The sequence below is a fragment of the Oryzias latipes genome, chromosome 13, assembly GCF_002234675.1.
Source record: "Oryzias latipes chromosome 13, ASM223467v1".
Taxonomy (NCBI): domain Eukaryota; kingdom Metazoa; phylum Chordata; class Actinopteri; order Beloniformes; family Adrianichthyidae; genus Oryzias; species Oryzias latipes.
The window spans coordinates 16522884-16592655 of record NC_019871.2 but is presented as its reverse complement, the minus strand read 5'-3'; the positions used below and the strand labels follow the sequence as shown (position 1 = coordinate 16592655).

Below are 69772 nucleotides of genomic sequence, written 5' to 3'. Positions count from 1 at the left end.
GGATCTTAAAGAAGCACATCCTCTTCAAAAATGTAAGTTTCATTCACAACATGGAAATCTCATTGTATCATTCATAAAAGCAGTCATTTTAATGGAGAAATGTCCCCCTCAAAACAAGTAAAATTAGAGAAGAAAAGAGGCTTTTTCCTCATTATGATTTTTTTTTTTTTTTACTTGTCCTGTCCAACAGCTAGGCAGGCAGATGAGAGCTGAGGGCCTCTTGTGTTGGACATATTTTACTTTAACAAGAGGGGTTATTAATCTTCAGACAAACCAAAGGTATGACTGAATAAACCCCTTTTGTAATTGAGGCCAAACTTTATTCATTTCAACCATGATTGAAAATCTTTGGTGTTGGACCGGACGGAAAAGGAAAGAAGGGAAGAAGAGGGAGGGATGTCAGAGGGGGGGGGGGGGGGTGATAGTGAGAGGGGGGGTAAGACCATGAAGCAGCATAGAGCAGACAGGTTTACTGGTTTTTAATCATTACGGTACGGTTCAAATGTAGTAAAAAAGGGGGGGGCCTGTTCACACACACTCAAATACTATCAACACACCTGCTAGCTGCAAAAAATGTTCACATGTCAACATGTACACAAAACAGATAGTGTTCACGAACGCATACCTATGCCTTTAAACCAACTAGTGTGAAATCTTTCATTCATTCAATCATGCAAAATATAAGTGCAAAGGTGAGCTAACACCTGTGCTCAGGTGAGTGTTTATGTTCTTCTAAAATGGATGGTGGAATGTGAAAAGAAGGAGGAGGAGCGCCCAGCCACCCCCACACCCAGACCCCCGCCGCAGCAGCAGCGGCAGCCGGAATTCCCCCAACGCCACACGGGAACAGGCAGGGAACAACCGCCCCCCGGGCGACCAAGACCGCCACCCAGGCCAGGACCAGCAGGACCGCCGCGAGGCCCCCAGAGCCAGAGAGCAGGGAGGCGCAGAGGGAAAGAGAGCGCCGCCCCAGCCCAGCCAGGAAAGCAGCCCCCCCGCCGCGCCGGAAGAGCCCAACGCAGAGAAGGACGCCCACAGCCCCAGACGAGCACCCCACCACCACCCAGGAGTTCCAGGCATCCCCCCACCCCAACCCCAGGGTACGAGCCAGGACCCCCCAAGGGAGACCCGCTCCGCACTCCAGGCAGCCACCCACCCGGCCCACGGTTGGTCCAGGGAGGACAGGGCCGACAAGCCCCCCACCCCAAACCACCCCAGACCCCGCAGCCGAAGCGGATGACACCCAGAGCGACCGGGGGCCCCGAGAGGGTTGTCCCGTCCCAGAGCCAGGGAAGGGCCGATCCCAGCCCCAGGTGCAGATGGGCAGCCCATCCGGCGCCGCTGCCCCCCCCCCCCCCCCCCCCGAGCAGGGCCCCCCGCCAAACCACCCCAGCGCAGGCAAAGGGACCACCCCTCCACGCCAAGCCAGTGCTCGCAAATGTCTGAGTTACTGAGACCCATCTTGAACATCCTCTGTCCAGTGTAGTAAATTCTGTGAAGAGTTTTGAGATGGATTAGCTGCAGATTTGGACTTTTTGTCAGTTTAAAGGTGTTTAGACAGAGTTCTGACCAGGAGCTTTCATCTGTGCTGATGCTCAAATCTGCATCCCATTTTTTTGTTGGAAGGGCAATATTGTTATCTAAATTAGATAAAAGTTTGTATATTTTGGAGAGAGTTCTATTCATTGATAAATTAATCAGAGTGGTAACTACATCTGGTAGCTTTAAATTGTCGTCTTTAAATTTATACTTTTTAGTAATACTTGATTTAAGTTGCTGATATTCCAAGAAGTTATTTATTCCATGTTTGTCTTGAAGTTCCTGGGGAGTTATGAATCTTCTATCAATAATTACGTGCTCTAGTTGTTTTATGCCCCCTGCTTGCCAAGCTGGGAAGTGAATCATTTTTTTGTTAATAAGGATGTCCGGGTTGTTCCAGATGGGTGTCCTTTTGCACGGTTGAATTGATGATTTTGATATTTTGAGAAATTCCCACCAGGCTGTTAAAGTGGCATTTATATTAATGCTTTTGAAACAATCCTGTTTTTTAACTGTTTGGCTAATAAATGGTAGCTGTGACAGGTTGATCTTTCCACATAACGCTTGTTCCAAGTCTAACCATGAATTGGTTTCTGGATTATTTTTTAACCATTTTAAGATGTATTGCAATCTATTTGCAAGAAAGTATTTGTGGAAGTTAGGTAATTCTAATCCTCCACAGCTTTTTGCAGATTTTAAAGTTTTTAGACTAATTCTTGCAGGTTTATTGTTCCATAGAAAGCTTGATATGGATGAGTCTAATGTTTTGAACCATTTTAATGGCGGTTGTGTGGGAATCATTGAGAAGAGATAATTAACCTTGGGTAAGATTTTCATTTTAACCGTGGCTACCTTGCCCATAAGTGACAGAGGCAGGTTGGTCCAGCGTGTTAGATCGTCCTGTATGCTTTTCAGTAATTGGGCTGACATTTTTTCCAAGCTGATATGATCAAACAGCAGATTTCTGTGTTGACTTATGTTTATATTTTTCTTGTTTTTACAATTTATTAAAATAGTTTTTTTGGCAATACAAAGAGTTATGAAAATGATAGATGCTAATCCTTTTTCTATATCGTTGGCACTTGTTATGATTTTTAAAACAATCCACCAGGAGTAGGACTAGGAGAATTTTTCATAGTAAAATTTCTTCAAATAGATTGTTTAGTCCTTCCCCTTTAAGACAAACATAAGTAATGAATTTTGCTATAAAACAGTCAAATTAAGATGTATTACTCTGACAATTAAAGATATTTTGTCTAGTGTTATATATTTAAAGACCCACTCCAATAAAAATTGTGTTTTTGGTGTTTTAACATGTTACTGTACCCTTTTTTGTCATGATGGAGAAAACATATAGAATCTGTATAAAGAAAATTAAGACCAAAACTGAATTTCTAAGTGATTTAGGACCCAATGAAATATTACAGTTTTAAAAGGTTTGCAGTTCTAAACATAAAAACGACAGGCAACAAGCTCCCTCCTCTGCTCCATTCTGATGCATCTACTTGCAGACAAATAGATCCGATAGATCCGTTTGTTTTCCTCGCCTGAGCTGGAATCTGGCTCAGAACTCTACGGTTGGTGGCTCTGATATTGCTCACCATTTTTGTTGCACCGGTAAAGTTATGTTGGAGTTGTGAGGGGCTGTGAGGCAGCGGGAGAGAGGGTAAAAAAAAAGGATGATTGGAAATGAGTTCAGGTTTACTTCCTGCCAACATGCCCGCCGACAACTCAGAATTTCTAGTGAACTCCTGCAGCTCTGCAGAAATTGTGTCCTAGAAAAGGACTTAATTTTTTAGATTTTGGCTAAAACAGCAGACGGTAATCATAATGAAAAGACCACTGGGAACGCTTTTACAATAAATCAACAGATAACTGGAGTGAGACTTCTAAGTAGGTATATTTATAGACGTTTTTCCCCTCAAATGTAACACATTTTACGAGCGACACAAGTCCAACTGTCCTCATTTCTAGACCACTACCATCCTAAAGTAAAACTAGAATTACACATTTTAAGATAAATGTATCTCAAACAAGATATTTGAATGTATGTTTACTTTCAGACTTCTGTCCTGCTGTTCGTTAAATGCATTTGCAATGTGTTATGAGTCAAATAAAATTTTCCAGTTTCCCTAAAAATGAAGCAAGTCTGTCCTGAAACACACTATTCGCAAAAAAAAAATCTTTGGTGTAAAGTAATAAATAAAAAACCTGTCTTATTGGAGCTCTGATTTTTCAACATCAGTTTTTCAACATTGAATGAATAAATAATATATTCTAAGACTTGTTGTCTTAAAAGAATTTATTAGGTCTTGCCAAAAAGTTACTAGCAAGTTAATACTAAGTGAAAAATTATATTTAAACTAGAAACTAGACAAAAATACATGGTGAGATTTTAGCAAAAAATTCAATTCCACTTCATGTGAAGACTGTGACTCTAGTTCTAGTTGCTCTGGATTGATCATCTCCTTAAATTCAACCATAAAAAACCGTAATCTCATTTCCGTAACCTTTTTCCAGAGTCGGCCATTTGATTTATGGTTCAGTTCAACTGCTGAAGCAATATCACACATGTAACGCATCACCATCAAAATTCTGATCTTTCCCAGAACACAGAAATGGAGAATTCTTTCTTGTCTGGATCTGCAAAAATTAGAATGAAAAGGCAAATGAGTTAGAAATGTAATTCTTAAAATTGCTCAATACATAAGAGAATATTAGGGATGAAAAATCCAAAACTAGGAACAAAAGAGAAAGGTTTTAACAAAACTATTAAAGCATGCCAACTGTAATCTCTGGGTTTACAGTTGCAAACTGCTGTCAAAGAAATATGCTCTTGGACATGTCAGACACATCACATTTTATCGATTATTCCATGGCAACAATGAGGTAAAATGTAAGCACAATCTAGAACAGTTCCAAACAATGTGGTCATCCAACACTGTTTTCACTTTCTCATGAGCTTGATTCCAATGTAATCAGAGCATTTCATATAGAAAAAGATGTTATGACATGAGGTTTGCCTTACACGCTTAAAATCCTCAGCCAAAATTTGACACATATCGATCCAAGTTTCAATCCAAGTTTTAATAAAAAAAATTAAAAAGACAGAAAAATTCCTTCATTGAATTCTGAGTGCATTTTCTTTAAACTGATGCTCTTGACTTTGAAAGAAAGCAGGTAATTACTGGCATATGGAGGCAATGTTTATCATCTTCTGCCAATGTGCTTTCCATCATATTGACTATCATCCCTGTAGGAGAAATTTCTCATAATCTGACAGTTTTGAGATGCCTGTGTGTACAAAATGAACCTAAACAACAATAAATACAGCGGAGAGCAAGCAAATGATCCAAAAATGCATTTTATTTAGTTAAAGCTGATGCTAACAAAGACTTTTGACCTTTTTTAATGTTATTATTTTTTTTATTACTGATCATCCTTTAACAACAAAATACACATTTGAATTCTCCTCTGCAAGTTCATATTTACATCTAGTTCAACTTTGTTCCTGCATATGTCATTTGACTTTAGCTGAATGGCACTGAGAACAGTGTTTCGTGATAATAGAATTCAGATGTGTGGTTGGGCTTATTCAAAGTGACCTAATACTGCAAACATTTGGCTGAGTGAAAGGTAACATGGTGTCTCATAAAGTGCTCATAAATGTCCACAGTGCTTTGAATAACAAATTAAGTACTGGGTTTTTGTCATGTAAAGATATAGCTTCCATTCGTAAGTATTCCGACTGCATACGTAAGCACGTATGTGTAAGTAAATTTCATTTCAGTGCGGTAACTAACATAACAGTCTTCAACAGTTTATCCCGGCTGTGCCTCTTCAGGGAATCAGAGTTTGATTTCTCCATGTTTAGCATTTTGACTTTCATTTTGTGGATTCAAACCTATTTGCATCTGCAAACACTTTGTCTTTCCCAACTGATTCTGTTCCGACTGATTTCCTTTTACTCTCCTCACACTAGTGACGTGAACTAACAGTCCCCTGTCTTCCGCAGCCACGTGTGTCACACAGGCGAGATTCTCTTAGAAGATTTGAAAGAAAAGCTCTGCCTGAAATCCACAGAGGGGTTTCCATCTTCTCTTTAGCTGGAATTTGACGTGAAAATTATTCCTGTTTTCTGTCCAAAAAGACAGGAAAGAAAAAAATCAGTGCACTTCAGCTTGTCAAGTGCTAATCCCGCTCACACAATTTTCCACATGCACTCACGAAAGGATTTCAAGCAGCTTTGATTGGATATGCACTGTGCCTCTGACATAATGAGGTGCTTTTCCTTGGATAGTTTAATAAACTGTATTCATTTTTATCCATTATTCATAAGTGTGATACGGTCACATTTTAACTTATAAAACCTATCTACAGATGGTAAGATTTTATTTCTGGTGACAAAACAAATCACATTCTGGGAATCTGATGAGAGAGAAAAAACATTTTTGGTCTAATATTGTTTTCTTCCCCTCCAAATGTTCCAGTGTCTATACTTGTTGAGATGGTGTTGTTGACTTGAGGTTTTGTTGCTCTCCTCTTGGTTGATCGGTTTAATCAATGAGTCTGCAAACAAACATTGATGATGACATAAATCTATGATCAATTTCATAAGGCATCAAGATTCTCAGACATTTGCTCTTTTTTGTGCACAGCTCAGAGAATTAACTAAACAAGGTGGATGTGTGAAATGGCGCATAAGAAGAATCACCAAAAAGGCCAAGTAAGCCTAACAATTACCAACTGGAGGTAATTTTATGTACAGATCCTTTCCAAAATGTTAGACTATCATAGAAAAGTCTGTCCTTTTCCATTATTCTCTTCAAAAAAAGGAAACTTTTATCAAATATAGATTCAGGGCCCACTGTTTAATCGGTCAAGAATGTATTTGTTTATTCCTACATGAATTGGGGATCTATCACAAAAACAGGATTTCAAAATGTTACAATACTCTGGAGAAGTCTGCCCTAACTTTGCAGGGCGTGAATGTTTTTAAACTGAGTTTCACTGACTAATCCTCAACTGGACTCAAACCACCCGCACAGGTTCCCCACATAGTATTAAATTGTTTCAGTTCGGCTAAATTTGGGGAAGATTTCCGACAGCAACCAGCCAGAAGACCATCACTGATCCCCTTTATAGTCTGGATAAGCCACTAAAGTTCATGGCTACGGAGGCTGGCTGTTCACAGAGTGCTGTGTCCAAGCAGATCAACGGTAAATCAAATGGAAGGGAAAATGTGGGCTCCAACAAAAGAAACATCCAGAAAGGGTGGGATAAGGGCGGGAGCGTCAAAAAGCACAACATTCAGACCAATTCGAGACACGGGCTAGGACTCAAGCTGCTTGAATTCCAGTATGAAATATCTAGTCAGTCATGATTTGGGCTGCAATGCCCAGTGCCAGCATTGATAAAATTGGCTTCCTTCAATCCAAAATCCCTGCAGCAGTCTACAAAAATGTTTTAGAGGACTTTGTGATTCCGCAAAAATCTGTGCGGAGATGCAGATCTCATCTTCCAGCAGGATTTTGACTCATGCCCACACTATTAAAGTGTTGAAGATGGACACATCGTAATGAAAATACTTCATTTTGATGGATTTGATGCCTCGCCACGCCACAGTGAGTTTTTGTTTAGTTTTGTCATCCTGCTCTGCAGCGCCTTTTGTTTGTTCATTAAACCCTCTAGACTCTGATCCTCATGCCTCCACCTCTGCGTCTGGGTCCAACCGGCTCTCGAGCCACCCTGCACCATGACAATGAGACTCCCATCTGTAAAATCAACCTCTTCCAAATAATTTGCTCTGATCAATACTTCTCTCATCCACCTGGGAACATGAGGTCACCACGGTAATAAAAACAATATTATTCAGCCATGTGGGATCTTGAGGGAAAAATAACAATATGGAAACTAAATGGCAGACTTTCCTGACTAAATGACAGCTGTAGCTCCAGGCCTTCTGGTTCAATACACTCACTGAATTGAGCTATTTTATTTTAGGTATTTATAACATTCTTACAAATATTTGAATGCCCTGATGTAATGTCTTTTGTGTAAAGCTTTGGTGAGTGAGTGCAAAGATGTGACCAGAATGCACACTGAAAAGAAGGCCTTCCATCAGATTCACCCAGAGGGAAGTCAACCCACTCTGACTGACCTTGAGGAAAGGCCTGTGATGTATGAGAAAAACACTCCTGCACTCCGTGAACACATTGCTGTGCGTCTTCAGGTTTGATGCAAAGGTCAAATTGTTTCCAGACCACTCTTAGGTGATAGAACACGTGGAACAAGGCGGCTTTGCTCGGGTTTCTCTCAAGCTTTAATATCAGCCTTCAGGCACTCAATTTTGAGTCACTTGACTGTAGAAGGAAGAAATACAACGTTACAGAAAAATGCCTTGCGTCATGAAATGCCTCAGTAAGTTTGCTGAATTCCTTGATTTCCCAGGACCCCCTTTCTGTCCTTTTTGAAGGCTGATGGAAGGATAATTTATGATGAAACATATCAAATTATATCGGGGACTGTGCTCAATACTATGCTGACATAAGAGACTCATGTTTCATATAAAGACGAGGTTAAACCCCAGATGTTACCTTTTTTATTTACAGACACAAAAGTGATTGGCTTCCTTTAGAAATCAATCATGGCTGCTTTGAATTGATGATTTAGTAGAGAAAGATATTTCACCAAGTCCGAAAGCATGTCTTTTGTTTATAGCATTTCAACACACAGTCCTGTGTGTCACCTTTTTCTGCCTCAACAAAAAATGGTTTATTTCCTCCGTTTTAAGGCTCCTTAAGTAAGATCATCAGTTTCAGATAAAATGTGAACTGCACGTTTTTAGTTTTTTTTTCATTCCAGGCTAAAGTAAAAAACGTAAGTCACATAATAAGACAGCCCTACACTTAGGAAAAGGTGGGAAAAAGCCTGGGGCCCCCTCCAACGCCGGTGGCCCCCGAGCAGAACACTTGCATAAAATAATAAAATAATTTCCACACCCATTATTATTATTATATTATTTAGTTTTATACATATATATATATATATATATATATATATATATATATATATATATATATATATATATATATATATATATATATATGACCAGAATATATATTTAAGTTATATTATTAAGTTCCACTCAATCCTCCTTTTATCTATTTTCAGTGTTCCCAGTGTTTTTTGTTTTTTAATGTTTGATAATGGCATTTTATCCAAAATCCAAATAGCACCTATTTTCTGCAGAGCAGCAGTAGTTCACTAGAAATTGAACTTTGAGCTGTGGACGGGACTGTTGCTGCGGAGTTAGCCTGCTCCCATTTCCCATCATCACTTTTTTTACGCACTCTTACAGCCCCTCACACCCTCAACTTAAAATTTGTGGTGCAACAAAAATGGCGAGCAATATTGAAGCTATCCCGCTGTGCAGTCTTTAGCCAGATCGGATGAAGAAAATGAAGACATTCATGGATCTAGTCGTTTACCAGTGGATGCATCAGAATGGAGAGGAGCAGGGACCTTGTGGCCTGCCCAAGTAGGTCCTACTACGTCACTTCTGCAAGCTTTTTCCAACAATATTTTTTTTTGTTTACTCCTGATTTTCAACTATTTGAATAAAGAATTACTTAGAAATGCAATCTTAATCTTAAGTTTCTTTACATACGTCCTCCATCGTGAGAAAAATGCCACAATAACACGCTAAAAACACCAAAAGAACACGATTTTAATTAAAGTGGGATATTTTGTTTTTTTTGTCTTCTTTAGTAAAACCTGACAAATCAAAGAAAAGATGTAAGACCTTACTTTTTTCCTTCTATAAAGTGATTAGGTAACAAATCAGAGTATACAATAAAGTCTATATTTTTGTCTAAGAAAAAATAATGTAAATCATATACACTGCTTTAACAAATGGCCATTTTCTTTTTAGATGCTTTTCAAAACATTTGGATTGTTGATATTAATGCTGTCTAAAATTAGACTGGTGAAGATGGACATTTTACCCTATAGATAGGGCCTCCCAAACTGCCGGGTCTGCCACTGGTCAGAGCGGAAATTCACACTTCATCATTCATCATTGCAAAATGTAAATGTAAATTTAGCTTTATTGAGGCTGTAATCTATAAACATGGCAACAAAAAAGAGAGTACAGGTAAAACAGGTTAAAACATTTTGCTATGTCACATTTTTGACAAAGGAAGAGGGTTATGCAATGGCCTGACTGACATGTATTCTTTTGCAAACATTTGCCTTCCCTGGATCAGTGGGAAAATAAAGGAAAGTAAATACTTTCCTTTATTTTTACTTTCCTTTAATTAACAGCTACAGAGAAGTTAGAATTCACTGAGAACTTTTTCGTATCAGCAATATATCACTGTAAGTTATTTTAACATAAACACAGACACATTCTTGGGAATGACTCTGCTTTCAGCTGACTTTAAATATTTCAGTGCCACAGTAAACCTGGAGTTGCTTTCAATCAAAGCGGTGCCCAGAACAGATAAGGTTTGGAACTGTAAATTTAATGTTCAAAGTATTTTCTCATACTTCCGAGAGCATTCTTGGAGAGCTCTTACCCGTGTATACATGAATCACGAGCCAAAAATAATAAAAGGAGAGATGAAAACAGCAAAAACAGCTGCTTAGATGATTTGGCCCGTAGATATTCAATTTGCAGAAGATCCACCCTGCATGTGAGAGTGGGATAGGTGGCTAAGCTGCAAGGGTAAAGCATGGTCTTTTAAAAATATTATTATTTTTTTAAACTCCCTCTCTGTAAATGATTCTTATTAGCTGTTTTCCCAGCTGCCCTTCTTGAAGGCATAGTTTAGAAGAATTCAATGCATCACAAGAAAAGCCTGAGAAATTCTGACATGCCCTGGACTTTCTAAAGAAGGAAAAGAGGCAGAAACATGAGCAAGTATTAGAATGCTTGGAATGTGTCATGCACAGGACATATGTCAAGACGCAAGTTGTGAATACTTCAATACTAAAATACATTAGATGACAAAACATTTAGCTGAGGGTCATGTGTAAAAGTCTAAAGTTGCTCTCAGAGTTTTTAGGGAAGGCATCATGTTGCGTTTTGTGTGACAAAAAGAAAAAAAAAGTTTTTACATGTCTTTTACAGTTGATCACGTGTTTTGCAGTTGACAACATGTTTTATGACACTTTCACAGCTGTATTTATTTATTTAATATTTAATATTTATTTATTTAATACGAATCTCATTTTTTGATGATAATTTTAATAATAATTTTCATAATGATTTTCACAATAGTTTTTAATAATTAATTATGAATGTCGTTTTTGATGTCCTTTTTAGATGTTATATTGTATAGATTATTCCTGAATGTGGTTTATAAATGAAATTTCCCCATTGTGGGATTAATAAAGTCATCTATCTATCTCTCTATCTCTCTATCTATCTATCTATCTATCTATCTATCTATCTATCTATCTATCTATCTATCTATCTATCTATCTATCTATCTATCTATCTATCTATCTATGTATCTATCTATCTATCTATCTATCTATCTATCTATCTATCTATCTATCTATCTATCTATCTATCTATCTATCTATCTATCTATCTATCTCTCTCTCTCTCTCTCTCTCTATCTATCTATCTATCTATCTATCTATCTATCTATCTATCTATCTATCTATCTATCTATCTATCTATCTATCTATCTATCTATCTATCTATCTCTCTCTCTCTATCTCTTTATCTATCTATCTCTCTCTCTTTATCTCTTTATCTATCTATCTCTCTATCTCTCTATCTATCTTTCTATCTATCTATCTATCTCTCTCTCTCTCTCTCTCTCTATCTCTTTATCTATCTATCTCTCTCTCTCTCTCTATCTCTTTATCTATCTATCTATCTATCTCTCTATCTATCTATCTATCTAGCTAGCTAGCTATCTATCTATCTAGCTAGCTAGCTAGCTAGCTAGCTAGCTAGCTATCTAGCTAGCTAGCTATCTCTCTCTCTCTCTCTCTCTCTCTCTCTCTCTCTCTCTCTCTCTCTATCTATCTATCTATCTATCTATCTATCTATCTATCTATCTATCTATCTCTCTCTCTCTCTCTCTCTCTCTCTCTCTCTCTCTCTCTCTCTCTCTTTTTTAATTTTTTTCCAGACCTGCCAGCAAAAGCCATGTGGCCTAAATCCCATTTAGGTACAGTTATTAGATGTTGGCTTACTTTTTATGGCTACGTGGCAAATAAAAAAAGCTGTGTACTTAAATGGTGTTTAAAGAACGATTTGAATGAAAGTTGGAGGGTTTGGTAGACTTTTAAATTGAGCAGATATTGGCTGACACATATAGTTTAATAATAATTATGCAATTACATCCCTAAATGGCAAAAAAGTGTACTTCAGAATGAAGTTATTAAAGGCAGGAGATGCTCACTTATGGTCAAAATGAGGAGTAAGGTTATAAAACACACTAAAAACCTGTTTAAACAATGAATCACCCAGATTAATATCTGACATTGTAATTGGGGTGACCGAACTGGGCATTCCAGTGATGTTCTATTGGATGTTTGTTACTGATGTGGGAGGGAATTTTTAATTGATCTCTCTTATCAATCAGGAGCAAATAAAGTAGTGGTTTTATAAAATGTCAATATATTTCCTAAATGTGTACCATTCAAGTATTTGCTCCTGATTCCCAGAAACCATTAAATTTGGGAAAATTGTTTCATGAAACATAATGAATATATATCATGTGTTTGAACTTAAAAGAAAAAAGGAGAAGAACAAAAGAAAAGAACGCTGTCGTTTCTGAATTCCACTGATGGTAAAGTATCCAAGTAGACTTTAGCAATATGGTAACTATTAACTTCACAGTCACTCTGTCAAATAATAAATCAATCCCAACTGTGGTGGATTCTTGCATGGTTGCAACCCCATCACCCCTGTCAATCACCCTTGTCCCGCTGGATACGCAAAGGTAACACTCTCTTCCTGAGGACCTTGAAGAATTAATGCAACAGCTTGTTCCTACCATGTGGTAAATTTAGCCTTTGCCATTTTCAGATTTTTTTTTCCTTGTTAGAGTCAGAGACTTTTGATGTCTTACAGCATTTCCACTGTGAAAAGGTTTCAAAAATGTTGTTGGGCTGGGATCTTCATAGTGCAGAAAAGTATCTGCTGATAAAGAAATAATCACATTAAAGCAGCCCAATCAAACACAATAAGGTATTCTCCCGTGTGTGTGTGTGTGTGTGCGCACATGACCGGCACACAAATCTCTTGGCCGTAATGGGTCAATTTGCATTTTTCTCCATAATAATTTGTAATATTGTTTAAAGAAAAACACTTGTGATTACTTTAGACGTATTAGATTTTTCAGCATAACAATTTTTCATTTCCCAAGGTACACTACTTTTGATGTTTTGTGTTTTTATGCTGTTATTTGGACAAATTTCCACAGTGGCGGGTCAAGATCCACACAAGGAATCAATTTCACCGACATCCACATGACGAAGGAGAGGTGAGGACAATTTTACTACTTGATATGCTCCGCCACAGACGTGCACTGACAGGGAACAGCATGTGGGGTCAGCACACACATTGTAACATGCTAATAAAGGGAGGCCACGGTTGGAACTAATAATATCAAGAAAAGCTGTTTTCATTCTCCAAGTTTGTTTTGTGGAATCTATTGTTGATCTACCTCGCTGTTATGGTCTTCAACTTTTACAACACAAGATCTACTTGAGACGGCCTCCTAAAAATCCTGAGGGTGTTTTTGGAAAATGTGACTGCATCCTTAACTTTTCAACATCTAAAGACACTAAAACCAAAACAAAAACAGTGAAATTTTCTGTTTTTATGGCAAATTACTGACCTTGGCATAATATTTACATGTATTTCAAGAAAAGAAAGTCAAACCATTTTCGTCTCTTAAAAAATAATGATCTCCTGGAGTAACATTGATCCTGTGTTGCTATGGGCTCTAAAGATTAAAACAACACACATGTTGTTAGAGGTCATGATAGGCTATTCATAACCAAAATAAACATTATTATTTTTTGAACGACACCTCTGTTTGCTGTGCCATGACAAACCAACACCTGTCAAAATAAAAAAGGAACAAAGTCACCAAAGTTTAATTTTATTTTCAAAGGATTAGTTTTTGCACGGCTTCAAAGTTAAGCTTTTATACTGTAGTACTATTGTATACTGTAAAACATTATATACACATATATATATATATACATATATGTATATATATATACATATATATGTTGCACATATATATATGCAACATATATATATGTTGCATATATATATATGTTGCATATATATATGCAACGGCAGCACAGTCGCCATCATTGTGTGAATGTGTGTGTGAATGTGTGTGTAAATGCGTGAATGGGACTGCGACTGTAAAGCGCTTTGGGCCTTCGAAAGTAGAAAAGTGCTATACAGGTTGCTTACAAACATTGCCCTGCGACAGACTTTCCAGGTTTTCCTCTGCCAACGCCTACGAATACTGTAGGCTCAGGCAGCCCCGTGACCCCGAAAAGGACAGAACGGGTTTAGAAGATGAACGAATGAATAAATGAATGAATGAATGAATGAATGAATGAATGAATGAATGAATGAATGAATGAATGAATGAATGAATGAATGAATGAATGAATGAATGAATGGATTACACACATTTGTTGTTTGGCTCTTTTACCATGGAGCCATTGTGTTATACCATTTGCAGACAATGTTTTGCAATGCTTTTTATTCTTGTAGGCCTATTTCTTTAAAAAGGATAGTGATAATAAAACCACATTGTCCATTGTCTGTCAAAAATGTTCATTTTTAATGATACTCTTGACATCTGCAAGTTTGCTATCGTATGTGCAACATTAGTACACATGCCATCATGTGTTCTGGCATTTGAATTATGTCCATGACAAGACGTCGGTTGGCCCACTAGCAGATGATGTAGTGCCCATTACTTTTGCAAGAATTTGGCTTTTGTACAATATAGAACGGCTGTTTTCCAATTCTGTTAAATAGGCCTGGACACAAGAAATATATGAATGTCTGATCCCATTTATGCATTTGTTTTTCTTTGGCATGATGAAGCTTTAATTTGAATTTTTGAAGGCTGCTATTATCTGACTAAACTGGCTGTTGTTGGCAGGGTTGTTTTGGAGATAATGCAATAACTTTAGCTGGAAATAATATCTGCTTTTAGAATCCTCAAGGGGCCAGAAAATCATTGCCAGACATGTTCTTTTTTTTTGGGGGGGGGGGGGGGGGGGGGGGGGGGGCTGAATGTTCTCTGTTATCTGAATGTTCAAAAGAACTGAATTAGATCGTACTCAAATATTATCAAATATCTAACCTGTCTGAAATTTTGTGCATAAGAATGTTACAGTGTAATTTAAAAAAATTATTGGGTAGATTTAGCCATTTATTTCCACAATCTCACTGAAAGATGCATTGCTGCTGTAAACGAGGTGGTTTGGTGCTTTGCCGCCACCTGGTGGTCAGCTTTGGTACTTCCTGAGCTCAGATGAAGATGGCGACGGGAGTCCTTCAGAAAGTCTGCAGGGGGGTTGGTCCGGCCAAGAATGGGGCGCACACAGCCGGACAGCACGTATTTTGGGTCAGGTGGGTGGTTTTACCTTGGTGTTTCAGTAGAATCTCCGTAATGTTTGATGCTGGCTGCTGAATATAGTTTTTGTTCGTTTTTTTAAGAGCTAGCTTGTCACCACCAGCTAGCAGCTAGTCGTAGACAACATTTGGCTCTTTTAGCTTAAATCTTTTTACTTGACGTCTTTTTTATTAAATCACCCCAATATGTCTAGCGCAGATGTGATATTGGTAGTGAAAAAATATTGTGACTTTCTGTCACCTATTGTTGGAGAACACTGCCAATCTTCAAGGTCAGTTTCTTATTTTAATGAGTTTTGCTAAATAATAATAGTAATTTCACAAATTTGGTGTTCTTCAAACATAACGTTTTTTTGATAACTTTATTAAAATTATTAAAATTTCAATTGTACAAACAAAGCAAAACCAATGAACTGTTACCACACACCATAAACAAACAAAACAAATAAAAAAGGACAACGACAGGAGGTAAAAACGGAAACAAAAATAATTTAAATATCAAATGTCTTTATTGATCTGTCTTCCATTCAGTTGTTAGTTTATGGATCCATTGTCATGTTTGGGTACATCATGTCTCCAAGCATGTAAAATATTCATTTAACTTAAATATTCTTATGTTCGATTTCTCGTTAAAAGCATTTACCTCAATAATAAGGAATGCAGTCAGTTTTTCCAATACATTAACTTGTTTTAGTTTATTCTTTTTTTTTAATGTAATCGTTGGTACTTTGATATGTTTCCACTTTATTGTGATATTATCCTTTGCAAAAAACTTTTTTCTTTTAACTGAGCTCTTCTGCTTCTTGGTAGCAGAAGATCCATCCATCCATCCATCCATCCATCCATCCATCTCCATCCATCCATCCATCCATCCATCCATCCATCCATCCATCCATCTCCATCCATCCATCCATCCATCCGTCCATCCGCCCGCCCGCTCATGACGGCTTCTTTGTGTCTCTAGAGGCTTCACAGCATCCAGCCACGCGTGCAGTGAGGACAGCTGGTTCAAATCCCTGTTTGTCAGGAAAGTAGATCCCAGAAAAGACGCACACGCCAACCTCCTGACCAAAAACGAGGAGAGCAACCTCTACAAAATTCAGTGTAAGTTTGTCAAAAGCCTTGATTGACAACTGCAGCATCTCCTGTGAGGTCAAATTATTTCTACTTTCAGTCCATAATGTCAAACCTGAGTGCCTGGATGCGTACAACAAACTTTGGTGAGTTAAATCTTCTCCCGTGTGGTCAGAAGTAGTTTGGAAGCAGCCTGAATGTGTTGTTAATGTTAAAAATCAATTATAAATCTAATCTTTTTTAATGTTTGGTCAAACTGGTCTCCTGTTCATCCCAGCGAGGACGTTTTGCCAACCATTCATGCTGATAAGTACTACCCCTGTGAGCTGGTGGGAACCTGGAATACCTGGTATGGAGAACAAGACCAGGCTGGTAGGATTACTGACATCAACTCATATCTGCAGCATAAGATTTGCTTCCAGTCATACTGCATATTAATTTTCATACAGATAAATGAAAATCAGTTGCTAAAATGTGATTTTAGAGCTTTTATTTCCCTGGACAACAGAAAATCTAACAGCGGAGCTCCATTTATACCCAGAAATTTTATGAGCTGCTGCATTTATGAGACGCTCTTCTTCCAGTCCATCTGTGGCGTTACAGAGGAGGATATCCAGCCCTAACAGAAGTGATGAACAAACTCAGACAGAACAAGGTAGCCAGCATGCTACCATTCCCGTTTATTGCTGTATTGTTGGAAAACAGCTGGAGAAGACCTATTGATTGCTCGTCACTCCGTGCCAGGAGTTCACTGCCTACAGGAAGGAGCGAGGAAAGATGCTGCTGTCCCGCAGGAATCAGCTTCTGCTGGAGTTCAGCTTCTGGAATGAGCCTGTTCCCAGAGAAGGACCCAACATCTATGAGCTCAGGTCTTACCAGCTCAGGGTGAGTAACATACCGTTTATGACATACTGCATTCAATACAAATCTGTTTTTCTGTCTGCATCTGCACTCTCCATATCGCACAGTTATCATTTATTTATCAACACAGAATAATAAAGATTTTCTTGAAATGGTTTTTTTGGGATCCAGTTCAGTTATTTAGAACAATAGAAAACAGGCTTTGCTTAAATTTACTAAATGAATCCATTGCAAAAACATTTGATCAGTTAGTTCATTTGCGTGTCCAATTTTTCTGAGAATTGTTGAAACGATAGTCATATTTTCAAGGAATGAGAATTACCCATCATCCTGTTTTATTGTTTCACTTGAACACAAAGTTCTACTAGGTTCTCAAAGTACTAAATGTTACACATTTTGCTTAGTTTGTTCCTTTTTATCCATAACAGACATGTTGTGTGGATTAAGTTGTTCTTCAAAGTCTCCAGAGCCAAACTGAACCTTGAAAGTGCTTTTATGATTACTGTAGTTCAGCTAAAAAAAAAATAATGTTGTATTAAGCATAAGACGTGTAAAATGTGATGATTTTATTCTGGTTACTTTTGCATTTAAATATCAGATACACCGTGTACCTATAAACTTGTTTCAGAATGCCTTTTTCTTGGCTTTTTTATGTTGGGAATTTGTATCCAAAACGTTATTGCGCAATCTGGACAGAATCGACTTACCAGCTTTTTTTTAGCAAGTTTTGTTGGCAAATTGCAATTTAAACTAAGTAAAAATATAACCCAATGCCTGTTTATAATATCCCTGGCTGGGATGTCAGCTTTGTCAGAAAATCAAGTGTTTTGTGTCGTCATCTACTCCTAGCTTAGAGATGTTTCTCAGCATATGATCCATGATCATATATCATGAATGCATCCTTTTTGTCTGATGTCACACCTGAAGAGCAGCATTCTTCATGCTCCAGTGAACCAAACTTTCTGGATGTTCTTGTTATTGCAACTTATCTGCGATGACAAACCACCAGGGTTATGCCTCTCCCATTTATCTGTAGTGACATATTTGACCTGGAAACTAGAGGGAAGATTGGAAAGCTTTCTTCTGGGCGGTTTTCATTGTCATAAATAACTTTGTGCTCTCCCCCCTGCAGCCAGGAACCATGATCGAGTGGGGTAATTACTGGTAAGCCAGCCTGATTTCATTAGATTGGATTGCATTAGACTGTAGTCACAGAACAGTTGCACTACCTGAAACCGCTCTCATCCCAGGAGCCATTCCACCCAGGCTCTAGGTTTGATACCCCGCTCCCTTGCACTTCAACCTAGATTAAAACGTGAAGTAGTGTATACCTGTGAGCATGATGGTTGATTTAGACTGGTTACAGATCTGTGTGTGTGTCAGTTAGGATGGATTCACGTGAAAAATAAAATAGATTCTTTAAAGTCCCACTTCCTTTTGTTCTAGTGTAAAATCCTTCTCAGTGATCTTTTAATCATGATTAGGATGTTTTTTAGGCAAACACTAAAAACCTGTGTTGCTTTCTAGGACATAGTTTCTGCAGAGCAGCAGGAGTTCATCTGAGATGTGGTCTGGACCGTTGCTGCAGAGCAACCCTTCCCCCATAACCGCCACCCATAACCCAGCTATCTGTTTACACACTTTCTCCCTAGCTTACAGCCCCTCAGACCCCCAACCTAACTTTAGCGGTGCAACATGAATGGTGAGCGATATTGGAGCTTTCGCGCCGTTCAGTTTGGAGCCAGATAGCGGCTCAGACGAGGAAAATGAAGACGTGAATGGATCTATTTGTCTTCAAGAAGATGCATCAGAATGGAGCGCAGCAGGGAGCCTGTGGTCCGCCCATCGTACTACAAATACAATCTTATACAAACAGTATTTTTCGTCTACTCTGGATTCACCACAGTTTGAATAAAGACATGCTCAGAAGTGTAATTTTGGGTTAAAATGTTCTTGTGAGATTTCTTTAGATGATGGAGGACATACAGGAAGATTCAGCTCAAAGTTGCATCTCTGACTATTGCTTTATTCAAATTGTTGTGAATCGGGAGCAAACAAAAAATTGCCCTTTGGAAAAATATTGTATTTGTTCTGTACAAACTACAATAGACAAGCTTAAACTCCCCGCTCCGCTCCTTTCTGCTCCACTTGCAGACAAATGGATCCACGTACGTCTTTGAACTGGCATCCGGCTCAAAACTGTACAGGTGGAAAGCTCTGACATGGCTCACCATTGTTCTGGGAGGGAGTGTAAGCAGAGGGATGATGGGAAATCAGCGGAGGCTTACTTCTGTGCCAACAGTCCCGATCACAACTCTGAGATGAATTTCTGATGAACTCCTGCCGCCCCACAGAAACTATGTCCTGGAAAACTACCGTTTTTTGTTTTTGTTTTTTGGCTAAAAATGAAATAATCCTAATTAAAAGACCACTGGGATCGCTTTTACAATAGATCAAAAGAGGAGAGGAATGGGACTCATTTTTAAACAACTGTTTGAGGTGGACGGGGCAATCCTTTTACAAAAATACCTCTTTTGGAGGAGTGTAGTTTTCTCTTTCCCTTTGTTTTATTTTACTTATGTTTATAATTATTGCTGTCATCTGTAGTCTTGTATATCAAGACAGCAATTTTAGCAAATTGTTGCTGAGGACTAAAGTCCTAAAAACATGAAAAAGTGAGGCTAACAGACGAGGACTGCTTAATGACTCAATGATCCTGTTTTTAACATGTTCTCAGAGTATTTTCCTCATGATGGTGGATATATATAAAAGAATTGGAGTTTAAAACTCCATTTCTGAGTATTTCTTTATCGTTTTTATTGTTGTTTTTTCCAACACTGAAGTTGCTGTTTGCAGGGCCCGAGGGATCCGTCACCGGCAGCGTAACAAAGAGGCGGTCGGAGGCTTTTTCTCACAGATCGGTGATCTCTACATGGTCCATCACCTCTGGGGTACGACTCTATGCTAGTGCTCCATGAGATCGTGCTCAACTCCATCACCTGTTTCATGAACTCCTTTTGTAGACAAGTTGTGCTTTTTTTGTCATCTCAAGTCATCCATAAATTGAGATTTAAAAAAGAATCACACTTTCAATCAACTACAATGTTAATTAAATGAATTTTATGACATTTTTTTCAGCCTTTTCTTTTGTGCATTTCAGAGTTCAACCCCTTACATATTCCCTTAATTATATCCATAAGTGAGTTTTTTAACTGAACCCCGCCGGGTTTGTGTGGAAACCACATTTAGTCTCCGGGGACATTTCAAATATTTGATCAAATTTTGGTCAACTTTTTATGAAACACACCAAAACGTCCATTTATTTGTTAATTATTAATTAGCTATTGAACCTCAATAATTATCAGCTTCTCTGGGTCTAAAGTTTCTCCCATTCTCAGTTTTCTTTGCCCTGAGTAACTTCTTTGTCTCATTTAGCTGTAAATTGAGGCCAAAATAGTGTTGCTGCAAAACTGATCAATGGAAAAAACATCTGTCTTCATACTTAATCAGATAATTCATCGTGGTTTTGAGATTACAAAAAAGAAAGGTCGATTAAGTATGCTGTGACTTTTCCTATAAACGTTACTTTGTGGCTGCAGCTTATGAAGACCTGCAGTCCCGTGAAGAGACGAGAAACGGCGCCTGGCACCAGGAGGGCTGGCATGAGGCTGTGTATTACACAGGTGAGCACAAATCAACTGCTTTGACAAGAAAAACGTTTGGAAAAGCACTTTCTGTGTTTGTCACCTTGACATCCACACATTACGCCTTCCCTGCAGTGCCTCTCATACAGCACATGGAGTCTCGGATCATGATCCCGCTGAAGGCCTCGCCGCTGCAGTGAGGCGTGTGGAAAATCCAGCTGCACCCCTGAGAATGTTACAGCCACGCAGCAGAGTGTGGGCGTCACGGGTTCCACCTCCTGTCATTGCTGCTAAACGTACTTTTCCCTTCTCCTTTTTCTTCCCGATGCCATTTAGACATCGCTAAGACGTTTATCTGTGGTTTTAATTCATTCCTGAAGGGTAGCGAGCTCTGTGCATTCCACGTTTTGGAACAGGATGAATACTTTTGGCCCAATTAAAACCTCCTGACGGCCATAGAGCACATCATGTGGCGTCAGATTAAAACAGGGCCTTTAAGAGAAATCGTTTTTAAATTAAGAGCGAACCAAAGTTACTTGAAAGAGGCGGCAGCTATGTGGTAAATGTGGGATCAGAAAAGGGGGAAAAGTACATTGTTTACTGCAGTAGCCATTTATTTATTTATTTATGCAGATTTAAATATATTAATTTGACAAAAAGTCCTTTTCTTTGCCAACTGTGACGTGGTGCACAAAGTGGGTGTCATACTTTTAGATGTGCAAACTGCTGAGTTTCTCCCTGTGTGGTTTTAGTTCTGTATGCCCCGTATGATCCTGCTTCATGGCGCCGTGTTGGTAACCGCTTCCACCTTTCCTCTTGTGAAACAAGCATGCCGGGTTTCAAACATCCGTTTTTAAAAGTCCAGTCATTTCCGTTGGAAGCATGAATTCTGACAGAAGACAGCCAGTCCTGCTCTTTAACTGTAATCAATGGATGGAACCACATGATATTTCTGTTATTGCAGGAACAATGTAACAGAAGACACAATGGTAGAAAATTAAACGTTCATCTTGGGGTTGTTGTGTTTTTTTCCTCATCTTTATTGCAGCAGGTGCTCCTTACAGAACCATGACAAGAGGGTAACAGCTTTTTATACAGAACATCTCTCATTGCACATCATGCCATAAAGGTTAACTTATGTAGAGGCTTTGTTGTGAAATGTGCAAAACTACTTCAATCTTCTCCATACAGTGTTTTTATTGTTTCTTTTTAGTATTTTAGTATAAAAATTGAGCAGTTTTTTTTTCTGGCACAATTTAACTTTAGTAAAACAAAGCAATCGTTATAAAAAGCTTTTAGTTTGAGGAATAAAAGTGTGCAGTAGTTAAAACTACTCTCGGCACACACCCTTTGGGTGCAAATATAAAAGGTTAAATTACTATTATTTTTTTCTTTCAGTATCTTTAGATTTTCTCCAGCTCCTTTAGAAGCTCCCCGAAACTCGTCACGAACCACGAACATCTCTCCTTGACCTGTGGCCTCACCACATTCCCGCCAAACCCAATGAAGGCACTCTGAGGGGGAGAAGCATCCATCAGATGTATAGGAACTTGAAATTAAAAAAAAAAAAAATTATGAACTGAAAGACTCACAGCTGGAGGACAAGCTTCCAGATCGGTGGCCCCGTCTCCAATCATCACAACCGTCTTGAAGCCATATTGCTCCTTCAGCATGCTTATCACTTTTCCTTTGCCGCCGCTCTCAGCTGTTGGCTGACTCTCGTCAAAACCAGCATACTCTCCTGGGGAATTTTTATGGAGACGTTTAAGACGAGTAGAGCGGTGGAGCCTCAGAAAACCTGCGTCTTTACGCTTTTACCGTTAAAGTAGAACTTGAGCCGGTTGGCATAGACGTGCTGCAGAGGAATATTTAGCTGAGACGCCACGTGTTCTACGATGCAGCGGAAGCCACCTGAAACAAGGAACACCTTTATGTTGAGCTCATGCAGACGGTCCACAAGCTCCCTGGACAAAAATAAATGAAGATTTCTTTTAACATTTAAACACCTTTAGTGAGGAATTTGATGAACTACTGTCATTTGAAATCAAACTAAATGTTGCAACCCTTTAAAATATTTTTGAGTGTAATTTCATTGAAAATTATTGCTTAAAAAAAAAAGGTGAGAAAAAAGAACCAAAAACAAAACAAGTGAGACACTGAGACAAATGCAGTTTGAGTTGCAGCCATTGACTGTATAACAGAACTGGACTGAGCGAGTGTGACGTAGGAAATGCCTTACTCCCTGCTCCAGCGAAATGAAGCCAACTCAGCCCCCATGCTGGAGCTAGACGACGCAAGTAAGCAGTGATTGGCCCGAGTCGAAGTTTCTGTGGCAACTACTGCCGCCAATCAGGAGTGAGCTTGTTGCAAGGCCAATGAAAGCGGGATGAGGAGAATTTGTCAAACCTTGAAGGAGGAACATTCAAGGCATCACATGCTTTTACTGAGGCATCTGATGGGCCACTTTGAATGACTTGCAATAGAGAGAAAAAGTAGTATTAGCAAGAATGTGTTAAAACGATGTAGCAGAGCAAGAAAGGTTATTCTGACAAATATAATCACTGATTATTTCTCAATAAAAGTCTATGGGGTTTTGGCTGCCAGGGTGTGGGTTTGTCCAGTCCAGTTCTCTTCTACAGTTGATGGTTGCAGCAGAAAACAAGATCTATTGACTGAATTCATCCAAGTCTTTGCACCCCCACCTGATGCCTGGAGTCAGCTGAGGTGGGTGGTCGGTTATCAGTTTGTTTACTTGCTCTCTGGAACATCGGATGGTGGAGAGGCGGTCAGTGAGGGCCTTCTTGAATGTCACCGAGCCCCCCATGGCTTTCCGAGTCCTAAGACAGGAAGAAGAATAGGAGAAGAAAAAAAAAATCATCCAACTATAACAACTTTTAAACTACATGAAAGTGGGTGCTGGCACATACATCTCTCTGACCGCGTCCCCAACACCACAGAACTTGGCGAGCTCATCGATGCCTTCTTCTTTAATGACTGTGCTGTCCACATCAAAGCAGACGGCATCTGCTCTCCTGAAGAGCTCCTTAGTTTGATCAAGAGTTGTCATCATGCTGGGAATAGACAAAGTTCTCAGAGTTACTTTAGTTCAGGTGACATCAGCAAAGGGAGTCCATTGTTGTCTTAACGTGAGGCTCTTTGGGTGTAGTGGATGCCTTTCGACCAGTGGAGCAGCAAACACTACAAATGAACCAGTGGAGCTTAAGCCATTTAAAACAAACAAACTAAGCAGAAGAGACAGGACGCCGCGCGGCTGGGTCATGTGGTATGGATGGATCTATGGATGGTCAGACATCCTCTGATGATGTTGCGTCACCCCCCCCCCCCCCCTCCCATACACTCCCCACCGAAGAACGAGCACAAACCTACAGCGAATGCAGAGACGGGGGGGGGGGGCAGACAAGTCACACTCCCTTTTGCTGTCAGAGCTCGACTGTTTTAAGACACAAGCTGTAAACATTTCCCAAATGAACTTTTAAAATCTGATAAACCGTGTTTTTTTGCCGCTCCACTTTTTTTTCTAGTCGCGATCGGTCGACAAAATTTCCCCACAGCGTCTTCAGAACCCCTTCCCGTGAAGAAGTAGTCCAATGACACCTACCAGAACACGGAGAGCTGAGAGGGAACATCCAGCAGAACCCACACCGAGCCGCTTAGATGGAACAGTAAAGAGGAAGACAGGAGCCGCACGGGGAACCAATCAGAGCGAGGCCGCGTAAGCCACGCCCACTCTCCACGCTGGTTTTGTTCCATGACGTCACCAGCGGACAAAGATTTAATGATGTGCAGGACTTTTGTTTGAAGAAAAAAGTTTCAAAAAGTTTGAAACCGCCATTTTATTTTTAGAAATATGTATTGTATTCCAGATGATGCTGACTTTTTTTTTTTTACTGTTTCTTTTCCTATTTATAAATCACAACAGTCCTCTTTTGCCATCAACAAAGCTTAGGAAACAAGGTTCGTTTTTTATTTGACACATTGGCAATTTTGACAATAATGTGTCCATATAACTTTTTAATGTTTATCAAATACTTAAAAAAATGTTTTTCAGGAGATTAAGTTTCATTTTAAGTAATCAGTATAGCAGAGTCCTGGACACATAAACTATAAATAATTAAATTGTTCTCTCAAATTGGAATTTTGCACATAAAATGCTGATTTGAGGGAACAATTTTTTAATGCCATGTCCAGGGCTCTATAGCCATCAGAGTAATTTATTTTTTGATTCCTTTATCAACACTTACTACTACTACTTTATGTGTGTCAGAAGTCTGTCTCCTCCTCTGGTCACCGGCAGGAACTGTCTCCACAGTTCAGAACGCACTACATCTCCCAGCAACCCCAGCACACAGTTTTTGGATGCCACATACCGGACTTTCATTTGCAATCACTCACAGATCCCTTTCAAACTGTACTGAGCCTCACCGAGTGCAAAGTATTGTTTGTGTCACTCTGCCTTCATTACAGAGCGTTGTATCCAGACCTGATCTTCTGATTTCCTGACCTTGCTGACTCAGTTTGCCTGCCCCGAATCTCTTCTGGATCCTGACAACTCTAGTTTCTTCTCTGATGCTCCCATACCCACTGTTGACCTTTGCCTGTCTGACCCTGATTTAGCTTTGTGGACTTTTGGCTAAGCTAATAAACCTGCTGCAATTTCAACCAACCGTCTGCCTGTTTTGTGACAATGTGCACAAAATACCAATTTGTGCACACAAGATGCTAATTTGTGTACATAAAATCTTAACTTATTTGCACGAAATGCTAATAAAATGCTCATTTGTGGCCACAAACTAGTCATTTGTGTGCTCAAAATACTAATTTGAGGGAACAATATTTTTTGGGAATGTCATGTCCAGAGCTCTGTAAATTTGGAACACTATGTATTTGTGTCAGATCTGCTGTATGAAACAGGAACACTACAAGTAAAATCTAAAGTCAGACTTACTTAACTTTAGTTTATTAATTTCAAACATTATTAAAACAACGATCAATTTATACAGTTGCTGATAACAATAGTCAAGGGGTACTACCTTCTTTAAATTAGGAAATGTTATCAGTGAACATTTATGCTTGCCTGTTTTTTCCAAGTTAAAACTCAGGAGAGGCGACTAAACACTGATTTTAAAGGAGTCTCAGATATTGTGCAGATTCAGAATCAGCCTAATATGATAAAGCTCTGTAGGGATACCGTATAACAGCTCAAATCTGAATCAACAGTATCATTATTATTTAAATGTCACTGTACACATTAGTAAGAAACACAGCATAAAGCCATCTTCTCAGGGGCAGCATTGTAAGTTACTGGGTTTAAATGACAAGCACAATTTCATGCTGGCCAAGAAAAAAAGTAAAAATGAATTAAAAAGACATAAAGATAGGATCTGTTGATGGAAGACAAAATTTAAAGCTGTACAGCTTTGGATTAAAATTCATTCAGTACCTGGATAAACAGCCATTTGCTCCTGAAAGGTAATGACTCCCTTTCAGCTGTAGGGGGCAGCATTGCACGGGACAGTTTGAATAAAGAAGAAGAAGAAGCGGATAAAGCAGGAAGAGGCGACCACGTTAGACTGAAAGGTGAGCTTTAGATTTTAGTTCTTTGAAAAACGTAACTTTTGTTATTTTAGCATTATTAAATTTAAGTTCTTAAATCCGAGAAGTGAAATTTTTGAGCTTTTATTAACCCCTGAAAGGCTTGGTTAGCTGCCTTCAGTTGTATGTTAACGAGCACGTGCGTGGTCATCATCACATGTTTGAAAAAGAGACCCATGATCATGATCATCTCGTGGACACTGCCTGGAGACCGCAAACGGACCCTGACTTCTGGTAGGTTTGGACTGTCCCATTTGATGCTCTTTTAATTCTGCGGTGTCCTTGTGATAATTTCTGATCATTGAAGCATGGCTGAATTCTGCCTCAGCTGGCCTGTGCTGGAGACAGTCAGACACCATGCAAAAGCCAAGCCTCATTTCTGCCTAGTGATTGGACAGATGCTCCAAACCAGCGCTGTTCAGCTACGCAGAAATGAGTACACAGATGTTTAAAGAACAGGAAAAGTTAACTTTTAATGGAAAGCATGTGGTCTTCATGTGTTGTTGGGGCAAAAAAGACAAACAATGTTGACTCCTGATTTCTTACATGGGTGAAATGTATGGTCCTAATATTTTCTTACTCTGGTTGTTTTCAGAGCAACAGAGGACAGAAGCTCTCATCTCCTGTCTGTGGTAATCACTGGGTGCTCATTCACCCCCCCCCCCCCCCCCCCTTGATCACCTACATGTTTTTGTGTTTCTCGTAATGAAGCACAAATGATTTTGTACTGTTCACCACCCTCAAGATCAAACATCACATCTGACTTGCATGTCACTCCCCCACTGCAGTCCTACAGGTCATCCACGCTGTCCTGTTCAGTTCTGGTTCTCAGTATGAGGAACATCTTGTGCTGTGAATATTTGTGACTGTTTCCCCTCTAAAGACTACTTCAATAAACTGATTAATCCTACAACTGTTTGTGTTTTAATGTCTGATTTCAATCTTTTTGCAAAAGATGAAAAATTCTGCAGAACCACGGTCTAAAATACAAGATAGATTTTTAATATTGACATTATTAGTAAAACATTGAAAGTGCTCAGGTTTAAGGGAAGTTTTCTGTTTTTGTTAGGGCTGTAAAGTTCACCCAGGAGAATTACGCTCACTGTTCTGTTTGTAATATCCAAGTCACCTGAACCCATGATCTGGTTTTGCTTTCAACACTTCAGTTATGACATTCATAAGACAAAAAGACATTGTTAAAAAAAATATGTCTCTAAAATGACATGGAAAACAGATCTTAAGATAACAGCGTCTTGAGGCCTTTCTTGTTTGAAGCAAGGGGACATTTCTTTATCAGCTGTTGGAACAGATGAAGAGCAGGAAACAAGCCAAAAATCAAAAGCATCCCCACTATAGCACCATATATATATATGTTGATTCTAAATTTTAGAGTCAAAACTTTGGGCACAACATGCTTAAGCTAATTTCTTTTGAGTTTTTTAAAATGAGCGTGTAGTTGTATTTCAGTCCTGTCGGCCTTTTACCAACTTTGTTGGCCCTGCTTGTCCGCTTCAGCAGCTAACGACAGCAGAATGGCCTTTGGAGCGTTCTCAAAAAGCGCCGCTCTGTTCTGAGTTTGGCCCTTCTTGACCCAGTGGCCGTAGATTTTAAATGCGCAGGCGTCGATGAGCTTGCGGATGGGCTTGACGGCGTACGGGTCGCTCTGGATCACCTCCTTGGTGACGGGTTTGGCACGGCGGTAGTTGCAGTAGATGCGCATGGTGGCGAGCACTGTTATGCAGATAACCTGATGGAGAAAGGAATCAATGCAAGTGGATCATTGATCCTATTGTACTATACTTTTAAATACTTGAGACGAGTATGACATACAGTTGTGGAACAAAGATTCTTTATCTCAAACTGGTTCAGTCTTATTATGTTCCCTGAATTAATATTGTTTAAAATTAACTTCCGGGTTTACACATGAATTAATCTCACCTTAAATCGCCTGTATGGACTAAACTGTCGGACTTCGTTCACTACATATTGTGAGAAGAAGGGGTGGTTGAGAGCATCAGCAGCAGTGAAACGCCTACTTGGATCCACCACCAACATGCGTGAGATCTGTGAGAGAAACCACACACACACAGGTACAGTAAATGAATGTTTACATATACAGTTTATAGACAAACGGTCAACCTACCAAATCTTTGACGGTGTCTGAACGGTCCTCCCACTCAGGAGAAGAGAAGTCGTAGTTTCCTGCTAAAATCATGCGCAGCATCAGCATCTGTTTTCTGTGCCAGAAGGGAGGAGAGCCCGCGAGCAGCGTATACATGATAACACCCGAACTCCATCTGCAAACACGGATCAGGTGACGGCTCAGTTTGAAATGTCCAAATATTCTTTTTGTCCAACATTTATAACCCCAGATCATTAAAAAAAAAAAAAGCTTATAAATGTATCTCATCAGTTCACAGGTTTTTCCTATTCCCCTTAATTCCTTTTGGGGTCACAGGGTTGCTGGAGCCTATCACGGCTACTGTTGGGTGAAGGCACGGTGCATGCTGGATTTGTAACCCGTGCATTGCAGGGCAACACAGACGCTGAAGCGCACACACACAGTCACCCCTAAGGGAAATTTATAATAATTTAGAGTCACCAATTGCCGCATCAGTTTGGACTGTGGGTGGAAGCCGGTGTGCTTGGAGAAAACCCATGGCCACTCACATGTCCACAGCTGTCCAATAGCCCGCGTGACTGGCATCCATGGAGCACTCGATAATCTCAGGGGCGAGGTAAACGGGCGTCCCGTACACCTCTGCATTACAGGCACACAGAAGTAGTTTTATCAGTTATTTATTTATTTAAAAAGGGCTAATTTCTTAACATTTTATTAACTTAAACCTGCATTTGTAGTTTTTTGAAGAAAATAAGAAGCATATTTTGGTAAAATGTTGAGTTGTACATGCAAACAATGTTTATTGGATCAGGAAAAGTTATTTAGAAAAAATAAAACAGGACAACGCCAAGACTGCGTGTTGCAAGACAAAACATTTTTTGCTGAATGATACCAGGTACGTAATCATTGAAGCTGCTGCAGTCATGAATAAAAAACAGTTTAAAGAACTATTGATTCAAGCTGGCGCTTTAAAAATAAAGTTCTCAAATAGCAATATTTATATTCCGGTAAAGTTACTAAAACAAGTACATTAAACCTCTAAAATACAGGATAATGTATGACGTAATTTTCCAATCACCATTAGTAAAAGTGTACACTAATAAATCTAAATCATAATAAATCCACCGGTAATTTTATTAGGTATACCAGCCAGGTTGGACTCTTTTGTCTTCAGAACTGCCTTTATGTTTTGTGGCATAGATTTAACAAGGTACCAGAAAGATTCCTCAGAGTTTGGTCCATATTGACATGACAGCATCACACAGTTGCTGCAGATTTGTCGGCTGCACATCCATGATGCCGATCTCCCCGATCTACCACATCACAAAGATGATTTATTGGGTTGAGATCTGGTGACTGTGGAGGCAGTTTGAGTCCAGAGAACACATTGACTGTGGCTTTATCCGAATTTCTTCACTACTAACTATATAGTGCTCTATATAGTGCGTTGGCCATTTTGTAGTGCTGTCCGAATCTACAATTCCAAAATCCAGTGCCCTAGAAATTTTCTAGAAGTCTCTGCGAAAAACCAGTGTGCACAATTCTCACTAGATTGGCGGTTATAATCCAGAATTGCATTTGAATTGCTTTTAAAATCCAGGGCACCACATAGTCCAGCACTGTAAAGCTTTTTAGGGCAGGAATTTGGACAAAGCCCATATATGACAGACACACCTACAGGACAGAACACGGGCGACGTTGAAACACCACCTGCAGCAGGTTGTTCCATGAAAGCGCAGACACAATCTCCAGCTCCAGCTCCAGCTCGGCCTACACGGCCAATCTCCAGCTCCAGCTAGGCCTGCACTGCCAATCTCCAGCTCCAGCTCCAGCTAGGTCTGCACTGCCAATCTCCAGCTCCAGCTAGGCCTGCACTGCCAATCTCCAGCTCCAGCTCCAGCTCGGCCTACACGGCCAATCTCCAGCTCCAGCTAGGCCTGCACTGCCAATCTCCAGCCCCAGCTCAGCTTCAGCTCGGCCTACACGGCCAATCTCCAGCTCCAGCTCGGCCTGCACTGCCAATCTCCAGCCCCAGCTCGGCTGTCAATGCTTACCTCCAGATGCAGTCTGACCTAAACTGCAAATCTGCACTGCAAGTGGACAAAATGGCACTCTTCATTTTCTTGATATGTTTGTTGGGAGTCTGGGACTTGAGGCCTAACAATGCTCCCTGGGTGAGTACCCATAACAACAGAATGTGGTTCTTGGACTCTTTCAATAGCGGTACTTCTAATGCTGTGTATGGGCTACCACAGCCTCATCTGGTCATGGACCCAAACTTTTGGACAGATAAATCTACAGTGCTACCTAAACTCCAAAATTTTCTTACTTTGTATGAACTGGCCTCTACATATAATAATACTGTATTGAAATGTAATGTAAAGCAAAGATTGATGATAATTCTACTTTTACTTTTATCTGGAAATGTGCAGCCAAACCCAGGGCCTGAAGTGCAATGTATTCAGACACCTACTGATTTAAAGTTGATATCTGGGCTCAAAATTATTCATCTTAATGTGCGCAGCTTGGCTCCCAAAATGGACATGGTTAAAATTTGGTTTACATCAACTGAAGCGGACATTGTGATTATCTCTGAGACGTGGCTGACTAAATCTATCACAAATGAAGACATAAATGTAAATGGATACAATGTGTATCGAACAGACAGGCCAAAAAAAGGTGGTGGTGTAGCCATCTATGTTAAATCTAGATTTGAAGCATCAACAGTCATGTCCAAGTCCATCCCTAAACAGTTGGAGCTTTTAGTCTTGAATGTGAAATTAGCCAAATCCCTGTCCATAACAGTAGTGGGGTGCTATAGGCCCCCATCTGCCACCAAGGAGGCACTATCATCTTTAAAAGATCTTCTCTCCAGGATAAATTATGGCGAACTGTTAATGGTCGGAGATTTCAACTGGGACTGGTCAAGTACGGCCTCTGAAGACTTTAAATCCCTCTGTGACTCTATAAATCTTAGCCAGTTGATTAGTCAGCCAACTAGGCCAAATACTAAATGTCCAGAAAAGTCTACTTTGATTGATTTAATTCTAACAAATGCTCCACACAAATTTTCATCTGCGGGTGTTTTCTGTAATGATTTGAGTGATCACTGTGTTGTTGCTGCATGCAGAGACGCAAAAATCCCCAAATGTAAACCACGCATCGTCATTAGGAGAAATTTCAAGAAATTTAATGAACAAGCCTACCGTCATGATTTATCCTTGGTTAACTGGGAGCGCATAGGCCTAACGCCCAATGTTGAGTTAGCTTGGTCATTTTTTAAGGGCAACTTTGAAAAGATTATAAATAAACATGCTCCAATGAAGAAATTTAGAGTGAAAGGACGAGATAATCCTTGGTTCACCCGAGAGCTATCGGACATCATTCACCTTCGGAATAGGGCTTGGGCCAAAGCCAGAAAAACAGACTTAGCCAGGGACTGGTCCACCTTTAGACAACTGAGAAACAAATGCACTTCATTCATTAAAAAAGCTAAATCAGAATATTATCTATCTGTCACAACTGAGCATCTCAACAATCCGCAGAAATTTTGGAAGGTGATAAAATCCTTCTCTGTGAACAAAAGTTCACATGATCTTCCTTCATTTGTTTTAAAAAACTCAGTCCCAGTTTATGACAGAACTGAGGTTTTAAATTGTTTCAATAATCATTTTATATCATCTGGCTCCTGCTCTGACTACAAAGGAGCTGCCTCAGTGCCCCACAGTGTAAACTCTTCTATGTTTTCCGGTGAACCCTTTACATTTGTACCTTTTACTGTAAATCAAGTTCATAAAGCTCTTAAAACTCTGAACCACAGAAAACCTCCCGGGCCAGATCTGATAGAGCCTTTCTCTTTAAAAATGGCTGCTGATTTTATTGCTCAGCCTCTTACAACACTTTTTAATCTGTCAATTGAAACTCAAGAAATTCCTTCCATCTGGAAGTCAGCTTTTGTTACTCCCCACTTAAAAGGAGGTGACCCAGCAGTTTTAACCAACTACAGGCCAATCTCCAATTTGTGTGTCTTGTCAAAAATCCTTGAATCTCTTGTGTGCGAGCAACTCAAAGAGTTTTTATACTCAAATGAGCTTCTCTCAACATTACAGTCGGGTTTCAGGAAAAAGCACAGTACCATTACTGCTGCTACAAAAGTGATAAATGACATTCTTGTTGCTCTTGACAATAAGCAGTACTGTGCTGCACTCTTCATTGATTTATCAAAAGCATTTGACACTGTGGATCACATTGTGTTAAAACAAAGACTTATCAGTTTTGGCCTTTCAGATCATGCAGTCTCCTGGCTCACAAATTACATGAAGAACAGAACCCAATGTGTTAGACAGGACGGTTTGTGTTCTGAATTCTTAAATGTACACACGGGGGTGCCACAGGGTTCTGTATTAGGACCCCTCCTATTTGTCATGTATATAAATAATATAGATCAAAATGTGTCTCATACAAATATGCATTTTTATGCTGATGACACAATTATTTACTGCTTTGACCCATCCCCTACCACTGCTGTTAAATATCTGCAAAAAGCTTTTGATACGGTACAGCACACATTTCTCCAGCTAAAATTAACGGTTAATGCAGACAAAACCAAATTAATGCTGTTCTCAAACTCTAGAAAAACACCACAGGGTTTCCTTACAGTTTCCACTCTAGAAGGAAATGAAATTGAGTTGGTTCACGTGTACAAATATCTGGGAATCTTGATTGATGATGCACTCTCATTCAAGCCCCACATTGAAAATCTTGTTAGGAAACTGAAATTGAAACTGGGTTTTTTATTTCGAAACAAGTGTTGTTTTTCATTTGGGATTAAAAAACGACTTGTCACAGCAACTTTCTTATCCATTTTAGATTATGGAGACCTTTTATATATGAATGCAACAGCCCAATGTTTGAGCAAGATTGATTCTGTGTATCACGCCGCTTTGAGGTTTGTGACAAACTGCAAGGCCTCGACTCATCATTGTGAACTGTACTCTCGAGTGGGATGGTCTTCTCTGTCCACCAGGAGGTTCACACACTGGTGCATTTTTATTTACAAATCTCTTCTTGGACTTTTACCTTCCTACATTTGCAGCCTGATCAAGCTGAGGACTGTGGAATCATACGGACTGCGCTCAAATGACCATCTATCGCTCGCCGTTCCATTTGCTCGTACAGAACTGGGGAAAAAGGCTTTTGTCTTTTCTGCCCCCTCCACATGGAACACTCTACAGAAAAGATGGAAATTAAAAGAACTCATTCCTCTGAATATTTTTAAATCCAAGCTGAAATTTGAGGAGAAAGTCACTTTTAACTGTACCTGTTTTACATGAGTTCTAATTTTTATTTGTTTTTAATGTTGACATTTTTATTGTAAATGTAATTTATTGTTTCCCCTCTAGCCAGGACTCCCTCGAAAAAGAGATTCTTAATCTCAATGGGACAATTCCTGGGTAAATAAAGGTTAAATGAAAAAAATATGTCTACATGCCTAAATGTATTGAGTTGCTGCCATGTGATTGGCTGACATAGAAATTGGCATTAATGAGCAGTGGGACAGGTGTACCTAATAAAGTGGCCAGTGAGCATAAACCTGCTGTACCTAATTGAACAATCATCAAATTAATATCTAAAGACGTCAAGGTTTTTGAAAAGTTATAAAGTCCTGATTTAACTGAAACAAAGTTAATTCATAAAAAATATGAAATTCCTCATGAGTTTCTGTAATCATACAAGCTATTATAAAGTTATTGTGTAAAAATAGTACAACTTCAATCCACCTTAAAACAATTGATTCAAACCTGAGAAAAACTGCAGCAAAAAAAGAGAAAAAAGAACCATTAAGAGTCACAATGATTAGCTTCAGCTTCAGATATTTGTCTATGTAGACCAGTCAAAGGGCAATTTTCATATAAATACAATACAGCCCATGTGACGGACACAGGTTCATGCGACAGTTGACTCGCCAGCTCCTGCTGCCAATGATCTAACGCTTTCTGAGACGGCTGCTTTAAAGGTCAGTGCCCTGCAAGCATCTGAGACTGTAGCTTGCAGATCGGAGTGTCCTGTACCGCTCATTGCAGGAAGCGTGTTGTGCAATCAGATCCAGATTCTCCGCCAACAGCTGGTGCTCTGGCGAGAACACTGCAGGCTGCAAAGATACTAACCAATCTGAAGGGGACATCAGTCATACCCTTTAGACCAGAGCAAGTTGTATAATTTTTTTAATTCCTTTTTTTATTTATTTTTTGCTCAGTTAATATTAACCTTTTAATGAACCTATGATATTTTGACTAAGCAGTTGGACTGGTTATTTTGGGTTTATTATCCCTTGTGCTATCCTAGGCACTTTAATATTGAGAGTTGGGTCATCTAGACCCACTAGACAGTGTTCTGAACCTTTTTTCTTCAATGATTCTTGATCTTCACTGGTGTCCATGGATTACATGAAATCTTTCCACCTTTATCCACCTTTGTCATGGTAGGGAGAACACGTCAATGCAAGGGTGGGGTCATCTAAGATAGCACAAGGGTTATTGTTGTTTGCTTTACGTAAGCTCACCTCTGAGCGTCTGTCCTGGCTCGATTTGCACTGCAAATCCAAAATCTGTGAGTTTGATGTTCATGTTGTCATCTAAGAGGATGTTCTCAGGCTTTAGGTCTCTGTGGACAATGTTCTGGGCGTGAAGAAACTGGACCACCTCCAGCAAAGCTCGCATGATCTTTCTTAAACAAGTAAAGCACAATAAATAATCAAGGTTGTAAAAAATAAATAAATAAAAAAAGTCGTCTCTGTTCAGAACTCTGACCAACCTGGTTTCCTTCTCACTCAGAGTAACTTTCTCTGTGAGGTAGTCAAAAAGTTCACCTTTTCTCATTCTGGGGAAAGGAAAATAAAACTGTTAGTCAAGCCTTGAGCATTTAAGTTCACGTTATCATGTAAAATATATACTTACAGGTCAAAAACCAGGAAGTAAAAGGACTTCGACTCATAACTGTCTTTGAGCTGTACTAAAAAAAAACGAGAATTTGATAAATAAATGGGCAAAAAGTGCAGAATAGACCATTGAACATGACCAAATGAATAAGCCTGCAGCCTCATCTATGGGATGAGCTTACTGATGTTCTCCTGCCCGCAAACCTTCTTCAGGATGTAGATCTCCTTCACCGTTGCCTCCCGGATCTCCTCGATCTGCTGTGGGCTCATCTTGTCAGAGGGGGTGATGTCGATGATCTTCACCGCATACTCTTGAGACGTCCGCTTGTCCAAACAGCGGCGCACCACACTGCTTACTCCCCTGACCAGGACAACAGGACACCAAGGTTAAGGAATAGGGTCAAATCAAAGTCACACATCTGAAAATGCTTTCCTGTATGTGACGACAAATACTGAACCTGTATTTGTAACAACAAAAGACAAAAACAGACACTTCTTTGTATTTCTTATCAAGAACTGCAAACCTTCCTCAAGGCTCTTTTAGTCATTTACCACTTTACCTGCAGTTTCTGCTGTTTTATCCAGAGGCACTCATCTTATGTTACTTCTAAAAGTACATTTTTTATGTACCTCCTACTTTTTTTTGCTCATTTTCTACCATAAATGTTTCCGTCTTAGAAAGCTTTTGTGATCAGGATGAAGGAGTGTGCAGCACTAACTGACAGGAAAAGTGGACTAATAATGTAAATAATTTACTACTTATGACAAACTTTTAGTTCTACGTCATGTTCTAAGTTTGGTGTGCTGATTTTGGGACTGTAAGAACCTTTCTGGACATTCGTGGAACTTAATGAAACCAAGATAAGAACACAAGATTCTAAAGTGCTAGAAAATTGGATAAATTATTTAATACAACAGCACAAAAGCTATTTTTCAACAACGTTTAGCTCCAAATCCTGGCAGCATTTGCTGTTCAAGCAGCATTAAACTATTAATTAACTTTACAAAAGAATGCTGGCATGTAGGAGCTGGTGAGGAGTTACGGCAATGCTCATTTCTTGGAAACTAAAGGGAAACCAGGGAAGCCAGTTCTCTTTGGGTTTTTTTTGTCATTTATTTTTTGTTAGGGTTTTGGGAAACTTTAGACTACTGTGTTACATTTAAAACAGATAGTTTTTCACAAATGGGAAAAAAAAATGAAGACCCTTGTAAGAATGATTGATCCACATAAAATGTAAATGTAAACACCTGTACTTAAAAAGAAAAGAAATTAAATACAAGACAGTGAAATATGCAGTAACACTGTAACTCAACTGGGGTGTGAGTCCTTATTATTATCTAAACGGCTCTGTCAGATCTCTATTTGCAATCCATAATATATATACAGTATTTACACAGTACTTGCATTCAGAGATCTCACATCAGGCCTACTCAAAGTCAGATCTCGATTGTCTAATGTACTGTAGCCATCCTGTCCGAATAGAATTAAACTGGAGTGACGGTGTCATTTTCTCCATATTATAAATGCTGAGCATCACCTCAACCCATTTTTCCACTTTAGGCACTAACGCCATCTTCTGGTAATTACCTTTTTATTGGCCAACAACATCATGCTCAAGATTTTACAGTCAACTCTTTTTAGACCAACTCCCCTTTCCTTTTTGCAGAACTGTATTCATTTTGAAGCTAAAGTGTCATGATGCAATGCTTGAAAGTTCAAAAATCTTTTAAGAAATGCAGTTCAACAGTGGTAATGACGTCAACTATTCAAGTTTTTCTGTGCACTTCTTTTGTGTGGTAGAGAAGTTCTGCAGAAACAAGTTCAACTTGCATCTTACTGCAACTCTTTGGATTAAAAGAAAGTTCCCCGTATTGCATCTCATTTTTGTTATTGTGTGGAGGTCATATTACCTGCCCAGGATCTCTTTGGGCTCATACTTATCATAGAACTCCTTGGCTCCAACCCAGTCTGGGATTTCCTCCTCTTTGGTCATGATGGAGCGACAAAGCTTCACCACTGAATGTGCACAACTCCCCTCCTCTCACGGCTCACAAAAGGCTGCCGCAGGAGCAAACACACCACAAACACAACTCAGATCCACACAGAAACTCTGCATGTGTGTTATAACGCACAATACTGGTCATTTACACAATCAAATGTTTAAGGATTGCTAGCAGATTCAGTTTCTAAATTTTGACTTTTACTGCTAAAACACAAAGCTTTAAGCTACAAGCATCACCTTTACGTTATGATTTATTTTTAAACATTAGTTCAAGTATAGAACAATCACGTTTCATGTTGTGAGCAATTCAGTCCTATGTCATCAACACTTGTACTTTGGTTATTTTTCATTTTAACATTAAAAGCAGTGTGTTTGTTTGTCCCTTTTATCAAAGATCATCACATCAGTTTCTAGAAAACTGGTTCCTTTCACCCTTTACATTTCTTTAGAATTCATATTTGCTAGTATTTAAACTTATATACCAGATTTATATTTAAAAAAAGAAAAAACATCTCATGACATTCCATCAGTGTCAAACTACATTTTGACTTATTTCAACCCTTATAGTCCAATACTCTCCAGTTTGGGTCACTTAGATCTGATTAATCGGGGTCAAGTGTGCCGGTTGTTTCCTGCTCTCCATAGATCTCTAAACTAACTAAACTTCTGTATTACCTTAGTTTTGAAAAAGTCACTTAAAAATACTTTTGTACCTTTTAAACTATAACGATGAGAAGAAAATAAATCTATAAATGTCCGTGCACTAAAACGGAATCACACTCATGTAAGGGGTCATTCACTGCCATTTTTTTTCCATTTCCAGCGAAGCAACACCTGAAAACACTCACCGTTCTTGTCCGTGTTAAAAAATCCTTTTCATCCTTAGTGTGATCGCTCTGCAGAGATTAAAACCAGTCCGGTCCGCTCCGACTGCTGCTGCACGCGTGTGTGGGGTGGCCGCTTCCACGTCGTATAAGACGAGCTTTAATGTCACACGCCAAAAATACACGGCTGCTTCTCAGGCAGCCTAGGCGAATCAACATAACAAAAACTGGGATCCATGCTGTGAGAAGACGGTCCCTTTTCTCACCTTTAGCATTCAGAGACAGGTTACTGCACGTGCACCGTTCTGGAGTGACACAACAGTTGCTGGACCGCTGAGTTGTAACAGCTCCTAGTTTCTATTTAAAGAACTAGCAGGCCAAAATAAGAAACACAACGTGTGATTGAAGAGGCAAGGAAATAAATCAGGTTTAGATTTAACTTTATTTTTTTACTGGTACAATCAAACCTTGAGCAATGCTCATCCAGAAAATGCAAACTTTTTGTTCTTACAGGTTCATGTTGCAGAGTCTGAAGTATCAGAGAAGAAACTAAAAGCATGGATGCTAATGAAACACAAGCTCCCATCATAATTACAAACTGAGGAAATGACAACACTAAAGTATATAAACATTTTTCTAAGCTCTGCAGCGGTCTTCACAAATGATGCTTGAAACTCAAATGTTAAATAATGAGCTTGTTTTGTTGATTGATCCCTTAATAATTATACCCTGCTAAAACTTTGATAACATTTGTGACTTCCTCTTCTCTGCAGCGCTTTGTCTTCACCTCATCATAGTCCTGTGGAGAAGAAAACACTTCATTAAGATGCATTTATTTTTATCATTTTAAATGTGCAGCATCACATAAGTAAAACGGGTTTAAACTACAACTCCCATCACCCCTGACAAATTCCAACAAAGAATTTGGACCTAATAAATCTTTGAAAAAACAGAAAGTCTTCCCATGCTTAGCTTACATAAAATAAAAATAAAAAAGGAAAAACCAGACTACAAAACATCGAACACACAGGAGGATGAAAAATATAACAACCCCTTAGTACATATCTACTTTTTTTTTATTTATTACAAAATGTATTTCCACATTTGCTTACCGTTTGCAAACCTGCATTGTTTCAGTACTTCACCGAATCCCTCACAGAGCTTCAGGTCGCTCTGGTTCTGTGCACACTCAATGAACTGTTTGAGCTCATAGGAGCAAACCTGCTGCTGCTGCTGCTGTTCTTGCTGGTAGAAAGACTGTGGCTGCTGCTGATGTTGCTCCTGACAAACAGAATGAAAGATTAGAGACAATAATTTTGAAAAAAGGGGCATTTGTTTTCAAAACAAGTTAGAGTAAAACATGTTTTAAAATGAAATTCAGTTAAAAATACAACAACAGCTTCTATTAAATATAGAAGTATTTTATGAGCTAATGTAAAGAAAATGTTTACTTTAAAGGCTCAGTTTATCTTTGACATGATAAAATGATGAAACCTAAAAAGAAAAAACCAAGTTATATATACTTTGGCTTTAGTTAGTCTCAATTTGACAATAACACCATGTAAATAATCAATGTAATCAGATCAAAACTGTATTTTATGAATTAAAATTCCAACTGATTTAGCAACATTTTAATTGTAAATTTGACTGCCTTTTTTCCTGTTAGAGCTGAGCTCTGAACGGCTGGCATTGCCAGGAGTTAGACAACCTAATCTTTACCGATACTATTCTGGTCCTTTGGCAGATGCTCTTCCTTTTACCTGGTACGTGATGTCGGGCTTGGCTGGTTCTGACTGTCCTCCACCGAACCCACCAGTCAACGCGTGGCCAATAGTGTGTCCCACCGCGGAGCCCACTGCCACCCCAGCTGCTGTAGTAGCCATCTGCGCAAACATACCCGGCTGCCTGGGTGCAGCAGCCGGTGCTCCCACAGCGGATGGAGGAGCCTGCATTGGGACAGGGGCGTGGGAAGGAGGAGGTGCTGCTCTGGCCATGGGTGGTGGGGATGGTGGCGCCCGGCTGTAAAGCGTAAACCTTAGTTTAAATATCAAAGTTGGCATGTTCCGTACCTAAAAATTACAGGACAGTAATATTTTTTGAGTTATTGTTGTTGACATGATCACTCTTGTTCAGGTCTACGCTTAGGTCTAATGAGAGATCATTTCTCACTAAAATTGTGTGTCAGAGTTGATGTTGTGGGTTTTGGAGGTCATGATGAGGTTTTGTCAGGACAGTTATGTAACTGAAGGTTAAAGAAGCCAATTACGTAAGAAAAATCTTCCCAAGTTTTGTAGTAAACTGTCACTAAAACGTGTTATATTATAGAGATACTTTCACACTGTGAACATTATTAAAGTTCATTTTTTGGATGAATGCAAAGCATCTCAACCTTTCAATGAGTTTAGATGAACATTAATGACGTATTGTTATACCATTCTATAAAATTGAATTTTAAAATACATAGGTTTGACACTTTGACCTTTACTACATTTGTCAGAAACTCTTGGCCTGCCTCAACAATCCTGTCTGAACATAAATAGACGTTTTTATCTCCAGATTTGGGCATTTTAGGATACTAAATGTGTTAAAATAATCCTCAACTCTGTTGGCAGGCTCCCACAGACATTTGACACTGAAACACTATTAGCACATTTTAGCCTGCGCTATCCCACGCAGCACACTATCTAACCACCTTTCATCCCAGTTATTAAATAGAAATCGTTACCTGGCCGGGGCGGGCATCCTAGATGTCCGGCTTCTGCTTCCTCTTGGCATACCTAAATATTAAGGTTGGACAGCTGTGCGTTTGATGAAAAACTGACGCGATAATCTGGAGCCGCAACGTCGCTTGCGAGTTTTATGTCGACCTTTGGTTCATCCGGAACTTTCTATGTGTTACATCATCTGTCTGCCGGCTAACTTCCGGTGCAGCTGAAACGCTTGTGTAACTTTATTTTGAGACGATACACTGAACTTTCCCCTATTTTCATTGTGTTGTCATTCGCTCAAATGTGCTCTGTAATAACAATTTAATTCCTCGCCTACTGTCTTTTTATTTTATTTTTTTGTATTTGTTTTACTATCCCCGTCTTTGCTCTTCTGATGCTTCGCATGTATAATAACGTTTGTTAAATAGTCTACTTTTAAAAAACAATTTTTTTAAAACGCTTTCCAAGACTGTAGTAATTAAAGTTATTTTTTTTCCCTATTTCTTATTTCGTTTATTTTTACCGTATTTCTTTTTTATGTTAGGTAAATTTATTCTCTACACATTGTTTTTATCTATCTATCTATCTATCTATCTATCTATCTATCTATCTATCTATCTATCTATCTATCTATCTATCTATCTATCTATCTATCTATCTATCTATCTATCTATCTATCTATCTATCTATCTATCTATCTATCTATCTATCTATATGGGAGCTTGAGGGTCCTGCGCAGTATCTTAGCTGTTCCTAGCACTGCGCTTTTCTGGACTGAGAGGTCTGAGGTCTTTCCAGGTATTACTGCCCCGAGTGCTCCAATTACCACAGGCACCATTGTCACCTTCACTTTCCAGGCTTTTTCCAGTTCTTTTGAGTCCCTGGTATTTCTCCAGTTTCTCATGTTCCTTCTTCCTGATGTTCCCATCACTTGGCACTGCCACATCCACCACAACAGCTTTCCTCTGTTCTTTATCCACCACTACAATGTCTGGTTGGTTCGCCATTACCATCCTATCAGTCTGGATCTGGAAGTCCTACAGGATCTTTGCCCTTTCATTCTCTACCACCTTCAGAGGTGTTTCCCATTTTGACTTTGGGGTTTCCAGTCCATATTCTGCACACATGTTCCTGAATATTATTCCAGCCACTTGGTTGTGTCGCTCCATGTATGCTTTACCTGCCAGCATCTTACACCTTGCAGTTATGTGCTGGATTGTTTCAGGCGCTTCTTTGCACAGCCTACACCTTGGGTCTTGTCTGGTGTGGTAGATCTGAGCCTCTATCGCTCTGGTGCTCAGGGCTTGTTCCTGAGCTGCTAAGATGAGTGCTTCAGTGCTGTCCTGTAGGCCAGCCCTTTCTAGCCATTAGTAAGACTTCTTGATATCCGCCACTTCAGTTATGGTCCGGTGGTACATCCCATGCAGGGGTTTGTCCTCCCATGAGGATCTGTCCTCCAGCACTGCATCCTCAGCTCTCCATTGTCTGAGACATTCACTGAGCACATGACTATATCTATCTATCCACACACCCACATATACAGCCAAGGTGTAGGCTGTGCAAAGAGGCGCCTGAAACAATCCAGCACATAACTGCAGGGTGTAAGATGCTGGCAGGTAAAGCATACATGGAGCGCCACAATCAAGTGGCTGGAATAATATACAGGAACATGTGTGCAGAATAGGAACTGGAAACCCCAAGGTCAAAATGGGAAACACCTCAGAAGGTAGTAGAGGATGAGAGGGCAATATCCTGAATGTACATGTCTTAAATTAACAGGAAGATTCTATAAACAATTTCTTTATGCGAATCCCCTGCATTGATCAAAAATCACACATTTATTAAAAAACTTTCCGAGTACCTAATTTTTAAAACTATGCATCAATACCCATCTGCCACTAATCTATTTTCCTAGAACAATATGAGGTTGTCAAATATTATGCAATACACGGACTAACAAATTATTAAAATTTCCCTTCATAACCTTTAAAGTTGGTAAACCAAAATTGTTTCAAGAGAAACTTGTTTGGTGATGCACCACACTGTTATAACTATTGTTTTTGTGAATTCAGTGACGATGCAATTGATTCAGTTCAGAGGTTTATTTTTGTAAACTAAAATAAAGTTTTAGACAGCCAGTACATTAAAAAATACAACTTCCCATTGTTTACTTCTTTCTTTGAAACACATTTCTACAAAAATAATCAATCATACACCAGTATTTTGTAGTAGTGATAAGCATAAAGTAGAATATACCCAAACTGGTATTTATATACACCACAAATTGAAATTATACATACATTTGAAACAATTAGGATCATGTTACAAAGGCAGCCTTTCACAAAAAACTTAGACATCTGAATTTAAATTAGGATATTTTTACAGTCAATTTAGACATTAAAGAAAACCAAAGAGGCAAATTAATCTTTATTTCCTCTCTTCTTTTTTTGGTGCTGATGATATCGGTTTCCCTTTCCCCCCCTGTTTCCTTGAGTTCTTCGGTCCCCCCATGACGGCATGGGCGGCTCGATCTCCCCCGGCCGCCCACCTCTGTCTGGTACACTACCCATCAACATCTGCAAAGACAGTTTGAAAAACAAATAAGAGCAAAGTAAAACAAATTTAATATTACCAAAGCTGTACCTTGTATACAGTAGTGCTTGGTCCTGCTCTGACAGGTTTGATCCCTGACTGATCTTGTCTGGCTGCCAGAAGAAGGGGGAGGGACACTTTGCAGGATTCCGAGAGGGAAGCAAGAGGAGGTACAGAGGACAGAGCAGCACGCCGTTCCTGTTGATAAAATGGATTTTGAGCTTGTTTCCAACTTACAGTATACCACACAAAACTGAAGCAGCAACCATAAGCAAACAGATGATGAGCAAGGAGATACCTGGTTATGTTGATGGAGGAAGATTGTAGCTCATTTTATTGCACACATATTTAAAATATTAAGGATCAAACCAAAATTCCTTCTACACAAGGAAAACTGATCTACATGCACTTAGTGACCCGTTTTAAGAGCCCTCTTCTGGCCTTTGAGAAAAGCAGTAATGCTTTCTACACAGCTGCTTCGGACTTGCTATTCGAAAAGTAATATTTAAACCAGTAGAAGAAAAGCTACACTGTTATAACAAATAAAAACAAATGCATTAAAAATAAAATTCTAAAAAAAAAAAATCAATAAAGAAAAACAATGACAGCATTGCAAAGTTCAAGGTTAAGAATACTGGTTGACAATGAGTTTGACTTAAAATGAAAGAAAAGACACTTGTGCACAGAGTAAAGGGAATAAAAACAGCTACAAAAAAACAAAACCAGAACTAAAAAAATAAGTAATGACCTGTACATAAAGATGTAAAAAGCAGCAATTACCCAAAAACCAAGCTAAAAGTGAAAAGACACATATAAGAGAAGAAAGGGAACTTTAATACACAGCAATGACCACACAACTGAAAAGTAACAGCTCCACACTGCATATTTAAATATTTTTGTAATCAAAAATATATCAAATAAAATAATTAAGAAATAGTAATCATAATGATACTTTGATTTTATTTATATATAGGAAGTGTGTTAGCCTGAGTAAATGCTAATTTTACAAAACATTTAAAGAGGGTTGTATGATTTTGACAAAAGAATAAATCTAACAATGTTCAACTTGGTGGGATTTTTCCTACTTACCTGCTGTTTTTCTCCCCAAGCAAAGGACTCAAGCGTAACCTGAAATCGTTTGATCATCATTTGTTGTCGACACTGATAATCCTTCAACATGGTTTGATTCATTTGGTTCACTTGAAGCTATAAGACACAAGATGATGAGCAGAGCAGTGCTAGCAGTGCATGCTTTGTGTGCTAAAGGGAAAAGAGTCGTGCAAACGTACCCACTGCTCTGAGCTGAGACTGCTGTTAAAAAGAGGGTTTGTCATTTCTCCACCAGACATACGGGCTAATCTTGATTCAAGCTGCATCAAAACAATATTTGAAAATGTCTTAAATGCTTGTTTGTAGGCATTATTTATAGATTTCCTATCTTTTAATGCTTACCTCATTTTGCACATCTTTAAACTGAGAAGAGGCATCTAATCCAAGGGCGTGCAGAACTAATATCCATTCAGCCTGCATCTTTGCCATCTTTATTTTTCCATCTGATGCATCATCATCGTCACACACCGGAAAAGACTCGTGGTGCTTTGTCACTCGTTGCTCTTTCTCCGACTCCTCCACAGGGTTTTCTCCTGGATGCAATTCTTTATGCTTGTTTATGTGAGCTGCTTGCAGTTCTGACACAAGAAACTCTGCAGGGTTGTATGACAACGACACCGTTTTTTAAAATAGCAAAACAAATCCTTTTTAAACAGCAAAAGGAGAACTTGTATTACTCACCTGTGACATGGCTGAGGATGAAGGGGTCAAGCACATTAGAGGCCAGCCCAGTGAGCGGCGACTGCATGTTTGAGAGCAAGCTCCGAAGCTCTCCCACCAGCAACACATCACCTGTGCTATCCGAGTCTTAAGCAAAACCGAAAAATCGATTTATTATAATATTATTATAAAATAAAATGAAAATATAGACAAAAGTAAAAAATAAAACAAAAAGACTTTAAAATCCGATAAATGATTACTTCCCTGCTTATAGAGGCAATAAGATCTGTAATGGTTACTGTAATAAATAATAATTTTCAATGTGGGCCTAATTATTAATGCTTTTATACCTGCTGATTCATTTACAGTTGTCTATTTTTTAATATTTATCCAAAAATAAGAGAAATATTATTCATAACTTTTTTGTGAATTTCCTCTATGCAGAATAATAAATGAATGATCTTATCATAGAAATAAATTAAAGTGTACATTTTATAAGAGCTAGAATATGCTGGTTGTTGTTTTTTTCATACTAACAGCTGCACAACCTTTTGTTTGAAACAGTTATAGCGTGCTTAGATTAATTTACTGAACTGATATTTCCAATACCAACAATAAATAGAAAAAAACAGTATATAAATCAACTAATTATTGATGCCATTAACCTACAGGTTGTGTAAATGACTATTCTACCAGTTGACGTGTTAAAAGTCTGCTCAAAACTGACACATCCTAATCAGCATAGAAACATGAACACACGATAGAGCAATAACAACTACGATGACTGAAATATTTTTAAAAAAAATCAAAACGTATCCACTAGAAAATGTGCATTAAAGTTGACACTATACATGCAGAGTTTTGTCTCACCTCTGAGCTCTGGACAGACAGTCCTGAGCTCAGTGGACAGCCAGGTGAGCAGCGGACAGGGAAGCTCATCACACCTGCACACAGAGAGGCAGGACCTGCTGGGGTACCTAAACAGGAAGCGAGGCAACAGATAAACTCAGCTGGCCAGCATGTCAGCAACGGTCTTAAAAGCAGATTTCTACCCTGCACTCATTTCTTTCCTTGCATAGCTATTTGTTTCTCCTGATGTTATAATTCTGAGCTGCTTCCCAATTTCTTGTTATTGTTGGGAATGCTAACACTGCCCGGGATGGTTTGATAACTAACCTGCTGCTGGATTTTTACCTCAACAGACATGATGGTTCTCTTTGCAGAGTCCCTGTCTATACCTACTATCTTATTACACTATTTTGGGGCCTTTTGTGGTTACCCAAAGCAAATATGTACACGCCTTTCTCCTGTAGTCGAGGCTAGAAGAACTTCCCATTATTTGTGACGTCTGTTCAAAAGTCAATAACTTAATTGCTAGCTTACCTGCCTGTCCTGTGTGTTATCTTTTGCCCCTTGACTTTACTCGTTGACATATTTGTATTTTATTTAGGGTCTCTATTTTCAACGTTTTTTTCGAATATCTTTTTGCGTTACCTTAATTAATTGTTTAAACTTTTTGCTCAACAAACATTAGCAAAACTTTCAATTTCTTTAGCCTACGAATAAGTGACAGCAAATATTAAAAAAACAACCAGGGAAAGTCGACAACAAATAAAAAAAACATGTATATGATTTACCCCAAAGCTTTAATTGAAGAAATGGTCTCTAAGGTCCTCTCCATTGGAGAAAAGATGCGATAGACCGCGTAGTCAGTTCAGCAAAAACCATGAACAGTATACCGTTAAAGATTAAGCGTGTTTACACTGTGTACTTCCTGCTTTCACTGCTCCAAGATAGAACTCACACTGCCCCCTGCTGGCCGGTGTTTGGACTAGCAGATGACGTCTTCAAACGTGGAGAGAAAAATGAATGCTAAAATCGTACTTGGAGAAATAAAATACCAAACATGTAATAATATCGGAGAAAGTAAACCCCTAAGTGAAGATCTATGATTAAAATATCTGCGGTTTTTTAAACAGCAAAAAACCTCCTAAGGTTGTTCAGTTGTATTAACTCTAAAGTATCCAGCTAACATTTCTTCTGTTGATCACAATTAATATTAACAAATGTTCATTTAATGTAAAAATAATTGTAACCATTGAGACCCATACTTATATATGAGCATATATTTTCATTTGGCCAAAAATAGACAGACCGAAGAAAGGAAATGAAAAAAATAAAAATCTCAACTCTTTCCACAAGGGGTCATGGACGGACCTGTACCAAACTGATGATTCAAACCTTATCACAGTCCAGGAAAAAAAACATCAGTAAGAAGTAAGAGATGACAGGGAGAGAACAGAATGAAGACAGTCTTCCTACTGTGAACTTGAATGTAGATTTTTGTAGGTTTATTTGATACTCCAGTTAAAACAAATCATTCTTTTTGTAGTAGATTCCTGTTTGACAGATTATTACAGAGAATTTTGACAGAATTTTTCTCAGTGCAAACGACATTCATTCCTCAGATGTGGTGCTCATCGCACAAATGCATGTTACAGGGGCTAATACAAATGTGGGACCATAAAAAGACAAAAATAGGCTTTCAAACTGTTAAAAAAAATGCGTTGTAAAGCAGCATTGCACTTTTCTGCAAGTGCATCAATTTGGAGTCTTGAAACAATTGACTCCCTATAGCTATTACAGGTCCTATGCCATCGGTACACGCACTTTTTACTGCTTATAATCTGCCTACATATACAGGATGTGCACCAAGATCACTTTAAATTCAGCTTCAAAGTTGACAACTTATGCAGTATTGTCGGTCAAAAGTGTGCCAAAGGTAATATATTATCATATTTAGATATGGTTTACCATAAAAGGCTTAAGAACAGCACGGCCCCACTGCAATGAAAGACCCACTGTAATGAAAATGGTGTTTTTAACATGTTCTGGTAGCATGATGGAGGACACTTATAACAGTATTTAAGCTTCAAACTGTTTCTGAGTATTTCTGTATTCAGATCGTGATGAATCAAGATCAGACCCAATAATGGCATTTAAAAACACTTAGTTGTGGCAGAAAATGAAATGGGTGGGCCAAAGTCTCCCTGCTCCATTCTGATTCATGTACTTCCAGTCAAATAAGTGCATTGACGTCCTCCTCGTCTGAGCTGGGATCTGCTCAAAACTGTGAGGCTAGCTATGTCCCATATCCCTAACCATATTTTTATGCACTGCTAATGTTAGGTTGGGGTTGTGAGGGGCTGTAAGATCGCAGGAGAGATTGTAAACTATGGGATGATGGGATATCAGTGGAGGCTTACTTCAGTCTAACCCACAACTCAGAAGTGAACTTCCAGTGAACTCCTGCTGCTCTGCAGAAACTATGTCATAGAAAAAGATAGTTTTTTGTTTTATTTTGTTTTTTGTCTAAAAACGGCTTAGTCATAATGAAATGACCACTGGGAACAATTTGACAATAGACCACAATCTAAGTGGAGCAGGACTTTACCAATCTCCTTATCAATGACAACTAAAAGAAGGATCACAACAGGACACATTTCGTCTTTAGAAGTCTGCGGTGTGCGGTTGGTTGTATATGGAACCTAAAACTTTGGTAAAAATGCTGCTTAGGGTGGTGCTCGAGGGTTTCCATGATGACGCATCATGGCGGAGAGTCCCGGATGAGGACAGGTGGAGGAGCAGGATGACGGAGGCTCAGGTGACAGAAGCACACTCCCACAAAGCAAAGGAGACACCAGCCGTCACGACAAGATCACTCTCACACTGACCGTGGATATGGCGTAAAGAAAGGACCACATCATCGATGTTATTGTTATTGTTTTTAGGTATTATTTACTTTTAGAATTAAGAAAGTTAGATAGTTATGGATCAGCTGCGTGGCTGGAACTTCCAGTCCAAAGGGATGGACATGGAGGACGATTTCTACTTCGACTACGGGGTGGAGGAAATAACAGACTATCAAGACCCCGCTGAACTGGTGGCTGCTCTGAAACAAAAGGAGGAAGAGGTTATTTTGGCAGCGCAGCTGGGAAAGGCATTGCTGCTGGAAAACCGTCAGCTCAAAGAGCAGAGCGACAAACTGCACGAACAATACGCAGACAAGCTGGAGGTAAGCTCTCTTTTTAGTAAAAACGAAATAAGAAAAATGTCGACTGTTAATTAAGATAGATAGTCACAGATGCGTTTTATTAAAAGTTCCCTTGCTGGTTGCGCAGAGTTATCTTAAAGTTTGGACACGCGGTATTAGGCGCTTTTACAAGCATTTCTTATTTCAGACTACATTTATGATTGATGAAAATACTGGACTAAAGTATTTATTAAAAGCACAGAATAAACAAAATGGCATTTTGCTCAAAATGTGGCCCCCTTATTTGTTCTTCACTCTCTTCAAAGAGGTTCCAGAAGCCTGCTCCACGGGCGGACTTAGCAGTTTGGGGGACCCAGGCGAATAATCGCAAGGGGCCCCAATGCAATGGGCTCATTGCAGTAATTATTTATCTAAACAAACGTCCATTGAATAACCTCTTTACAGGCACGTTTTTAGACATTGTCAATGTCAAGAATTCAAATGTTTTTACATGGATTTAAAAAAGTGAAATCCCATTTAAATGTTAAAGAAATTGATTGTATATTTGACCTGCTGTCGATGGAATAGTCCATTCTACATGGGGACGGGGGAGGACGAAACCTTTCACATGAGCAGTCTTATGTCATTTCAGAGATTTGGTTTTTTAATTCAAGGATTTAGAAATAATTTTAAACATTTTTTTAAGTGTTCAGCTCAGAACACTAGCCTAATTGTAAGTGTGCCCCTGCCAAACTCAAAAACATTCCACGAAGAACACACGGATGCCGTTTTTCACAAGGATCCCACTTTCTGCCACCACTTGAAGTTTCTTACTGATGCTTTATCCTTCGGTAACCTGCAACCCTTACCGGTTAAGGCTTAACCTAACTTAGACTTTTGTGTGAGGATTTAAGAAAACGGTGGCCTGCACAGCACCTGTGCTGCTCTAGAGTGCTTTGTCTCTGCCACAGACTAAATAACATCCTCTGTGGTTTCTCACGATGATGGTCTGATTCAGTCAGTTTTAATTATCCCTCTGAGAACTAAGGACAGACATTCAAGAATATGAATATGCATATTGAAATGTTTTTTTAAGTCACAAGTTTAGAATAATTTTTTATATTAAATATTGACCAACTGTTATTTTCCTGTTCTATTTACTTTAATGTAGATTTGATGCTTAACTTTGTATGTTTTGCTTCAGTCAGATTCAATCTGTAACACCTTTTATAAGATATCAGTATTCATCAGCACTTTTGAGATGTTTTAACTCCCCCTGCCCCGTTATTCCTCTCTACTTGTGTTCAGGAGCTGGAGCAGGGACGCCATGAGCTGCAGCTGAAGCTGGAGGGCAGCCAGTCCCAGTGGGAGAGCCAGGTGGGGGATCTGGAGAGGGATGTGAGGGATCTGAGTTCCCAGGTGGAGCGACTTAACCAGGCGCTCAGCGAGGCCGAGAAGGACAAGTGTCGAGCTCAGATGGAGCACAGCGAGCAGACGCACCGCCTCAAAGGGGAGCTCAACGCGGTGAGTCCCATTTGAGTGCAGCTTTGGGGAGTTATGGAAAGTGTAATCATGTTCTCTCTACACTTCTCAATATGGGGCAGAGAACACCTCCTGGCTATCTGGGGAACTAAGCTCGGCTGAAACAAACTCTTGCTGTCAAGGTTGCAAGCAATCTGAGTTGAACTAGATAAGTCTGGATGTTACCTAATCTTCACGCTGAAATGTAACCTCTTAGATATCAGTCTGTGTTGTTCTAGGAAAGACAGAGGTTAGACTATGAGGCTGCTGACAGAGCAAGAAAGTTGTATATGAGCTGAAAATAAAAGCATGGAGATTGTTTGTTGGGTGTTATGACATTAGGAATGGGCTGTTCGCTTTAGGCAAATGATGCATGGTGGCGTGGAGCAGGATGGAAATTATATGTAAATACTAGGGGGCAGTGAAAGCTTTGACCTAATTTCAGATTTAACACAGAGGTTTCAATTTATTACGGAATATCGTTCAGGCTATTGATTTAAAAAATAAAATAAAAATAAAACTACTCCTAAACTTTTCCATTACACCATAGAGTAGAACCTACTTGAAGACAAATGAGATGATGGCTCTGTTATAAAAATAATCCTTAGCCACAGTTCTAAGTCACAGTTTTAATATTCATGTGTTTGCTTAATAAGTAACAAGCTTAACTTGAACTTGGGCAGTTTCTTGATGTAATGAGCAAGAACAGTGAGAGCATCCAGCGGACTCAAAACGAGTTATCTTCCTTTAGTCTAAAGTTGAATGCCGTCCCCGACTCTGGATACCAAGGAAACGCTAATCTCTGGTAGGAAAATAAAGCTGGTGACGTGCTCCCTACAGCTTCTTATCAGTCAAACTGGACTTGCTTATTGGACGTTGCAGCTGGGCGACCTTGAGTGTTTTTCCAGCCTGAGAAAGCGTGGTATGAAGGAGTACTGTTTTTGCCAAGCGTCCCCGGTATTTTGTGTCCCGCTCGACCGGTCACCGAGCCGAGTTTTTGCTTGAGTTGTTTTTGCAGCGAGCGGCAAAAGTTGAGCACAAAAGTTAAACGTGAATCCAAGCAGCACCAAAACCCTCCCAGAAGTCAAGGTCCAAAGAAGAAGGGACCGTGAATGCAGAAAAGCTGCAGGACTCCTGGGAGGTTCAGGAAAAAGACAATTTAGATAAAATCCGTCTGGTCTGTTTGAACCACTTCAGGAGAAGGAAGTGGAGGAAATATTTTGTGTTGTTGGTGTGTATCCACGGATTCTGTGAGCTTGTAAAGGCCAGAAACGATAGCCTGCGAGGTCAGGTGAGAGTGAAGAGTTACCTGATGTGGTCGTTGGTGTCGTTGATGCTGTAGGGGTGAATTTTGTAGAAATCATTTGATAACTAAGCTCTGGTGCAGCAAACACTCAAAAATATGCATAAAGTCTCTGTAGATCTTCAATTACAGCTGACAGAAAAATCAATAGAAGAGCTCTTTAAGGTCACAAACGCTTGCCAGAGCAATAATCATCTCAAAGCGCTGCTATGTTTTATATCTGACTCATCCGTTGGATCAAACAGTGACTCAGAAAACAACTGTTTTCCACCTTTGTAACCCCAGATGTGCTTTTCAGTTCTTTCGAATCAAGAAACAAAAACATCATCTATACGGGATTTTGAAAGGAGAAGACGGCAAAGTCACGTCAGCACAATCTAAATACACCCTAAAAGAATGAAGTTGAATTTTTAGACCATCTTTCCATAGTGTCAGCTTTGATTTTGAGCGTCCATTTCTTGACACCCTTATGATGAAAATCCTTTAAAGATCTGCTGTGAATTTGTTACTTTTTAAATGTTCTTTACTGTTTTTTTTTTAAAGAAATTAACGCATTAAAGAAAAATTATCTGAGGTGTGCTTTTGAGCTTCTTGTTTTAAGAAGGCCCACGTCTCTTTAGGTGTTTTTCATTTGTAGTTTTGCTGAGATAATATATTTACCTTTAACCGGTTTCATAAAAGATGGATTTACATAACTTTTGGGTGTAATTTTCCAATTCCAGGAAAGCTTCACAATATTAACAGTTAACGAAGCATGACAGGATTTTTGTCTTTGATAACTCTCATAAAAAGACTTTTGTCGGAAACTTGCTGGGCATTCCAGAGCTGTTCAGCGATGTCACAGTGTCTGGTCCAGCTAAAGTCAACTCTCTGAGAAGATGATCAGAGTAGCAATCTTCCTGGTATTTTTATTTGAATGATCTTTTTGTTCCCATCTTTTCATTTTACATAAACTATTCCTCCGTTGGCAGCTGTTTAGGGTAAACATTGCTGGATGCTTCTGTTTGAAATCGCTTTAATGACAGTTTCCTGGCAGTGGATGACTGAGAAGTAGTGGAAGTGTTGACAGTAGCATCAAGGAAAATGAGGCGGCGCAGAATTGAGTCTAACTGGTGCAAATTCAATGACCTGCGAAGACGAATAGTGTTTGTCTCATCATTAAAAGGCATGGTATACAAGTTATTTCACTCAGTTTGCAGCAACCTAACTGCTCTAAAAACAGCTGTATTGTTACTGTGCCTTGGTTTAGGATAGCATCTGCTTTCTCTTTCAGTATAACAGGATACTTTGCACGTGTGTGTGTGTGTGTGTGTGTGTGTATGTGTGTGTGTGGGGGGGTCTGTTGTGTGACACAGAAACACAAAACACTTTGGTTAGTCTCACACATTTGTTAGAAATTTAGAAACAAATTTTTTACTGACTTTTGACATCATCTTGCAGTAAGTCAGCTTGTGTTTTTGTTTTTTTAACTTCTAATTAGTTTTTCTTCTTTCCTGTCTGTTTTAACTGCATGGATCTCACAGGTAGTGATGCAGTCGGCAGGAAAACCATATTTAGAGCAACTTCTTTTTGCCATCATGATAAATTACCAGTCCTGGAGGAAAAAAGATGATTATTGTATTGATATCCCTTCTATTATTCTGATAATAATTTGCAGTAGAACTGCCATTGAATCTGATACATAAGGTTTATGTAGTACTAATAATAACACTCTTTTCTATTACCCAAATCTGGTTTCTTTTCAAAGGTTTTTGAGTACTTTTTTCCATTATTGCTTCCGTTTAGCATGAAGTAAATTCAAATGTATACCTTTCCTATATCTAGACCTTTTTTAAAATAAAAAGCTATGTAGCTGAAAAATGTTTTTTATACTTTATACTTCATACTTTATACCTTTTTCAACTTTTACTCTACAGCCATAGAGAGTACTGAGTACTTTCGTACAAATCCCATATGTTGTTTTTTGTTGTTGTTGTAAAAAACTACACATATGAGCCCCAGTGACCTTTGCTCCTTCCGTTAGCATCACCCAGCTCACAGAAACGGGGAAAAACAAAGCATATTGCAGGGAGATATTAATCTGTAATTTTCTCCTTTTGATCTTTCCTCTCATGTCCAAATGCCCCGGCATCCCAGGGGTGAGCTGTCTTTTGTTTTTGCTCCCCGAGGGCCTCTGCTGTGGCTGGGGTCGTCAGCTGGTAGAAGCTTTTCTGTTGTAAAATGGGCTTGGGGGGCCACGTGAGGGGACATCATCTCAGCATACTTGTGAAGCGAGCGTCCTGCTTCCACCCTTGTTTTGGGACTTCTCAGTGGGTTGCTGTTTCTATTGTCAAAGGGGGCCCGTGTTGGCTGGAGGAGGACGCCATACTGACAACTAACGGGGGGGGTGAAGGTTCCTTTTTACAGACCTCTTCTCATCAGTTTTGGTTCCCATGTAGAGTTTTGTTTGTATCCACCAACATAGACACGTTAACACCTTCTGTCTGCCTCACTTCCTCTGTCCATCCACTCTTAAGCTGTCCCTTCTAATTTTACCCTCATGATGTCCAAGTTTCCCTGCCCCTCTGTTGTTAAATGATGTCACTGGTGAGACCAAATAGCCCCATGCTCCATCTGCTGCCAAGCGCAGCCTTTTATCCTGCATTATTTGGTGATGATGGGACCTGACAGTGACTCGCCAAACTGCTGACTAAAGAGGAATTAGGGTCCTAGAGCAAGACACAGAAGGGGGGGGGGATTGGTCAGCTTGAGCAGACTCTGTAACATCTTTCTGTTATTTTGGTATTTTTCCTGAGTGAGTCAATACTTTCTTATTGATTGAGAAACCAGTGAAAGAGCAAAGGAAATCATGTTGGTTTCCTGTAACATTTCCTTTGTTGCTTGTGACGCTGACAGAACAACTTTTGCAGAAAAGGGGGGGTGTGGTTGGGACTCAACAGGAACCTACCCTGTATGTCTGTGCAAGACTGATATCTGCAATCCAGGTATAATTAACACCTAGCCTCCTCTGATCTGAGAATGATGCTTTGCAGATGCTACAAATTTCCATTTCTTCATTCCTTTCAAGCAAACCGACTCATTACCAAGAAGGAAGTAACAAAGTGTAAATTTGTCATTGATCACATGTTTGGCACTCACCTGATGAATGACAAAAGTCTAGCTACTGGATGATTTCCTTTATGTAATGCATTACTTTACTTTTTCTTTGACATAAATTTCCAGTAACCCCCTATTACAGGTAGAAATAGTTTATTGACTGCTACAGGGGACTTCACTTTTCTGCCTACAAGACTTTGTTCTGTCCTTTACCCACTGCTTACTGTTTTTATCTTGAGAAAACGCACTACATAACAGCTCCCTACTGGATTCATGAATGTGCTGCGTTTGTGCTTTTCCCTTTGAAGGCGATGGATGTGAAGAAAAGCATGTCTGCTGAGCTGCAGGCTCTGAAACAGGAGCTCCAGCAAAAGGGAAGCCAGGACAGGCAGCATGATGAGGAGCTGATCAGTGCCATGAAGGAGCAGGTAAGCACCAGAAACACAGGTGTTACATTATTCTTGTCAAAGATTTGGTTAAATGGCTGCTGATTATCCACTGTTATTGTAAAGTCCTGCTCTGATCGTCTTTTGATTCGTTGTAAAAGCATTCCCAGGGGTCTCGTAGTTTTTAGGCAAAATCCAAAAAACCTGTGTCGTTTTCTAGGACATGGTTTCTACTTGCTTAGACTGCATTTGTCTGCCTAGAAGATGCCTCAGAATACAGCGGAGCAGGGGGCTTGTGGCTTGCCAATTGAAGCAGCTACATTACAGCTGTAGGCTTTTTCAAACTGCATTTTCTCATCTGATCCTGGTTCATAATTTGAATTTAAAAAAAGATACTCAGAAATGCAATTTTAATCTTAATTTTTTTAATATTTGTCCTCGATCGTGAGAAAATGGTACAAGAACATGTTTAAAATACCAAAAACACGATTTTTATTGGAGTGGGTCCTAATTTCTAGAACAGTTACATAAATGCATAGAATGCACATACATATGTTCAAAAGAATTCTATGGTCAATACAAAGTCATTTGGGTTTTTTGTCCCTTTTTGGAGGTCACATACGATAATCTTTTTATTTTTAAGCTAAATCTGTATTGATATATTGTTGTTGTTGTTGTTTTCCTCAGATGTTGCTCCTCACACAGAAAGAAGAGCTACTGGGGCAGCGCTTGGAGAATGCATGTCGAGAAAATGCTGAACTGAGAGCAAGTTTAGCCTCTTTACATTCACGGCTGGCTCAGCATGAACAACTTGACCAACAACACAGCCAGCAGGTGTGCAACACACAAAAACAAGCGCTGAAAACCCTCTGACACAGGAAGAGTCACTTTTTTTTAGCAGTGAGCGACTCTGTTAGACTGGGAGCCTCAATAACAAAAGGGTCTCTCTGCCTGACAGCCTGGGTTTCGATGGGACTGAGGAAAGAATTGCGAAACAGGCGCCTTAGTCTCGTCATTGTTCTTTTCCCTCACAAGTCTGGATTCCACTTGTTTTTATTTAGTTTCTTGACAGTTAGCCAGTTGTAATCTGTCATGTCAGGATTTCCGCACTGCTGAAAATCATTAGTTCATTCATTAACCATCCACACTCATTAAAAAAAAAAGGATGAATAAAGTCTTGTGTCAGTTTAAATGGTTTCTTCTTAACTTCATATGAAAGCCTGTAATCCTGGCATATGCTTGACACGAATGCCTCTTTTTCAGCTTGCTGAGGCATGGCAGGAGGTGGATGTGGCGCGGAGTCGCTCACAGCAGCTGCAGGCTCAGGTGGAGGAGCTGCAAGAGGAGGCGTCTCTGCAGGAGAACAGGAGCCACGGAGATGCCTCTCTGCTGTCTGAGCTGGAAACCGCAGACTATGGAGTCAGCAAAGAAAAGGTAGACTTGAAGTTTAGTAAAAAAAAAAGAAGCTTAGCTGATATACTTATAAAATCTTTACACCCGTTGGCTAAAAGACATCCTAGATATATTGTGATAAAGGTAGATGAGCAAGCCTAATAACCAAGGGAAACCAGCAAACTCTAAAGCAGGTTCCAGAGCAACAAGTAGCTCTTTTATTCCTCCTTTGAAGCTTTATTAAATTCAGGGTAAAATATGTTATTTTTAACTTTATTTTATTCAAAAAAGTTAAGTTCTTTATATATATTAGAATTGCAGATACAAAGCGGTGTTGTATTTGTCTGCAGGGAAAAGTAAGGCTTTGTGACTCCTCCTGAGTTTTGGTCCATGAGGCTCTTTTAGTGTTAAATGTTGAAGACCTTCACTTTAAAGCTCTGCCCTGATGTCAAAAATGGAGTCACTGATTCATATATTCATCACGCTGTTTTATTTACCTGTCGAGCCTGTTTCCTCATCAACTAACCAGATGACAGTGTGCACCTGTGATCACTGAACACTACATCACTGAGCTTAAGACGTGCATGGAGATCTACCCTCCTGTAGGCCCTACACTGGCCAGTTGCAGCGTTAATGAGGAGGAACACAACGACAGAACATTTTCTACAAGTTTGAATGTCAGTGTGACTTCTGTTTGGCAAAAAAAAAAAAAAAGATGGTGTGAATGTCCTTGAGTAGAGAAGAAACAAAGAAACCATGCTGGCTAAGGATACAAGTTTGAATTATTTCTGAGAGAGGACAGAAGTTTTCTCACCCGTCATGTGTTGCAGCAGGAAAACGTGTCATGCGTTGATGGTCGTGACTCACTCGGTATATTTCCTGTTCATCATGACCACATTGCAGGAGAGGTCAGTGGTTAAACTGAGGTTTCATAAACTGAAACTGTGCTTTAAAAGCCTGTTCCATGGCATTGTTATCATGAAATCAGCAGTCATGTTATACAGGTTTAGTCAGGAAAGTTAAAACTAGAAATGAGGTCATGTTGTTTCACTAAATACCTGATGCAAGTTGTCATTGCTTTGACACAATACTTGGTGGTTTTGTTTTGAAGCAACATGCATCTCTATCATTGTTTTTAGATGACAAAAGAGATGCAGTCCATCCTGCAGTTACTTCTCCCACTGACCCGGGGTCTGAGCAGCTCAGGGAGGTCAGAGGTCGAGCATGAACAGGAGGACCTGGTGTCCACGCTGCACCAGCTGAAGGGCGTGGCAGAAACTGTGGCAACTCGAGTATCCAGCCCCCAGGTGAGGGTCAAGAAAGGAAATGGAAGCACTGATGTTCAAGATAAACGGACATGAAAAGAAAACTTAAGCTTTTATTTGATCAAAGTCTGAGATTCCATATCATTAAATTGCAATACGTTAGTGCTTGCTGTCTCGTGTCCCATTTTTAAAATGCACGTTGTGGGCAGTTTTTAGGAATCTTGCTTCTTATCAATGTGCTTTATGATACATGCATCCTTTAAAACAACGAATCGTCTTTAAATCTTATATTTTTTCCTCTAGCTGCAGTAAGGGTAAAATACCTTCTGTGTGTTTTCTTTAATATGAGAAAATGCCATTGCCATGAATCTAGAGTTACTAAAGTGTTTCCACAGGGACAAAATAATGACCCCTGGGACTAGATCCCAGTCCCAGGGGTTCAACTGACACCCTTTCTGTGCCGCCCGCCTTTCTAGCCATTGGCAAGAACATCCAGTTGTCCAGTTTGTGTTCGCTATTCAAACCCATAGCGTCCGTTAGACATTGTAACGAGATCCAGTCCTCCACCCTCTGAGTGCAAGTCGGCTGACGGCACACAAACCCTTTTCTGTTTCTCATGCATGTCTGACACCTGATCTCTCTGTCATTTTGTCTGACCCAGGAGCTGAATCTGGGTTTTGTCAGCAGGACGGTGGATCACTGTGGGAATTTAAACACAACTCAGGAGCTAAGAGATCAGGTAACCCACTGATGAACAAATATGTTAACTACAAAGAGCCACACCCTAACTTTAAAATGTGGTTGCACCACAACTGACTTTTAGTGCTGGTTGCAGCCCCAGACAATTAGGTTTTATACTCTTGTTGACCTTGAATTTACAACTATTAACCCTTAGTTTCATTCAATAGTTCCATTTCAGTGATGATTATGCTCCTGTGAATGTTAAATTAAAAAAATTAAAACAAATGCCTTTTTTTTTTTTTTTAAATCACGGCTGCTTTAATAAAGGGACATTGAGAATAAAAGTGTATCTGTGATTTTGCTTTCTTTCTTGTGCAGAACATTCTGCTGCAGCAGGAAAATGCTGAGATGAAGCAAAAGCTGCGAAGCATTCAGGATCAATCCGACATGGTCCAACAGGCCATCAGAGACCGAGATGAAGCCATAGCCAAGTTAGTTACTCATGATTTCTCAATATGGAAATTAAAGTAACCAAAAAAATAGTAATTTGTAATATACATGCTTGCAGAATTACAGCCACTCTTGCAATTGAATCGGTTAGTTCAAAAGGGGCCCCAAGTAATTTATTGACTATGCTTGACATTTAAAATGCATTAAGGGCAATATTCCTGGACTTGGGCATCTCTTGCATGGGTTTAGCTTAGTCCCATAGATGGCAGCACTAGTTTTCCAATATGGCAGCGCCCCTGTTTAATTCACGAAGGGCCCAAGTCCAGAGACTTTAGTTTGCTGGTCCTCTGAAATGATAAAAGTGAGGTGTTTCATATTATAGCATTTGTGAGCTATGAACTGGTGCTAAATCTGGGTAAAGTATTAATCATTTGGTGTAGCCTTCCTTTAAAATCCTTCTCTGGAAAAACAAACCTCTTGGAGTTGGGCCCCTTTTGAACTAACCGATTCAACTGTATATGTTGAACTTTTGCTTTTAGGTTTAGACAACGTAAAAGCGAATAAATGACTCAAATGGTTTTATTTTGTAGGAAGAACATGATGGAAACTGAATTGGTGAGAAGCAAAAATGACATGATGTCTCTGAACAACCAGCTGTTAGAAGCCATCCAACGCAAACTGGAGCTGTCACAGGAGTTGGAGGCCTGGCAGGTAAGCCTCTTTTGTTTTTTTTCCAAGGTCCATAATGTCCTAATGCATCATCTATTACGTTGCAGCACTTACTGTCCTAAAATGTCTCCTGTGCTACGGCTTGATAAAATCCTATCGTAGGACCATAAGTTGCTGTTTTTTCCCCCAGAAACTCATTTTAGGCCACACAATTAGGGTCAAACAAGGATATATGTGAATATCAATGCAGATTTTAATGTTTTAAATTTTACCAATTTAAGATTTAATTTGGAACAAATGTTTATTTCTTCAGTAAGGAGGTTCTAGGATATTAATCCTAGAACCTCCTTACTGATTGTGGGACATGAGCAGATAAAATACTGTTTCAGGTCTGAATGTGTTAATGGTTCCCCATCATTAAACTAAGGATTCTGATCAAATGATCCTTTGAATCTTTTTTGTAATTGTCAATCATAACCCATAACAGGATTTGCAAAATGGTCTTGTTTGGTCAGATGGCTATACATTTCTCTAAATGCAGCCAGTTCTAATGTGATGATGCAGAACTGTCATATCTCAAAAAAGATTACCTCATACTGTGGATAAGGCCATACCTTAAAGGCTGATCTGATTAGCTTTGCTGTACAAAAGATAAGATGCAGGTTGTGCTGATATTATGTAAACCCCATATTCACAATACAGAAAGAGTTCACAGAGCCGATAGAGAATTTGACATTTCTATGGCTATTTGCATTAATTTGGTGAATACATTTCTAGATGTTGTCTAAGTAAAGAGTTTTTGACCTTTTTTTCCAAACTTTTCAGGTCATTTTATACAGAACAGGCACAATAATCAACTTTAATCCTCTGATCCATAATAGTTAATAGTTTGCTTTTTGTTTATTAAAATTAAAGAGTATAATTGTAAGACTGTTTACATAAGACAACATTTTCCTGACTAAGTCAGTTTTCTGTCTTATCTTTCTAGAACTCTACTGTACAGATTATGTAGGAGATATATTCAATATCTGTTGAAAATATTAATTTTATGGCTCGAGAAAAGGTCATTTGATAGTGTGTTGTAAATCATATGCTTAAAACACAAATATATCTGCTACTGTGACGCATTTTAGCTCTCTATTTTAAAAATGATTCCCTCCAGATAATAGCTTATGGATAGTGATGAAATGTAAGCCTGTCTATAGTCTGAGGCTCTGTTTTACACTTTCAATTTCAATTCAATTCAATTCAATTTTATTTGTATAGCCCAAAATCACAACAACAGTCGTCTCGATGGGCTTCGAAGTAAAACATGAAATCAAAAGGATCACGAGTACAAAGAGTTCAATAGAAAAATACTAAAATGAACTAACAAACTGACTAAGCTATACTGGCATCCCTGCCCTTAGACCCCCCTTCGCGGTAAGGAAAAACTCCCAAAAAAAACGGATTCCGGAAAAAACGAAGAAACCTCAGGGGTGCCCACATGAAGGAGGGATCCTCCCCCAGGACGGACAGGCGATTTACCAGAACTCTTAGAGAAGAATTAACTTATCTAAATCTACAACTACATATATAAAAGTCCAGCAGACGAGCTTCATCCAGCCGTGGTTGTGGGGACAGTCAAAGGCGCGAGTCGAGCCGGAGACAGGAACCACAGCCAGGTGTAGGAGCAGGAGCAGAGACGAGGTACTCGGTCAGGTACAGAGCAGAGACGAGCCAGAGATGAGCCAGAGGCAGGATCCACAGCCAGGTGTAGGAGCAGGAGCAAAGGCGAGGTAAACGGTCAGGAACTGGAGCACGGATGAGCCAACTGGAGTCTGGAAGCACTCCCACTCCCCAGGAGGGGAGAGGAAAAGAGGGACAATACATGAATCGCACTGCACCAAACAGAGGCATGGAGAACTAAATGATAAATTATGATCAAGAATAGAGGAGAGGAAGGGTAGAAGTAAAAAAAGGAAAGAGGACAGAACCCCAGTGCACCATAGTTACCCCAGCTTCAACTTCTAGCAGCCTTTTAAAAGAAATAGTTATTATTAAGTTTAATTTAAACAAATTAACATTAAGTTAAATAATCTCTGAATACTAACTAGTCTGACAATAAGCCTGTCCAAAGAGGAATGTTTTCAGTCTAACTTTGAATGTAGGAACTGAGTCGGCCTCTCTTACATGAGCTGGGAGTTAATTCCATAAAACAGGGGCTTGGTGACTAAACGCTCTACCTCCAACCGTACTTTGACTAATTCTAGGAACCACAAGCAGTCCTGCCTTTTGCGAGCGAAGTGTTCTTATTGGATGGTAAGGGACTATGAGGTCCTTAATATAGGACGGGGCCATTCCATGTAAGGCCTTATAGGTTAACAGGAGGATCTTGAACTTGATTCTGGAATCAACTGGGAGCCAATGGAGCGAAACTAACACAGGAGTGATGTGATCTCTTCTGCTGGTTCCAGCTAACAATCTAGCTGCTGCGTTCTGAACAAGCTGGAGACTTCTTAAGGAACTCTTAGGACACGCTGCTAACAAGGAGTTACAGTAATCCAGCCTCGACATAACAAATGCATGGATGAGTTTTTCAGCATCACTCTTAGAAAGTATATTTCTGATCTTAGCAATATTCCGCAGGTGAAAAAAGGCAGTTCTGCACGCCTGAGATATGTGAGCCTTAAATGATAAATCCTGGTCAAGTAAAACCCCAAGGTTTCTAACTGTGGAATTGGGGGCTATACTTATGCCATCCAGGGAGACTATCTGAGCAGACAGAGTATCTCTGAGGTTTTTAGGACCAAGTATAATGACCTCAGTTTTTTCTGGGTTCAAGAGGAGGTAATTAATTGTCATCCAGGTCTTGATGTCTCTGATGCAGGCGTTCAGTTTCTCTATCTGGTCATTCTGGTCAGGCTTCATGGATAAATACAACTGCATATCATCGGCATAACAATGAAAATTAATGCTGTGTTTCCTGATTATGTTTCCTAGGGGTAGCATATAAAGCGTAAACAGGATGGGTCCCAAGACTGAGCCCTGTGGGACTCCATAGTTGACTCGAGTGCACTGAGAGGAATGGCCATTTACATTAACGAACTGATACCTATCGGACAGATAGGATTTAAACCACTGGAGAGCAGATCCTCTGACATATTTTGTCCTGCTCTAATCTATGGAGTAAAATACCGTGGTCGATAGTGTCAAAGGCTGCACTGAGGTCCAACAGGACCAGCATAGAAAGTAGTCCCTTTTCTGAGGCCAATAACAAGTCATTAGAGACTCTAACTAGTGCAGTTTCCGTACTGTGGTGAGGTCTAAACCCCGACTGAAAGTCTTCAAAGTGGCTGTTGTCCTGTAGGTGGCAGTAAAGCTGCTTAACTACAACTCTTTCTAGGATTTTAGAAATAAAGGGCAGGTTTGATATCGGTCTATAGTTGGCCAAGATGCTAGGATCCAAACTGGGCTTGCGATGATTCAAATATATCTGTAAGGTTTACAGTAAATTGCATGAAAATTAATGAGATACAAGAAAACGAAAGATGATAACGGGCAAAAGCATTCCATCTAATTAAGTCAATTGATAATAATCCAACACAAATACATTGATCTATATGCCAAAAACAAATGGATCATTCAAATTGTTTAAATATTCAGAAAAGAAAACGTTTACATTTCAAACTTTTAATGTAATCTTCTCGTGTTTTCCGCAGGATGACATACAAATTGTCATAAACCAGCAGCTGAAGTCCCAGCAGCAGTCGGAGCAGCCTCAGAAGAAGCCCCCCTCCAATGGGATGTCATTCTTCCGCAGACCGAGCAAAGTGGCTTCTACCTGGACACGCCAGCCGTCCTCCTCTTGGATTTCAGACACTAATCAGGACAAAGCTCAGGCTCCCTGGAAGGACTGGTTGAGACGGGGCAAAGGCTCACAGTACGGCAAATAATCGACACTGAGCGCTGCATCTTTCCACTGACTGCAGGACAAGAAACAACATAAATAAGTCAGAAGACTTCAAAAATGTGGGGACGAAAAAACCTCAAAGACATTGAAAACCGGAGCTACTGCAAGCAAAGATTAGTTTCAGAAACACGTTCTGAAAGACGTTTCACTGTGACCACTTTGATATTTGATTTTCACAAAACTACCTTCAGACTGTACATACCTTATTTTGTAATATTGTGAAGCTCTTTAGTTTTTGTGAATATCTGGTAAACACATGACAAGTGCAGATCAGTGGAAAATGTTTATAGATTATTTAAATGAACAAATCAAAAGCAAGGTAAGTCTGGCACAGAAAGGATTAAACACTTCATTTTCTATGAATTTAACGTCAAACTAAATCTAAGAAGCTAAAGTGTAATGATAGTTATTTTTTTATTTAACTGTATACTTTTGGGGTTTTTCTGTTAAAAAATCTCAGAAGTTTATGTAAATTAATGTACAGTTTAAAAAAAAATGTTTTTTTCTGTATGTAGTACATATTTGTTTATTTACAGTGACTCAGTGTTCAACTTTGAAGCTGCTCAAACGTAAACTCTGTTGTTTTCTAACATCCCTTGCTGAAAATTTTCATAAAACCTTAAATGATCTTTTTGACTTTTGTTGTTATGATTTTTGATGGGTGGGGGGGGGGCAAAAATGGAAATTGAACAAGCAACCTCAACCCAGAACAAGATCGGGAAAATAACTGCTTTAGAAGGCAGTGCAGATGGATGCCTTTAAGTGCATTGTGTGTTGTTGCTTATTGCAGCCGTAGTGCAGCGGTTGACCTCTGATTGGAAGATCTGAGGTTTAATTCCCACCTTGCCCATCCATGTGTCGAAGCCCAGATAGCGTGTGGTGGTTTTTAGGTTGGTGCCAGTGTTCAGCAGCAGAGCCCCCTTCAGTGCGTGGATGTGTGTGTGTGCATGGGTGAATGTGTGTGACTGTAAGGGCTCTGGGCCTTGTAAGAAGGTACTAAAGCACTCTCTAAGTATAGAGTCATTTACCATTATAATGATACAGAGCCTTACACATTGAGGCTAAAGAACCAACTCACAGAGTCCTTAAGCATTCTGAACTTAACAGAATGACATTTTTGTTGTAAATTGTCAAACCCATTTGAATTCACCTCTTAAATGTTTTAAAGTAGAACTCAGGTCTTTGAAAAATAGTGATGTCGATGAGATTAAATGACAGTGGGATTATAAAAATATGTCAGTCATAATTCTGCAAGATTTTCCACTTATAGATGACTTTCATGTCAATTACGGGGCTCTTCCAACTGTGAGAGACGGAATGTAAAAAAAAGTACTGTATTTTCCGGACTATAAGTCGCTCCGGAGCATAAGTCGCACCAGCCCAAAAATGCATTATAAAGTAGAAAAAAAAACAGATAAGTCGCATTTTGATGGGAAATTTATTTGACAAAATCTGAGACCAAAAACTAATAAGTTCCACAACCTGGTGGGGGGTGCGGGCCCCTTTGCAACGGCGGCCGTGTCCCCGGGGTGCCGGCTTCCTGGGCCCGGCGGTGCTCTCTCCGCGCGGTGGGGGAGTTCACATTACATCTGAGCCGGGGGTGTCTGGTCCCTGGGGGGTGGGTTCTGGTCCTTGCTCCTGAGTGCTGGGCCCCGCCAAATTTCGAACTGTGGCCGAGCCTGGTCGGGCCATATTTATAACACCCCTTGTGGGCCCTCTTTTTTTTCCCCGGGGTTCCCCCCTCCTGGGCGGGGGCGGCGGGCCCCCTGCCTCGCTCCTCCCTGGACCAACCGTGGGCCGGGCGGATGGCTGCCTGGAGTGCGGAGCGGGTCTCCCTTGGGGGGTCCTGGCTCGTACCTGGGGTTGGGGCGGGGGGATGCCCGGAACTCCTGGGTGGTGGTGGGGTGCTCGTTTGGGGCTGTGGGCGTCCTTCTCCGGTGGGGCTCTGCGTTGGGTTCTCCCGGCGCGGCGGGGGGGCTGCTCCCCTGGTTGGGCTGGGGCGGCGCTCTCTTTCCCTCCGTGCTTCCCTGGCCTCTGGCTCTGGGGGCCTTGCGGCGGCCCTGCTGGCCCTGGCCTGGGTGGCGGGCTTGGTCGCCCGGGCGGCGGTTGTTCCCTGCCGGTTCCCGTGTGGCGTTGGGGGGATTCCGGCTGCCGCTGCTGCTGCGGTGGGGGTCTTGGGGTGGGGATGGCTGGGCACTCTCCCTCCTTCTTTTCACGTTCCACCATCCATTTTAGAAGAACATAAAACCTCACCTGAGCACTGGTGTTAGCTCACCTTTGCACTAATAGCTTGCATGACTGAATGACTGAAATATTTCACACTAGTTGGTTTTAAGGCATAAGTATGCGTGTGTGAACACTATCTGTTTTGTGTACATGTCAACAGGTGGACATTTTTGCAGCTAGCAGGTGTGTTTATAACATTTGAGTGTGTGTGTGGACAGGCCCCGCCCTTTTTGTACTACATTTGAACCTTACCATAATGATTAACAACCAGTAAACTTGTTGCTGTATGCTGCTTCATGGTCTTATCCCCCTTCCCCTCCTATTATCACCCCCTACCACCCCCTCTCTCTAACGTCCCTCTCTCTTCTTCCCCTCTTTCCTTTTCCGTCCGGTCCAACACCAAAGATTTTCAGACATGATTGAAATTAATAAAGTTTGGCCTCAATTACAAAAGGGGTTTATTCAGACATACCTTTGGTTTGTCAGAAGATTAATAACCCCTCTTGTTAAAGCAAAATATGTCCAACACAAGAGGCCCTCAGCTCTCGTCTGTCTGCCCAGCTGTTGGACAGGACAAGTTAAAAAAAAAAAAAAAAATAAGTTCCACAACCTCATATGACACAATCATAGCAGACTGTTTATCTCATAATTTCACAGTAATTCTTTCTCATACTTATTTATTTATTCCTTTCATGAAGCATCATTGGCCAACTAATACTCTGTTTTCATCCTGTATATGTAGAAACAGTTGTCATTTTTATTGCATTTCTGAATCTATGAAATCATTGGAAAATAGAATGATATGTTGTTAGCCTTCGAGATCTTACTGTAAAAAAAAGTTTGCTGATTCTCTGAGTCACATAACATACTCTTAACACTTAACATACCTCATACATCAAATTGACCCAGGAACATCATCTCTGTTCCTCACAAATGAACATAACAGGAGGGTTAAAAATGTATTTGTTTCAATTTAGTTCTAATAGAAGTCACTGCTGAGTATCAGTTGCACCCATTGCTAAACTATGAAAAAAGGGCTACTTATAGTCCGGAAAAAAAACGGTATCCAGGAAATAATGTAAGATTTTCAAAGAATTTGTTTATGTAATGGTGCAGACATTTTTAGCTCCTACTCTGTGAGAGCTCTCACTGGCTCTCACAGACCTGTTGTTAGGATACTTCTTTTGAGAAGCTATGATATCCTCCACAATACCTTGGCCAAAAGAGCAGCTCTAGTATGTGCAAACCTGGTGAAGACAGAAAACTGACCTCCTTCATTGTCAATCAGGGTTACATTACAAAGTATAAAGGTGGACTTTTATTTTCTGCACATCTATTGGCACATTAACAAGATGGAACTTGGGTTTTCAATGATTAATGTGTATGTAATGGTAATTATTCACCAATACCGTTAAGAATAGCTTCAGTTTTAAAATGATGGTGGACAAGCAAAAAAGGGGAGAATTTGAACATATAACAAGGTTTGACAATGTACTCTGCTGCCCTCTGCAGGGGAACAGACCATGATGCAAATTTAAAGATTTTTAAATGTTAAGATAATAGTAATGTTTATTTCAATTCTTCGTCCACTGTATGTTTATTTAAATAGGTAATAGGGCTATAGGAGGTGTGGGAGAACAAGGACAAAGGCGGTTTGTGAGGAATACAATTGCGTCTGTAAATCATCACATCTTCACAAAAGCATTTCTCAGATCTTGAAAGAGTACTGAAGACAATAAAAGCAAACATTTTGAAATAAAAAAGGAAATTCTGAATTTGAAAGATTTAAGTCTTTGTTTTCTTTTTTGTTTTTTTACTTTTATCCATTACTGATACTGAAATTTTTACATGATATTTGTCAAATATTAACACCAAAAAGGTTCAAAATTTATCAATCCATAGTTCTTTTGCACATTCTTATCATCTATTACCCGTATTTATTTATTTTTATTTCCTCCTAACATGTTAGATTCTCTGATCTGGAATCAATAAGACTTTATGTTACAGTATAATAAGTTTGGGATTTTTCAATTAAATTCTGCCTGTCCTGCATATTCTATTGCTGATATAACTTTTTTTTTTGAGTCAATGCTAACTTATGGGGTCAGAATCAGATCAGCCTAAAGTAAATGAAATACCAAATTGTGAATAAATAAAAAAAGAGAAAAAAACTCAAGAGTACAAATTGTAAACTTGAAGTAATTATATTTAAAATAAATAAATAAATACATTTGAAACTTGATTGTAAAAGCAAAAGATAGAAACAAATGGGAAAAAAGTAAAAAAAAATTAAAACAGCAGCTCTTGAAACTATAGTTTCAAATTTACCATTATGTGTTCACATTTTAAATATCTATTTCAAGTTTTTTTTCTTCAAATTAATTTATTTTTTAATAAACAATCAAAGTTCACATTGTGTAATTTTGAGTATTGGACCGTTTTCCAATTTCATTGATGTTATTTTTTTTTTTTTTTTAATTTTCAATGTTTGTTTTTTTTTTTTTCTCCAAGTTGACAATCTGTTTTTTTTCCCATTAACTTTAAGTTTATCCAAATTTGGTCCCACATAAGGTGCTCAGAAAATCAGGTGAATGTTGACTTGTGGGTAACTAATGAAGCACTTTCGAAAGAGCGAGTGAGCCGTCTCATACTGATGACGTGTACAGTCTGTGTTTACTGCTCGTTGCGGATAAAAACTGACAAAACCGAACTTCTTATCATCTAGCAGGTACGACATTCTTCGGTATGACTTTACTACAACATTCAAACATTGAAAACTTGAAATATAAACACCGGCTGCCTAATACTAGCTTACACAAACACGTACTGACAGCCTAGCATGCTGAGCCACACACGAGCTAACTGGTTTCCTGACTGAGGGTTCGCGTTTCAGCGCCGTTACCTGACAAGTTAAACTCGCTAAATATCTAACTAGTTGGCAAGTATCTTTTAATATATATGTATACATCGCTACATCTCATTAGCTGCATATAATATACTCCATTGTTGACAGATCATTGGACATGCTAGCTCCACGAACTAGCATGTTTTACTAGTGATGTTAACTTGAAAGGAGGCCATCAAACAAACAAACAAACAAACAGGTTAGACATAACATGAAAAAGGGGGTTGACAAATTAATCAAATAAAACTTTTCTAATTTCCCTGTTCTTTTCAAACACCCAACCCTTTTAAACAATTGTAGTCCCTCAGGGATTTTAAATAACATGTCTACTGTCTGCTTTGCTTCTTCGTTCAGTGAGGCTGGGATCTTGCATGGAGTGAGTGTTGTGCCCCAGTGAGATGACAGACCAGGGCAACAACAATCAGAACATCTCCTGCAACCCTTTTGCTGCCCTCTTCAGCTCACTTGCAGATGCCAAACAGTTTGCATCTGGACAGAAACCACAGCAGCAGCAGCAGCAGCCTGCTCCACAACAACCAGCTAACTGTAAGTAAAGGGAGAATG

The 69772-nt window shown here is 39.5% G+C and overlaps 7 protein-coding genes, 1 long non-coding RNA gene and 1 other non-coding gene across 10 annotated transcripts in view; 5 read left to right on the top strand and 4 right to left on the bottom strand.

The window, feature by feature from the left end:
- Positions 1–15045: 15045 nt before the first annotated feature.
- nipsnap2 (nipsnap homolog 2) lies at positions 15046–21775 on the top strand. Its single transcript, XM_011482589.3, has 10 exons — positions 15046–15178; positions 16146–16285; positions 16356–16401; positions 16533–16627; positions 16840–16910; positions 17000–17140; positions 18249–18280; positions 19973–20067; positions 20716–20799; positions 20896–21775. The coding sequence occupies exons 1-10, from the start codon at positions 15081–15083 to the stop codon at positions 20958–20960; spliced, it is 867 nt and encodes a 288-aa protein (XP_011480891.1). The 5' UTR covers positions 15046–15080; the 3' UTR covers positions 20961–21775.
- Positions 21776–21779: 4 nt separating this feature from the next.
- Positions 21780–24546, bottom strand: psph (phosphoserine phosphatase). The gene is made up of 6 exons (XM_004075426.3): positions 24380–24546; positions 23688–23831; positions 23463–23597; positions 22579–22724; positions 22353–22501; positions 21780–22274 (listed from the first exon to the last, which is right to left on the bottom strand). The coding sequence occupies exons 1-6, from the start codon at positions 24529–24531 to the stop codon at positions 22164–22166; spliced, it is 837 nt and encodes a 278-aa protein (XP_004075474.2). The 5' UTR covers positions 24532–24546; the 3' UTR covers positions 21780–22163.
- A 1785-nt stretch (positions 24547–26331) lies between these two features.
- LOC111948437 lies at positions 26332–27286 on the top strand. The gene is made up of 2 exons (XR_002874447.1): positions 26332–26607; positions 26969–27286. It is a non-coding gene; the product is annotated as an uncharacterized LOC111948437 (long non-coding RNA).
- Positions 26680–26817, top strand: LOC111948544. Its single transcript, XR_002874557.1, has one exon. It is a non-coding gene; the product is annotated as a small nucleolar RNA SNORA15 (small nucleolar RNA).
- Positions 27287–27354: 68 nt separating the features above from the next.
- On the bottom strand, positions 27355–38577 carry phkg1 (phosphorylase kinase catalytic subunit gamma 1). Of its 2 annotated transcripts, none has more exons than XM_020708293.1 (10): positions 38284–38577; positions 37344–37491; positions 35637–35793; positions 35452–35501; positions 35309–35374; positions 35058–35221; positions 29044–29134; positions 28517–28670; positions 28312–28437; positions 27355–28120 (listed from the first exon to the last, which is right to left on the bottom strand). In XM_020708293.1, the coding sequence occupies exons 2-10, from the start codon at positions 37424–37426 to the stop codon at positions 27854–27856; spliced, it is 1158 nt and encodes a 385-aa protein (XP_020563952.1). In that variant the 5' UTR covers positions 37427–37491; positions 38284–38577; the 3' UTR covers positions 27355–27853. The 2 variants fall into 2 exon arrangements, with proteins under 2 accessions (XP_020563952.1, XP_011480889.1); XM_011482587.2 differs by having other exon boundaries at positions 35452–35506; positions 35615–35793; positions 38284–38576.
- Positions 38578–38682: 105 nt separating this feature from the next.
- On the bottom strand, positions 38683–41181 carry chchd2 (coiled-coil-helix-coiled-coil-helix domain containing 2). Its single transcript, XM_004075428.2, has 4 exons — positions 40985–41181; positions 40020–40278; positions 39372–39540; positions 38683–39058 (listed from the first exon to the last, which is right to left on the bottom strand). Exons 1-4 carry the CDS (start codon positions 41032–41034, stop codon positions 39051–39053), a joined length of 486 nt encoding a protein of 161 aa, XP_004075476.1. The 5' UTR covers positions 41035–41181; the 3' UTR covers positions 38683–39050.
- Positions 41182–43054: 1873 nt separating this feature from the next.
- Positions 43055–47115, bottom strand: LOC101167721 (protein FAM98B). Its single transcript, XM_004075427.4, has 8 exons — positions 46967–47115; positions 46200–46306; positions 45351–45476; positions 45012–45262; positions 44849–44929; positions 44649–44765; positions 43611–43757; positions 43055–43543 (listed from the first exon to the last, which is right to left on the bottom strand). Exons 1-8 carry the CDS (start codon positions 47008–47010, stop codon positions 43388–43390), a joined length of 1029 nt encoding a protein of 342 aa, XP_004075475.1. The 5' UTR covers positions 47011–47115; the 3' UTR covers positions 43055–43387.
- Positions 47116–48965: 1850 nt separating this feature from the next.
- On the top strand, positions 48966–64713 carry LOC101166814 (BICD family-like cargo adapter 1). The gene is made up of 10 exons (XM_023961787.1): positions 48966–49404; positions 50671–50886; positions 55591–55710; positions 56356–56502; positions 56932–57102; positions 58200–58367; positions 58987–59064; positions 59385–59497; positions 60047–60167; positions 63827–64713. Exons 1-10 carry the CDS (start codon positions 49159–49161, stop codon positions 64058–64060), a joined length of 1614 nt encoding a protein of 537 aa, XP_023817555.1. The 5' UTR covers positions 48966–49158; the 3' UTR covers positions 64061–64713.
- Positions 64714–68855: 4142 nt separating this feature from the next.
- ube4a (ubiquitination factor E4A) overlaps positions 68856–69772 on the top strand; it is a 17361-nt gene continuing 16444 nt past the window's right edge. Inside the window, exons 1-2 of the mRNA XM_011482584.3 lie at positions 68856–69031; positions 69563–69754. Of these exons, the coding sequence (XP_011480886.1) occupies positions 69607–69754 (148 nt within the window). The 5' untranslated portion in view covers positions 68856–69031; positions 69563–69606. The remainder of the gene's footprint in view (positions 69032–69562; positions 69755–69772) is intronic.

Coding starts and splice junctions, on each gene's coding strand:
- nipsnap2 (XM_011482589.3), top strand. CDS start 15,081: ATGAAGATGGCGACGGGAGTCCTTCAGAAAGTCTGCAGGGGGGTTGGT. Junction 16,286..16,355: donor CAACCTCTACAAAATTCAGT/GTAAGTTTGTCA, acceptor TTCTACTTTCAG/TCCATAATGTCAAACCTGAG. Junction 18,281..19,972: donor ATCGAGTGGGGTAATTACTG/GTAAGCCAGCCT, acceptor TGCTGTTTGCAG/GGCCCGAGGGATCCGTCACC.
- psph (XM_004075426.3), bottom strand. CDS start 24,531: ATGGAACAAAACCAGCGTGGAGAGTGGGCGTGGCTTACGCGGCCTCGC. Junction 22,725..23,462: donor CAGCTGACTCCAGGCATCAG/GTGGGGGTGCAA, acceptor ATTTTTGTCCAG/GGAGCTTGTGGACCGTCTGC. Junction 22,275..22,352: donor TGGAAGCTTGTCCTCCAGCT/GTGAGTCTTTCA, acceptor TCTCCCCCTCAG/AGTGCCTTCATTGGGTTTGG.
- phkg1 (XM_011482587.2), bottom strand. CDS start 37,426: ATGACCAAAGAGGAGGAAATCCCAGACTGGGTTGGAGCCAAGGAGTTC. Junction 35,794..37,343: donor CCCAAAGAGATCCTGGGCAG/GTAATATGACCT, acceptor TGTCCTGGTCAG/GGGAGTAAGCAGTGTGGTGC. Junction 28,671..29,043: donor TATTGGACAGCTGTGGACAT/GTGAGTGGCCAT, acceptor CCGTGTTTGCAG/ATGGAGTTCGGGTGTTATCA.
- chchd2 (XM_004075428.2), bottom strand. CDS start 41,034: ATGCCAAGAGGAAGCAGAAGCCGGACATCTAGGATGCCCGCCCCGGCC. Junction 40,279..40,984: donor AGGATGCCCGCCCCGGCCAG/GTAACGATTTCT, acceptor TACGCTTTACAG/CCGGGCGCCACCATCCCCAC. Junction 39,541..40,019: donor AGCCCGACATCACGTACCAG/GTAAAAGGAAGA, acceptor TCTGTTTGTCAG/GAGCAACATCAGCAGCAGCC.
- LOC101167721 (XM_004075427.4), bottom strand. CDS start 47,010: ATGGAGAGGACCTTAGAGACCATTTCTTCAATTAAAGCTTTGGG. Junction 44,930..45,011: donor TTAAAGATGTGCAAAATGAG/GTAAGCATTAAA, acceptor GTTTTGATGCAG/CTTGAATCAAGATTAGCCCG. Junction 43,544..43,610: donor CAAGCACTACTGTATACAAG/GTACAGCTTTGG, acceptor CTGTCTTTGCAG/ATGTTGATGGGTAGTGTACC.
- LOC101166814 (XM_023961787.1), top strand. CDS start 49,159: ATGGATCAGCTGCGTGGCTGGAACTTCCAGTCCAAAGGGATGGACATG. Junction 59,065..59,384: donor CTCAGGAGCTAAGAGATCAG/GTAACCCACTGA, acceptor TTTCTTGTGCAG/AACATTCTGCTGCAGCAGGA. Junction 60,168..63,826: donor AGGAGTTGGAGGCCTGGCAG/GTAAGCCTCTTT, acceptor TGTTTTCCGCAG/GATGACATACAAATTGTCAT.